This window comes from Cyprinus carpio, chromosome B18, assembly GCF_018340385.1.
Source record: "Cyprinus carpio isolate SPL01 chromosome B18, ASM1834038v1, whole genome shotgun sequence".
NCBI lineage: Eukaryota > Metazoa > Chordata > Actinopteri > Cypriniformes > Cyprinidae > Cyprinus > Cyprinus carpio.
In genome coordinates this window covers 15,964,656-16,036,744 of record NC_056614.1, presented here as the reverse complement: position 1 = coordinate 16,036,744, position 72,089 = coordinate 15,964,656, and the positions used below count along the sequence as shown (strand labels likewise).

At 38.6% G+C, this 72,089-nt stretch overlaps 4 protein-coding genes and 1 long non-coding RNA gene across 9 annotated transcripts in view; 2 read left to right on the top strand and 3 right to left on the bottom strand.

The window, feature by feature from the left end:
* Positions 1-8,679: 8,679 nt before the first annotated feature.
* Positions 8,680-10,639, bottom strand: LOC122140368 (leukotriene B4 receptor 1-like). Its single transcript, XM_042743684.1, has one exon. It carries the CDS (start codon positions 10,590-10,592, stop codon positions 9,618-9,620), a length of 975 nt encoding a protein of 324 aa, XP_042599618.1. The 5' UTR covers positions 10,593-10,639; the 3' UTR covers positions 8,680-9,617.
* Positions 10,640-26,064: 15,425 nt separating this feature from the next.
* Positions 26,065-29,320, bottom strand: LOC109108840 (cleavage and polyadenylation specificity factor subunit 5). The gene is made up of 7 exons (XM_019121955.2): positions 28,977-29,320; positions 27,669-27,869; positions 27,340-27,403; positions 27,011-27,100; positions 26,775-26,850; positions 26,577-26,691; positions 26,065-26,461 (listed from the first exon to the last, which is right to left on the bottom strand). Exons 1-7 carry the CDS (start codon positions 29,093-29,095, stop codon positions 26,440-26,442), a joined length of 687 nt encoding a protein of 228 aa, XP_018977500.1. The 5' UTR covers positions 29,096-29,320; the 3' UTR covers positions 26,065-26,439.
* Positions 29,321-30,175: 855 nt separating this feature from the next.
* LOC109108839 (heat shock factor protein 1-like) lies at positions 30,176-57,189 on the bottom strand. Its single transcript, XM_042744021.1, has 14 exons — positions 56,699-57,189; positions 42,201-42,483; positions 40,587-40,695; positions 40,365-40,492; positions 40,099-40,223; positions 39,002-39,077; positions 38,802-38,869; positions 38,149-38,248; positions 37,838-37,956; positions 36,558-36,752; positions 36,334-36,442; positions 36,135-36,200; positions 31,900-32,044; positions 30,176-31,791 (listed from the first exon to the last, which is right to left on the bottom strand). Exons 2-13 carry the CDS (start codon positions 42,324-42,326, stop codon positions 31,946-31,948), a joined length of 1,320 nt encoding a protein of 439 aa, XP_042599955.1. The 5' UTR covers positions 42,327-42,483; positions 56,699-57,189; the 3' UTR covers positions 30,176-31,791; positions 31,900-31,945.
* LOC122140428 lies at positions 32,400-36,736 on the top strand. Of its 3 annotated transcripts, none has more exons than XR_006157102.1 (3): positions 32,400-32,663; positions 36,328-36,483; positions 36,601-36,736. It is a non-coding gene; the product is annotated as an uncharacterized LOC122140428 (long non-coding RNA). The 3 variants fall into 3 exon arrangements; XR_006157100.1 differs by lacking the exon at positions 32,400-32,663 and adding an exon at positions 35,274-35,590; XR_006157101.1 differs by lacking the exon at positions 32,400-32,663 and adding an exon at positions 35,274-35,590 and having other exon boundaries at positions 36,566-36,694.
* Positions 57,190-61,737: 4,548 nt separating the features above from the next.
* Positions 61,738-72,089, top strand: part of gnao1a (guanine nucleotide binding protein (G protein), alpha activating activity polypeptide O, a) — an 81,331-nt gene continuing 70,979 nt past the window's right edge. The window contains exons 1-2 of one of the 3 annotated variants that reach the window (XM_042744019.1): positions 61,738-62,476; positions 62,615-62,657. In XM_042744019.1, coding sequence (XP_042599953.1) covers positions 62,359-62,476; positions 62,615-62,657 — 161 coding nt within the window. In that variant the 5' untranslated portion in view covers positions 61,738-62,358. The remainder of the gene's footprint in view (positions 62,477-62,614; positions 62,658-72,089) is intronic. The other 2 variants (XM_042744020.1, XM_042744018.1) reach the window with 2 other exon arrangements.

The window sequence follows — 72,089 nt, the reverse complement described above, 5'->3', positions numbered from 1 at the left end:
AATGAGTATTTTCCACATTTTTAAACATTAAACATTTTTAACATTTTAATCACTTTGTTTATAACTCTTTATGTATGTACAGTCAGACCAAACGATGTTCACAGTTAACAAAGGCCGAGTGTGTGTGTGTGTGTGTGTGTGTGTGTGTACAGTTATGGGAAACATGTTAGGCAGTAAAAGATCAGAATCATCAGAACACTTGCGCAAGGCTGCTCACAGCGCTTGGAATAGGCCTGCATGTTGCACTAGAACTGTTAGGCGGAACCGGACCAGCGAGCAATTTCTACGTACCGGTTCCGCATAACAGTTCTAGTGCGACATGCAGGCCTATTCCAAGCGCTGTGAGCAGCCTTGCGCAAGTGTTCTGATGATTCTGTGTTTCCCGTAAAGGATGTCACACTCCACAGACTCGCTGCATCATGTCTTTTACTGCCTAACATGTTTCCCATAACTGTACACACACACACACACACTCGGCCTTTGTTTACTGTGAACATCGTTTGGTTTCTGTCGGTTCTCTGTGTTGACCTGAAAAGATGCTGCTGCAATCTTTACTCTGGCTTTGACATCAGAGTCTCTTTCCCAAGTAGCTGACCTGTCCAAGTTGTTTTGCAAGCTTCCAGTGGACCATGTAAGATCTAAGAATGGTAAAGCAGATCTGTACTCGGCTAAAAGGCCATCAAACCATGTTCGAACTAGTGGTCCTTTATGATTCATTACCTTCTCTGGAGTGTCAGCTATTCCACTGTAAGCTGCAGCTAACTGACAAAACCTTCAGTGTATTCACTTACAGTTTCATAATTCTTCTGTACACAACTAGTGACCTTTGACCAATTCACTTTTGGTCCAACAATGGTTCTTTAACTCTCTCAGAACTCCCTCTCTCGCAATTCATCTTTACTGGCATGCTGTAGTTCAGAAGTAACCGCCAACTCAAAACTGTTGAATTCAGATTCAGTTAGAATTTGTGACATCAGCTGTGTGACTTCTGCTAACGACATGTCATAGAGACGCATTTTGCTGATCAGTGCTCTTCTAAATTCAGTAAAATTTGTGCGTGCAGAGGGTAAGCTCTGGGATAGTCTCTCTTTATCTTTAGGTCCTAGAACTTTGGCAACAATTTGTACTTGGACAACAGAAGAGTTGGCAGGAACACTTTCAGTTCCCTCAATTCTCTGAGATCTTCTCCTAGCTCCACATACCTTCACTGAATTTACAGACACATCAGTTAACTGACTGGTGGCTACATCTGTTTCAAAAAAAAGCTTGAAAGTCAGGATAAATGTTATCAGTCTGACTAACTTCTTCCACATCAGTTTTCGCTACAGCTTTGTTGTGGTTTAATTTCTTAGTCAAAGAGGAAACTCTAGCTTTGAGCTCTTTGTTCTGTTCCTCTAGCTCTGAGTTACGCTGAGAATGTTGCGTAGCTAGTGCTAAACCCAATTCTCTATGGCAGCAGATAATGCCTTTCACATTGTTTTTGCGAATACATGATCCTAGTACCTTTTTACATTCTTCAATTGACCATACTTTTTCTGGATCAATACCAAATTTCTTTACACAATGTACATACTATTACATTGGAACCTAGATTTAACATTTTATAAATTTGTAATCCCACAGTAGCATTTGTAAAACGTTTTTAAAAATGACAATACAGATACAGTAAAAATACTGAACAGTAAGTATCAACATGCTTTTATATTTGTGGTGTTGTGTGTGTGGTATATATAACACAATGTTTGATGTGTTGTTTGCGTGTGTGTTTGAGTGCAGTGAAGTGGTGAGTATGTAATGTGTGGTGTTGTATGCTTTTTTGACTTGCATGTGCAAGTTTTACATGTTCTGTGGCATTAAAAATGCATTACAGTTTGTAACAAACACTAACCCACAATTCATGAAACAATTCACCGTTTTCTCACATCTATAAAACACAACCTCAAAACTACACACCAACTTGTGCAAACTTCAAACTTCCAGGTCAAAATCAAACACATGTTCTCTTTTGTCAAACTCAAACTTTGGCCGCAGATGATACACAACTCATAACTTCAAGGTTTCAAAACAGTGTTACAAAAACCTCCTTTTGGGAAATAGGAATCCTTTTGCTAGTCAATGACTCTTACAGTACACGACATAAATAGAGGGATGCAGATACAGTAAAATACAGCAATAAACTTTAAGAAAAGTTTATTTTCATTACACTAGTGTAAAGCGATCTTACAGTAAATGAAAAGCACTACGTAAAAAGCGCTAGAAGAGAATAGACCAAAGACCAAACAACTGATGGTAAACACACGTTGGGGAATACTCCCTGTTAAATATATTGTTTTAAATAAAGAATATAATATGGTTTTTGAAATATTTAAACAATAGATGATATGGATAGTAAAGATACTTTTGACATAAAATATATAAAATAGAATTACAGCCGTTAGATATACAGGTGGTCATTTTAAACTTTTTTGCTTTTAAATAGAGGTATTTTGGAACAGCTAAACAGAGGCCCTGCAAAATGTCTTTTCTGCTCTGTGTCTGAAAATAGCATAGATATGTGTAAGATTTACGACCATAGCAAAGTCAGATAATTACTATTTCACGGGTAGATTTGGTCCATATGTGAAATCACCATTTGTGTTTACACACACTTTTTTAAATGAAGCATAACATGCCTAATGGCAGTGAAGGGCACAGTTCTCAAATTACATCTCTAGGATGCACGGTTCCACAGAGGGATCTGCCTGAACATTCTTCAATGAGTGAATACAATCAAGGGTCTTTCTCTGAAAATATTTTTCTAAAATATACATTAACTTCATCTAAACTTCACAGTGCTGTGCTGTGACAAACAAACAAGCTCCTCCGCATGCGTTTAAAGCAAAATAAATATTTTTAGTTTTATTTTTAAACATACAGATAGACTTTGGCAACGTTTCATTTTGTGTGTGTGTGTGTGTGTGTGTGTGTGTGTGTGAGAGAGAGAGAGAGAGAGAGAGAGAGAGCCCTTGTTCCTGTAGTCTGGTGTAGTCTGTCTGCATGTGTGTTTGCGTGTCTGTATGGGAGGGAGAGAGAGAGAGAGAGAGAGAGATAGAGAGAGATGGTATTAAAACTTTGAAGATTATGCTACAAAATAAGAACTTTAAAGAATCTAAAGTGTTTAATGCGTAATATTATATCTAATATAATATAATCATATAAATAATAATATAAAAATTATTATGTATTATATAAATTATATATTATATACTATTATATAAAATATAAATATTATATGTAATATAAAATATAATTTTGTTGAAATTTAAGAATCATCGCACATAAGATGTAGTAGGGGGTACTGTTTATTTAAACTCTACATTAATGTTATGCTTTGAAATAATGTACCCCATTTACTTGGATCATGCGGTCTGGAACACCACCCTCCCTGCAAGGGGTCTGTGAAGCACCCCCTCAGTTTCACATACAGGAGAATACCACTACGAGGACCTGTGAGATTTTGTTTATGATTTAACTTTAAAAATTGTATTTTATTTTTTACATTTTATTATTTTATTTTGGGGAGATTTCATTCATGTTTGGACATCTCTTAGCAGTCTAAAAAATGTAAGGGATCATTTTTTTATATTTACCATCAGAAATGTTCATTTTATATAGTATGTTATATATAATCACATTTTATGCATTAAAATAAGATAATTTTTCTTATTTTTTAAAAGAAGAGAATGGTGTGTTTTATAAGTTAGTAGCATGATGTCATATATAATTATTTCCATATTCTTTAACCCCTGGTGTCTGAGTGGGTTTTGGGGGACTGGAGATAAACGTACTAATGGTTAAAGTCTGAATATACTGTTTCTATCTCGAACGGAGCTACAAAAATATGTGAGCACCATGAATGTACATGTCTGTGATTTTGTGAAAGCAGCGTTTATGAGTAGTTTTTGTTTAAAATGTGTTTAAAATGTGTTTTATAAGCTGAATAAACATAAGTAAATGTTGAATACGTGATTAAAAGGTATGATAAATGATTTGCTTTGGTTTAGTAACATGTTTGTTACTACGATGTGTTTTATAAGTTTGATAAACTTAAATGGTAAATACTTGTTTAAAATTTATGTTTTGCTTTAGTAACATGCTGTCATATATAATTTAATATTTTATTTATTTTCATATTTTTTAAAATAGAGATAAGTCTCTTTTTAACTTGATATGTTTATGTATATGTGTGCTTGTTTATATGATTTATCAGAATACAAATTTGTATACTGACATTGATATTACACTGATATAACTGTGCAAATGTGTTTATGATGAAATCTGAGTCGTCATAATTCAGATCGCTTAAAAACAAAATAAAAAAATGTACGCACATACAAAATTTTATTGTGTGGTGGTAGGTGTACAGTAAAAATAAATGATTATACAGCTTTTGAAAAAGATCATTTATACTACATGATCTTCAGAATGTTTACTGTGATGGTAGGTTTAGGCGATGATACTGTATAAAAATCATTAATATAATGTAAATATGAATATAAAAGGTTTTAAATATAATGTAGAAAATGTGTTGCGACATTTTATGTGTATTGAATTGTATTGTGCCTATGGAAAGTCTGCATAAACATGTCAATGAACTGGCCGGATATGTCCTGGTCCCCAGTACCCCATATCGTTTGACCTTTTAAATTATATATTTTTTCCTGATCCTGGTAGAATGTACAACATTTTTATATTTTTAGTGATAATTAAAACTAGTGAGATCGCATAATTTATTTATTTTCATTTAAAAGAAGAAAATAAGACTGGGGACGATTGAATGTGTACATGTGCGTGTGACACGGTGTGAGAGAGACAGAGAGATCACGAGAGAGGGGTGAAAAGAGACATAAATGCAATAGGATACCCGAGCTCGTGGTCCACAGATGTGTCTATGCCTGTGAGAGGATTTAGTGGAGAGACCATCATTTTAACGAATAACCGGGACAGATTCTGGGAAAATGCCAAATGGTCACGTCGTATGGACAGCTCAGATTTTTTAACACAAAGGTGTAGTGTAAGGAGATGATAACTGACTCGTCCCCAGAATGTCGGTAGCACGTGGGTCTAAGACACACGCGCACGCACACACAGAGACTGAGACAGAGAGCACGAGAGAGGGGGACATGTTTTTAGACGATTCAATTGAAAAATACACATACAACAAAAAGAAAATTTTTATCCGTTTCTTCATTAATAATCTTATCACCTACATTTAATTATTAGGATTTTTATTTAAAACCTTTATTATATAAACGATAAACAAATTAAACAATAAAAAAATTAAAAGTGAGTACACTCGTATTATGATATGAGCTCACATTATCTTTGTTCTTGATTCATTTTTCTCGCACGCTGAGAAACCTCGCCAAGCACAAATTGCTGAGTGACGGGGTGTAAAATCTTTCACCCTAAGTTCACCTGTCGCCGGATGGTCACACAGAGACAACATTTGTCCTCCATAACAGACGACATACCGGAGGTCCGGTGTCTATTTTACAAACAGGTGATCGTAACGCTTGTCATTAGAACAATCCCTAATGACATGATATATTACAAAACAGATGACGGATCACAGCTGCCGATTATTCACAGAAGTTATAAATATTGAGTCATTTCACATTGATGACATATAAACATGATTTATTACAAACAGATGTCATATCACATATCGTAACAACAGCTGCGAACGTTACAAGGTCAAAAGGTCAAGGACGAGTGGGGGAGGGGTCAAGGTCAAAAGGTCAAAAGGTCAAGGTCATGTGGGGGAGGGGCGGTGTCAAAAGGTCAAAGCCATAAATCAAAAAGTGATGTTTGGTGTATTATAATAACTACTGGTCATCCAGTGTGGTATCATTACAGGTTGAAGTCACCCAGTCAAGAATATTTTAAGAGAATGTTGGGAGTATGAATGTAAAGAAGTTGTAATTTTTGGTTGGATTGTTGGGAAGGAAGCACAGAGAATGGGTCTAGATGAGATTATTATTGCACCATCAGTGGCGACTCCGGCGATACTTCCCTGGTTGTTTCCAATGCCATTTGTAAGAGTCATAATGAGCGTCTCCAGGCCTCCTTTTAGATGCCTGCTTAAAAACTCAAACCACTTGCATTGCCACGCCCTCTACTGCTAGCCACCACCCCAGCTACATTCGGTACCATATTATTTGAATGTACTGTAATATTCAGTGGTTTGTAGGACAAATATGTTTATAGTTTACTGCACTTTGTTAATCGTACTTGTTTAACTACAGCAGCTGTCTGGCACATTTGCAGTAAAATAGTTTGCTTCCACATTGAATAATAAGGTGGATAAAGTATTAAAGGGGTCATATGACACTGCTAAAAAGAACATTATTATGTGTATTTGGTGTAATGCAATCTGTTTATGCGGTTAAACGTTAAAAAAACACTTTATTTTCCATTTAATATACATTATTGTTTCTCCTTTATGCCCCTCCTTTCTGAAACGCGTCGATTTTTACAAAGCTCATCGTTCTGAAAAAGTGAGGTATGTGATGATTGGCCAGCTATCCAGTGCGTTGTGCTTGGCCGAATGCCTCAAGCGTGTGACGGAAATGTCACACCCCTTAACAATGATGCTGTCTCCCAGCAGGACGAGATTCAGTCCAGCTGCTCTGCTGGACTGAATCGCGTTGTGTAAACATAAAACCATGTCTGCATTTGTGATCGGAGAAACAACAAGCCTACTCTACACTGCTCAAAACACGCGTTTGAATCATCATTGGCAAATTATTTAAATATAAAAAATGTAATGTTACTTACAGGCTATGAGTCAGAAGGCCAGACTGTCCTTGCAAAGTTGGAACTGCCCTACTTTATAGAAACAGGCTGTGTGCCACAGATGCATTGTAAGCTACTGGTTCAGGAAATCTTCCCACATCGTGACGTACAGTCTCGATATCTCTGTAGATATCTCTTTGGATTTGAGATAGGGGTGTCGCGATATACTATTGCGATATATTATTGGCGATAACTGTGATATTCAAATCATGAAATATTGACATATTATTATATGAAATATTAACATATTGTTAATTTAGGGTGTGATGATATACCTGTATTGGCAGTAACCACAATATTTAAAATGAATCGGACACTTATGATAACACGACACGCAAATAGCTTACTCCAGCACCAGTACCTGGTTGACCTCCCAGGTGGCAGTATTGTGCATTAACGCTGACACCTGTCAATCAAGAAGAAGACGCAGTGCGTGGCTGATATACTCAGAGAAGAACCATGTTCAAACAGTAAGTTGCCATTATTTTACTAGTAATGTAATGGGAAACGAATATGTGTTCACATATTTAGGTGAAAGTCATGGTTTAATGGTTAGAGAGTCGGACCCTTAAGCAAGGCATCATACTGGCAGGGATTGTAGGTGGTGGGGAGTGAATGTTCAGCGCTGTCTCCCACTTTCAATACCACAACCTCAATAAAATCACTGAGGTGCCTTTGAGCAAGGCACCGAACCCCCAAATGCTCCCCTGGTGCCGCAGCAAAAAAATGGCTGCCCACTGCTCCGTGTGTGTGTTCACGGTGGGTGTGTGTGTGTGTATGTTCACTGCTGTGTGTGTTCACTTTGGATGGGATAAATGCAGAGCACTAATTCTGAGTATGGGTCACCATACTTGGCCACATGTCATGTCACTTTCACTTTAAATAAAGGAGTGATTCTTTTAAGAAGTACCGCATTTTCATTACTTGTCTAATTTTTGTATTTGTATTAGCAATCAAGTCATGGCCAATACATGTGCGTAGCACTTGATTTCTTTGTTCAAATCTATTACACGGTTAAAACAAATCTAGAAAACTGCATTGCTACATTAAACTCTGTAAAATGTTAAGTTGGTCGCAGTGCCATGCACTTAATGCCTCATCTTCAGCCATTCTAGACGCACACATTAAAACTGAATAATAACAACGCCAAAACTATAACTTAAATAGCCCAAAATAAACAATAATTAAAATAAACCAGAATATGTGTACACAAGTTAACAGGTTAAAGTTTCAGTTTTAATGTTAATATTTATTCATAATATACTGTTGAACTTGACAGTATTTCGTCTCTTGTTATTTCAGAGGGGGCCTCAAAGAAGACAGAGAAAGCCAGAGTCTCAGGTCAGCTGTGACCTGAAGAAGAATTGAAAATGCATGTGCCCTGTGTTTATCAGTATCCTTATGTATCCTTACGGTCCAATGGCATCAGTTGTGTTGATCCTGCCTCCTTGCAGTCTTCTTTTTGATGCTCTTTTTTTTGTTTTTTTGTGGTTTTCACACGTTTTTTTCTTTTTTGTTATTTTGTTGATTCCGGATGTAGCCCCTCTTTCCAACTTCAGACTATTACCACATGCTTTTTTTCTCACATCCTTTGTACAGCCATCTCATACCTCTACTTATACATGTTCTTAGTTCTTACTTTTAATATGGAATTTCTGGTCAGCATTTTTGCAACATAAACCAGATTATTTATGAAAACATTAACATATTTGACCTAACATTAGTATTTACTTACACTCACACACACACACACACACACACACACACACACACACACACACACACACACACACACACACACACACACGCACGCACGCACGTGCACACACACACACACACACACACACACACACACACACACACCTTTTTTCAAATGTCTATATATTTTAACTTTCAAATTATAATTGGTTTCCTACCAATCATATCATTGTCTTATTTTATTGTTTATAAAACATGTAACTATGACCAGCTTTGTTCAGTCAAGGATACTTCTGTCCTTTTCTTCATTAAGTAATTAACAGATATTGAATTTATAATCCATATTGTTAGATTTTTTTTTTATTACTTGAGTTTATGCATAAACATACCCAGTCACAACAAAAACAATACAACTATCCCATGAATTTTCTCACTTTTTTGTGAAGGGCTCACATACAGTCCATTTTTTACTTGTAGCCTTCATAAACATAATTGCTTTTATATAAATGGAAGGAACACACTGTTGCTCTAAATTCAAACAGATGCTTACATCCTACAACTTCATCTGCATAGAGAAACTGCCAAATAATCACACCTATATATATAGTGTGTGTGTGTGTGTGTGTGTGTGTGTGTGTGTGTGTATACACACACACATAAAATAATTGACTAAAAGGCATCAAAGAGAATTGTGAAGATATTTCAGTGGAACTTGGTCTTCATTACTATTTCCTGCTTCTATGTTGTGTTTTACTTCTTGAAGTATTTATTCATGATCAATGTCATTTGCCATTTATGAATTAGAGCACTGTCATTTTCACATCAATAAAAATAAAAGTACCTACAAGATGTAAGACTAATAAAAGTTATATTAATAAAAATAAACATCATTAAAAAGTTATATAACACTATGAATGTCCTGCAGTATACAGTATAGCACTTTCAAAGCATGGTTCTTTATGGAACATTATAAAAAGGGTTCTATTGTTACAAACCAAAGAACTCTAATTTGGTACTGTTTAGAACCATTTTTCTTAAGTTTTCAAAGCATAACTGACTGCAAATAATTTAGAATTTTTGAATTATCTCATTCTGAAACATTTCATAAGATTCTGTGAAGAGATGGCATAGAGAAAAGGATTCAGACAACAGTTCAGCAAAGCCAGAGTCTTACTTGCATCACCATATACTTGGCGGAAGGTCTTCAGTTGGGAATGAACATCTGGATGAGATGTTTTAGTCAGAGTAGTGACTATATCAATCACATTGATAATGTGCACAGGAGTCCAAAACAGAAAGAAAGCCACAACGATGCTGATCACAAGCCTCTTCTTGTAAGTCCGAACATTTGTCCCCTGGTTTCTGGGTTCCTGGTCCTGTGGAGCTCTAATTAGACTGGAGCTCTTGGCTTTTTGTCTCAACCCTTTGTCCAACCATAGGTAACATGTCAACATTATACAAAATGGAATGATAAACCCCAACAGGATCTCAAAAAGCAAAACAGTCACTACAGACTGTGATTTCATTGTCCTCTGACATCTTAACAATCCATTCTTGTCTTTGAGTCCTTGAGTAAAAATGACTGGTAGGGCAAAGACAAAAGCTAGAATCCAGATGCCAGTCAGCTGAAGGCACCTGTGCCGTCTTTCCAGTCTCTGAAGTATCATCCTGTTAGTGACTCTCGACTTGATGACATTGTGATAGCGGTGCACGCTCATGGATGTAATAGTCAAAACTGCAACATACAGACTCGAGTTACCCCAAAAAAACAGGCACTTACAAGACCAAAGGCCGAATTTCCATCCAAACAGTATTCCATACAGCACAAAAGGAGCCAAGCAAAGGGTCAAAGCATCAGAGACCGCAAGGTTTAGCATTAGTTTTAAGGTGAAGCTCAAATTTTTGTTCCACTCACGAGCAATGCTGATGATTACCACAATGTTGCTTGGCAAACCAACTAAACAGCACAAACCCAGAACTACAGCAGGAGCGATCTTCTCTGAACCCACAGCAGTGCTGTTAGATGTTAAATTGAAGCCTGCATTGCTCTCCATCATGATCAAAAATATTTTGAATCTTTAATACTAGAAACAAAATATGTGAGTTCCTGGATATAACCCCTCCCACAAAACAACATTTGCCAAATGGCATGCTTAGCAGGAAACACAAAACAAAAACCACATTTCATTACCACAAGCACAAGTTTTAGTAGCATTTTCAATTAACATGACACAGTATTTCATTATATGATAAAAGATCAGTAGTTAGTTGTTGTGGCAATTTTCTATTTTAATAAAGACATGAAACAAAATCTTTTTAAGATTTATTTTCTTGCAAGAAAATGGTCAACATTCATACAGAGTGTGACCAACAAAAATACGTTGACTCAGCATTTATACCCTAATCAAATCCAGATGCTTCTCTTAAATCCAATCATAACACGTTCAACATATGTGTCCATTTGTATCTAACTATGTATCTACCTATGTTCCCTGGATGCATTTTTAAGTATTTAATGCAAATCATTTCATCATTAGAAGCGAGCATGTAGGAGCTCCAAAATAACACTTCTCACCTCAGCTAAACTTACACACATACATTTCCTGTGGGTCTTTTAGCTCCTCACAGTACCTCAATCACACTGTTGAAGTATTTACACAATTTAAAGAAAACTCTTTAGAAGAGTAAAGCAAATAATATCATAATAAAATTTCCCTCACATTAGCGTACAAACAAATATGAAAATGTAATGAAAATAAATTTAAATGTACATTCAGGAATGATCTGTTTAGGATTATAATTTAAAATAAGGTTTTAAATTCAAGTGTGACAAGTGTTTTTATAACACACCTGCAAATACTAAAAAAAAAATTTTTTAAAAGAAAACATATAGTAATTTAGCAGGTTAAAAAGACCTATAGAAAACACACACACACACACAAATAAATGAATAAATAAATAAAGACCAAACAAATAACGAAAAAGGAATTGTTCACCCAAAAATGAAAAATTGACAGGCCATCCAAAATGTTAATGAGTTTGTTTCTTCATCTGAACAGATTTGGAGGAATTTAGCATTGTATCACTTGCTCAGCAATGCATCCTCTGCAGTGAATGGGTGCCGTCAGAATGAGAGTCTAAACAACATAAAAACGTCACAATAATCCACACAACTCTAGTCTATCAGTTAACATCTTGTGAAGAGAAAAGCTGTGTGTTTGCAAGAAAGTATTTAACTCTTAAATTGCTGCTTTTGGCCAAGATATTGTGATGTTTTTATCAACTGTTTAAACTTGTCACTCTGACGGCACCCATTCACTGCAGAAGATCTATTGGTGAACAAGTGATGCAATGCTGAATTTCTCCAAATTTGTTCTGATGAAGAAACAAACTCATCAACACTTTGGATAACCTGGGGGCAGTGGTGTAAAGTTACAAAGTAATAATACTTTGTTACAGTACTTCAGTATTTTTTGGGAGTATCTGTATTTTACTTGAGTTTTTATATTTCAGACAACCTCCACTTTTACTCCACTACATTTGCTAATTTAAATGTATACTTTTACCCTGATACATTTCTCTGAAGAATAATTATTACTTAATACAAAATAAAGTTGGAAGAAGAACACAGACTGCACACAAAGGGATACTCCACCCAAAAATGAAAATTTTGTCATTAATCACTTACCCCCATGTCGTTCCAAACCCGTAATAGCTTCATTCGTCTTGGATGAAAACCAGGAGGCTTGTGACTGCCAAGTAAATTACCCTGCATGTCAAGGTTCAGAAAAGTATGAAAGACATAATCAGAATAGTCCATCTGCCATCAGTGGTTCAATCTGATTTTTATGAAGCAATGAGAATGCTTTTTGTATTGTGGCGAGGTGAGGAACGACACGACAACCGATAGACAGAGAAAATCCCCGAAGGGTGGATTTATTCACAACTTGGTGCTCTGAGTGAAGACAGTGCTCTCCGTAGTGCTCCAACTCCCTGGTGCCCTCTGTGTCTTGAGTGGTGGATCCCGTGCGGTGCTCTCCTGGTTGGGGCTGACGGTCACACGCTGCTCTCTGTGATAGAGGAGGAAAGAGTTAGGCTCTGTGTCGGGAGACATTGCTCACCATACTGCTTTCCTCCCCGGCTGAAGTAGACGCCTCTTCATGAGCTGCAGGTGCGGCCGCTCAGCCCGTGACGAGCTAGTGCCGGTGATTCCGCTGTGTTGCCAGGGCGACGCTGACGAGCGCTCGGGACACACGTCACACTCCCCCCCCCTAAGCGTCGACCTGCGCCTGCGGAACAATGGGGAGATATGGGGAGGGTGGGGAGTGGAGCCTGACAGACCTGCGAAAGCTGCCCCTATCCTGGAGAGGCCGTCCGCGTTGGCGTTGGCTGTCCCCGCCAGTGTGTTGTACGGTGAAGTGGAAGTCCTGGAGCGCAAGGAACCACCGGGTCACCCTGGGATTGGTGTCCTTTGCGCGGGGCCATCCACTGCAGTGGCGCATGATCGGTCAACAGGGTGAACCGGCGGCCGAGGAGATAATAACGAAGCTCCAGGACTGCCCACTTGACAGCCAACGCTTCCTTCTCCACGGCGGCATACCGTTGTTCGGTCGGGGTCAGCTTCCGGCTAATATAGATCACCGGGTGTTCCTCGCCGTCCTGGACCTGGGAGAGAACGGCTCCTAACCCGGTGTCTGAGGCGTCGGTTTGCACCAGGAAGGGGCAGGTGAAATCGGGGGCTCGCAGGACTGGCTCCGTGGTGAGGGCTGATTTCACCTGCTGGAAGGCCTCTTCAGCTTCCGGACTCCAGGCTACCTTCTCGGGTTGCCCCTTCCTGGTCAGATCTGTCAGGGAAGAGGCTAAAGGAGGAGAAGTTAGGGATAAAACACCGGTAGTATCCCGCCAACCCCAAAAAGGCTCGCACCTGGGTCTTGGTAGTGGGCCGCGGGTGCCGAGAGGATAGCTGTCACCTTCTTTTCCTGGGGCCGGATAAGGCCGCGACCCCACGCAGAAGCCCAGGTACTTGGCTTCGGAGAGAGCCAGGTGACATTTCCGGGGGTTGGCGGTGAGCCCCGCCCGGCGGAGTTCCAGCAGCACCCTCCGGAGCCGCTCTAAATGCTCCCCCCAGGTCTCGGAATGGATGACCACGTCGTCGATGTAGGCCACGGCGTAGGCCATATGGGGCCTCAGCAGGACATCCATGAGCCTCTGGAAGGTGGCGGGTGCCCCGTGCAGGCCGAAGGGAAAGGACCCGGTATTGCCAGTGGCCACTGGGGGTTGAGAAGGCCGTCTTGGGCTTGGCATCCTTAGACAGAGGGACTTGCCAATAACCTTTGGTGAGGTCGAGAGTCGATATGAACCGGGCCCTTCCCAGTCTATCCAGGAGCTCATCTACTCGGGGCATGGGGTAGCCATCAAATTCCGAGACCTCATTTAGGCGGCGGAAGTCGTTGCAGAACCGGAGGGTGCCGTCGGGCTTCGGGACCATTACGATGGGGCTGGACCAGGGACTCCGCGAGGGCTCAATTACCCCCCAACTTCAACATCTCCTGTACCTCTGTCTCGATGGCGTGTCTCCGAGCCTCCGGGACACGATAGGGTCGCTGCCGGACGATAACTCCTGGTGGTGTTCGGACTTCGTGCTGGATGACGGTCGTCCACCCTGGCAGGGGGGAGAACACATCCGAGAAACTGACCGACCAGGTGCTGCAGTTCCGTCTTCTGGGCCGCGGAGAGATTGGGATCCATGCCTACAACCACGGGAGAGGTGGTGGCGAGGGCCGAGAGCTGGGGTCCGGTCCCCACCCAGCGCTTCAACAGATTTATATGATCCTCTTTTCGGCGACCTGGTTGGCGCACTTTATAGGTGACGGGTCCTACCCGTTCGGTGACCGTGTATGGGCCCTGCCAGCGTGCCAGGAATTTACAGGCGGATGTGGGGACCAGAACCATGACGTAGTCTCCCGGCTGGAACTCCCGTGGTTGGGCGGCCCGATTGAAGAGGCGCTGCTGGTCTTGCTGGGCCTTGGACATGTGCTCCCGGACCAATGGCATGACCCTGTCGATCCGCTCGCTCATGGCCTTGATGTGCTCGAGGGTGGTCCGACCTACCGCCGGCTGTTGCTCCCAAGCTTCCCGGGCGACATCTAGAAGCCCTCGGGGTTGGCGGCCGAAGAGGAGCTCGAAGGGCGTGAAGCCGGTGGAAGCCTGGGGCACCTCCCGGATCCCGAACAGCACATACGGGATCATTTGGTCCCAGTCGCGTTGGTCCTCGGCCACGACTCGTCGCAGCATTTGTTTCATGGTCTTGTTAAACCGTTCCACGAGTACATCCGTTTGTGGATGGTATACGCTGGTCCGGATCTGCCGGACTTTGAGGAGCTTGCAGAGGTCAGCCATGATCCGGGACATGAAAGGAGTGCCCTGGTCGGTCAAGATCTCCGCTGGTAGGCCAACCCGACTACTCAGTAGGAAGAGCTCCTGTGCGATGTTCTTTGCGGAGGCTTTGCGGAGGGGAATGGCCTCTGGGTAGCGGGTGGCATAATCCACGATAACAAGGATGTGTTCATGCCCCCGGGCGGACTTCGGCAGCGGCCCTACCAGGTCCATCCCGATGCGCTCGAAGGGCACCTCGATGATAGGCAGCGGGATCAGCGGGCTGGGGGGAGGAGTATGGGGCGATGTCCGTTGGCACGTCGGGCAAGCTTGGCAGTACCGCTTGACATCCCCCTCCAGTCCTGGCCAGTGGAAGCGATCCCGGATCCGTTGCGCGGTGTTTTGAGCGCGCGAGGTGGCCAGCCATCGGGTGGGCATGGGCGAGTTCCAACACCGTTTGGACTTTGCTTCGCGGTACCACCAGCAACGTCTTTTCCTCCCCCCTTCGCTGCGCGACACAGTAAAGCAGGCCGTTTTGGACAACGAAATGGGGAGTGGGGTGGGGGAGCCGGTTGTAAATCCTCTCCTTCCGCCACCCGCACTTGAGACCAGCAATGCTTGAGGCGTTTCGTCCCCGCGCTGCTCATTGGCGAGGGTTCCCCCTCCCGCTATCTGCTGGAAGACATCAAAGAACAGGTTAGAGTTTTGGGAGGGGGACTCACCTCCTCGCGGGCTGTCCGATGTCAGCAGCGCGGGGCGTCGTCGAGGGCGCCTTGCTGATCTCCGGCGTCGGCGGTCCCCGGCCCGGCTAGCAGGCTGTGTGCTGGAGGTGAGGAGCTGATCAAACCCCGGCCAATCCCGGCCGAGGAGAACGGGTACCGGTAGGTCTTTTAAGATTCCCACTTCGACGGGCCAGGAACCAGGTGTGTACGCGGTGATGGTCACTCGCCGGGCCGGTACCTGCCTGGTATCCCCGTGCACGCACGTTATCGCCAGCCGGGCTCTGGACCCGGTTCTGGGCGGAAGTACCGTGGGTTGTATCAGGCTTACCCCCCGCTGCCCGAGTCGAGGAGGGCGATGAACGGCCGGCCATTGATATGCACCTCGGCTCGTGGTGCCTCCGGCGGCGGGTCGTGCACTGAACAGCCTGCTAGCCATATCCGTCCTGGGGAGCGCGGCGGCTCGGTGGGCATCGGTTCGTCCTGGGGGCCGGGAACCGCAGGCCTGCTCACGGGTCGCTGGGTGCCCTCCGGCGAGCGTCGCTCCTGGACCACCCTTCGGGGAAAAGGCGGCGCTCGCTCCCCTACCTCCCGGTGTTGGGCGGCCTCCGCCAGCTCAATGGCCTCCACGAGCTCGTCGAGATCGGTGGGATTCCTCATGCCAGCCGCCTGCCTCAACGCGCGGGGGAGGGCGCGGAGGAGTCGGTCGGTCTCGATCACCACACGCTCAGCTACCTTGTGTGCGGAGGGACCCCACTGTCAACAGCCAATGGTGGGCCAACCGGGTTAGTTCTGCCGCTTGGGCGCGAGCGGGCTGTCGAGCTCGATATGCCCAGTCATGGAACTGCTGCGCCGCACAGATTGGGGAGAGGCCTACTCGGCCCAGGATTTCCTTTTTCACCTCTTCATAGTTCCGGCTTCTCTCCGCCGTCATGGTGAAAATACGCCCGCTGCGCTTCCCCGGTCAGCAGCGGCGCGAGAAGTCTGGCCCACTCGTCCTCTGGCCATGCCTCCCGGATCGCGGTGGCCTCAAACATTTGCATATACATCTCCACATCGTCGTGCGCTGTCATTCGCGGCATCAGCTGTACGGCTTGGACACGGGGGTCAGGCAGCGGCGTGCGGTGGGTGGCGGGGGCGGAGGGCGGCGAGCTCACGTTCGGCGTCTCCTTGACGTGAGGCCATGTGCTCCATTATTTGCTGCTGGGCGGATGCTCACCTCGGAGAGGTGTTTAAGCAGCTCTTCCATGCCGAGGGGAGGAGCGGCCGCCTGTGGAACCAGAGCAGAGGGAACAAAAAACCAATGTCAACAAACAAAAAAAAAAGAAAACAAAATGGGTGACGGTGACTTCCTCAGGGGTCGGTTGTCGGTGTTCACCTCACACTTGCCCGCATTCTCCACCAGTGTGGCGAGGTGAGGAACGACACGACAACCGATAGACAGAGAAAATCCCCGAAGGGTGGATTTATTCACAACTTGGTGCTCTGAGTGAAGACAGTGCTCTCCGTAGTGCTCCAACTCCCTGGTGCCCTCTGTGTCTTGAGTGGTGGATCCCGTGCGGTGCTCTCCTGGTTGGGGCTGACGGTCACACGCTGCTCTCTGTGATAGAGGAGGAAAGAGTTAGGCTCTGTGTCGGGAGACATTGCTCACCATACTGCTTTCCTCCCCGGCTGAAGTAGACGCCTCTTCATGAGCTGCAGGTGCGGCCGCTCAGCCCGTGACGAGCTAGTGCCGGTGATTCCGCTGTGTTGCCAGGGCGACGCTGACGAGCGCTCGGGACACACGTCACAGTATGCAAAGAAAACAAAAATAACGACTTTATTCAACAATTTGTCCCCTCTGTGTCTCTCTGCATCACCTTAGGCGGAAGATGCAAGACGTATGCGTCTCGCAAGTCTCTGGGAAATGTAGGAGCAAAGAAAACAAAGTGTCCTTACTTTAGCAAAGGAAAACCAGTCTCCCCTTGGCTTATACTGAAATCCTCCAACGTTTTTCTTTAAAAATCCTCGTTTTGTGATTCTAATTCGTGACTTGTGCTCTCTTTATGCTTGTCACTAACCACGCAGTGCTAACTTACTATTTCATCCGCCTGCACGTCTCCCGTGTCCCACAGTCAGCAGAAGTAAGAAAGCTGTGTGAGGGACGTTTTATTACAGATGCGCGCACTTTATTTCACGTCTTCTGAACTGTTGACAACAAACACCCGCTTACCCCCACTGAAAGGCTTGGAAGAGCAAAGACAATTTTTAATATAACTTTGATTGGATTATTCTGAAAGAAGAAAGTCACATACACCTAGGATGCACACAACAAAATTAAAACAAAAACAAAATTCAATTATTTGGAAAACTAAAACTTCAAGTACAAACCCGATTCCAAAAAAGTTGGGACACTACAAATTGTGAATAAAAACAGAATGCAATGATGTGGAAGTTTCAAATTTCAATATTTTATTCAGAATACAACATAGATGACATATCAAATGTTTAAACTGAGAAAATGTATAATTTTAAGGGAAAAATAAGTTGATTTTAAATTTCAAGGCATCAACACATCTCAAAAAAGTTGGGACAAGGCCATGTTTACCACTGTGTGGCATCCCCTCTTCTTTTTATAACAGTCTGCAAACATATGGGGACTGAGGAGACAAGTTGCTCAAGTTTAGGAATAGTAATGTTGTCACATTCTTGTCTAATACAGGCTTCTAGTTGCTCAACTGTCTTAGGTCTTTTTTGTCACATCTTCCTCTTTATGATGTGCCAAATTTTTTCTATGGGTGAAAGATCTGGACTGCAGGCTGGCCATTTCAGTACCGAGATCCTTCTTCTATGCAGCCATGATGTTGTAATTGATGCAGTATGTGGTCTGGCATTGTCATGTTGGAAAATGCAAAGTCTTCCCTGAAAGAGACGACGTCTGGATGGAAGCATATGTTGTTCTAGAACTTGGATATACCTTTCAGCATTGATGGTGCCTTTCCGGATGTGTAAGCTGCCCATGCCACACGCACTCATGCAACCCCATACCATCAGAGGTATCTGAACTGAGATAACTGGTATCAGCAGGCATCTGAACTGAGCGCTGATAACAACTTGGGTTGTCCTTGTCCTCTTTAGTCTGGATGACATGGTGTCCCAGTTTTCCAAAAAGAACTTCAAATTTTGATTCGTCTGACCGTGACAGTTTTCCACTTTGCCAAAGTCTATTTTAAATGAGCCTTGGCCCAAAGAAAATGCCTGCGCTTCTGGATCATGTCTAGATATGGATTCTTTTTTGACCTATAGAGTTTTAGCCAGCAACAACGAATGACACGGTGGATTGTGTTCACCGACAATGTTTTCTGGAAGTATTCCTGAGCCCATGTTGTGATTTCCATTACAGTAGCATTCCTGTATGTAATGCAGTGCCGTCTAAGGGACCGAAGATCACGGGCATCCAGTACGGTTTTCCGGCCTTGACCCTTACGCACAGAGATTGTTCAAGAATCTTTGGATGATATTATGCACTGTAGATGATGATAACTTCAAACTCTTTGTAATTTTTCTCTGAGAAACTCCTTTCTGATATCGCCGCAGCATCGGGGGAACTGGTGATCCTCTGCCCATCTTGACTTCTGAGAGACACTGCCACTCTGAGAAGCTCTTTTTATACCAAATCATGTTGCCAATTGACCTAATAAGTTGCAAATTGGTCCTTCAGCTGTTCCTCCCTCCGGCCTCTTATTGTTACCTGTCTCAACTTTTTTGGAATGTGTAGCTCTCATGAAATCCAAAATGAGCCAATATTTGGCATGACATTTCAAAATGTCTCACTTTCAACATTTGATATGTTATCTATATTCTATTGTGAATAAAATATAAGTTTATGAGATTTGTAAATTATTCCATTCCTTTTTTTACTCACAATTTGTAAAGTGTCCCAACTTTATTGTTATCGGATTTGTACATTACTGTATGCATTAAAACAAATACCTGCAGTGGGCACCAACTGCCTGGTGAAGTTTCCCTTTACAGCGTGATTAAACGATGTTTAAATCCATTAAATTTTAATATTTGGTCACATGCAGACACTTTTATTTTGAATTCGCGATGTACAATACATGGCATATTTAGACATAGGTTGATGTATTCTCCCGTGTTGGCGAAGGTTTGTAAATGAGTTACGTTACAAATCTAGTGAGATAATGCACACTGTTTTCCCAGATGAACGTTAATTCAAATTCACAGCATATACAGAGGAAGAGTTTAGCCCCTTTCACACATACAGACTTTAATACATAAAGTACATAAAGCTGTTACAACATTTTTAAGAAATATATGATATTTTGTTATAATGAATGCTGTCTATTAGTTCTTGTGTCATTTAAGACCTTAATGGATCTGAATCAAATCCAGTTCTTTCAGAATTAATTCATTTAACTGTTATGTATCATTTAGCAGGAACTCCACAGATTTTTGCCAGATATTTTATATAAAAAATTTTTATTTCATTCATGTACCATGTTTATATTATTCTCCATTTTTATTCTTTTCATGACACATACAAATGATGTAAAATGCATGTACAATAATCAGCAAAAACACACAAAGCAAAGTCTCAAGGATCATTATTTAAGATTAATTCATTTTTGATGTTTGTGAATGGGTTATAGGCTTCCCTCATTTAGGTGTTGCCACTGAATAAATAGAGTGAGTTTAATTTTGGGGGGGTGGGAGGCTGTTGTTAAAAATGTCTTGCCTATTCTGTGCTTTCTGTGTCCTCACCTGTTCTGATCTCTGCAACACTCGGGGGGAAAAAAGAAAATTGGTACCTAATTATAATGGCATCAGCTTGACATGGAAATTCCCTGTCATGACAGGAAGAACATATTTAGTGATGTTATACAAAGAGTATGATGACCCACAATGAAAAAAATATCCTCTACCTTTTCTTTCCTTTGAAAGATGTGCACTTCAGAAATGTACAGTATTCATTTTAATGTGACAAACTGACAACTTTAACCACATTTAAGGTTTCAGTTTAATCTTATTTAAAAACATGTGCAAATAGACCGCGGCTTCACGGATGATTTCATTTTCCTCTCAAGTCGAAACTGGGCTGTAATGTATGATATGTTACAGTATGTCTTCTGCGATGCAAGTGTTGTTGTAATGATGTGCAATCTGACATTATCGAGTATATCATGAAATCACACACAGAGGGTGCACGCACGTGATTTATTAGTCTATTAAAACTCAAAATCAAAGGCATTCTAAATTGTAGATGGCAAAAATGCTTCTGTATTCTGTATGAATGTATAATTTAATATTGTTTACTTAATCTGTATCACACAAAAGTGTTGTTTTTTCTCCAGATATCAGCATGATAGCAAATCATTTTATACATTTAATGAAGTTAGCATTAAGTGACTTACATTTTATGTATTGCCTGTTTTTGCTCAATTTTATGAAAATATTTCCAAACAAAGATCACAGCACTGTTTTGCGTCTCTGAGCATAGACGGTGTTTACTTATTGAATGAATCAGCTTTTTGAACGAATTTGCTGAATAAATGATTCAGTGATCCACTCATTAACACAGTCAAATGCTTTGTTCCAGAATAAATCAGCCGTTTGAATGAATCAGTTGAATCTCAATGAACTCATTCATTAAAAGTCACTTGCTGTCACCTACTGGCAGTTTTAATTTCACACTTCGACTATTTTTAAATCATTTCAAACATCAGTATTCAACGTTTTATGTTTAAAAAACAAAGCATTATTTATGCAACTGTAACTGTGTTGTGATATGTAATACGTGTGTACGTAATACGCAGTATACGTGTGCCGGAAGTATATGTTATATTAAACATGTGAATCCCTAGTAAAGATGTTCTGATCCATCTCTGATTCTGTCGAGTAATACTTCATGATGGCAGTGGTAAAACAACTGTAGTATCATCCGCGTGAGCGTTCCTGACCAGAAAGCGAGGAAATTATGCGGCGAGCCCAATCTGTTTAACGTTATATGGCTGTGTGGAATGCCACTCTCTTGTACACGTGTGGGATCGTAAAGGAGCATTGTCTGCTTAAATGTGCAAAAAATGGCGGCACATCTACCAATGACGAACTGGTCTGACCCCGATCTGAGTGAAGCAATGTCTTTATTTAAACAAAAAAATGAATCTGTACCTGGAAGATGAAGAAATAACGGATGCGGAAAAACAAGCTAGAAAAATATGTAGAGGAATTGGAGATGAAGGATTAAAACGACTAAATGCAAGTGGGCTTAGTGATGCAAATAAGAAAGAGCCTGACACCTTGTGGAATTTCTTTGAAGGACAACTAAATTTAAAAATCCACGACATACAAAAAATGCAAATGCCACAAAACAAAGATGACCTTCATCGATTCATGTGCATGCTAAACTACCTGTCACCCTACAAACCAAAGTTTGCTGATAAATCTGAGAGGATTGCTGAAAAGTGACTCACCGTGGTGTGGGACACTGATTATCAGAAATGCTTCGATGACTTAAATGCTTGCTTAAAATACTACAATCCAGCATCCACCCTAACACTGGAGGTAGATGCGTCACAAAAAGGCATTGGTGTAGCACTGGTGCAAGGCAACAGGCCCATTGCTTTCGGTTCGAAGACACTAACTGAATGTCAATCAAGATACAGCAACATTGAAAGAGAAATGCTTGCTATTGTGTATGTTATGCAGCGATATCACACATACTTGTATGGCAAATCATTCGTCATAGTAACGGACCACAAACCTCTCGTCACCATATGCACAAAGCCTCTGCATGCTGCTCCTCCCAGGCAACAACGCATGCTGATCAAAACACAGGGATACAACTACAGCATCGTGTATCATCCTGGATGCCAAATGATTTTAGCTGACACTCTCAGCCGCCTGCCAAACCCCGAAAACAATGAAGACATTGAACTCGATGAACGCATTGATGGGCTGGATACCGAATTTGAAGACCCTGAGCATCACACTGTTGCAATTGTAAACTTCTCACCAAACAAACAGGAGAGTCTCAAAACTGAGACTGCAAAAGACCCCAAGCTCAGTGTGCTAAAAGAAATCATCCATCAGGGATGGCCAGACAGAATTCAAGACTTGCCAAAAGACCTACGCAGCTATTGGCCTTTCCGAGGTGAACTCGCCATAGAAGCTGGAGTTGTATTTAAGGGCAGACAAGTGCTTATTCCAGAATCCATGACCAGCGACATTCTGACTCAACTCCATGCAGCCCACCAAGGTATCGAAAAAACATGCAGGTTGGCTAGAGAAAGTGTATATTGGACAAAGATAAACAGATCTTGCAGTACCTGTAAAGTACACCAAGATGCACAACCAAAAGAACCTCTCATTCCACACAAAACACCCACAAAGCCATGGCAATACCTGGCGTCAGATCTATTCGAGATCCATGGCCATCAGTACCTACTTACTGTGGATAGGTATTCCAAGTACCCATTAGTTGATGAAATGCCCATACCAGTAAGTAGCCATGCAGTTGCACAAAAAATGCAATGTTACATGTCTTTATTTGGTCAACCAGATGAAATACTGACAGATAACGGACCGCAGTACGCTGGACAACCTTTCAGGAAATGCATGACTGATTGGGGAATAAAACACATCACAAGTTCACCACACTACCCAAAAAGCAATGGATTTATTGAAAGACATGTGAGACACATCAAATCCATCATCAAAAAAACAATACAACACAAAGGAGATGTACAAGTGGCTCTGATGCAGGTGCGAGCAACACCCATTAATGGTGATTTACCATCCCCTGCAGAATTACTCCTTGTAGGCAGACCAATCGCCACACTCCTACCAAGTCTTGCAGATCCAGGTAAACTGGAACACAGACAGCACCTGGAAAAAAGGATTACAAGGATGAAAAAACACCATGACCAATGAAGCAGTCGAGACTTACCACCATTGTTTCGTGGACAGAGTGTTAGAGTGCTGGACAAGGAGAGGTAAACATGGCACCCAGGGACTGTTGTGGAAAGATGCAAGGAGCCGAGAAGTTACCTGATCCAAACACCTATTGGAAACACAGTCAGACGTACAAGGAGCCAACTCCGTGAAATGTATGCACCACACACACAGAAAATCCAGAAAAAGGTACAATTCGCTGAAACACCCCAAAAAGATGAGGTTGAACAAAGCCATAAGTATCCAGTTGAGAACAAAATCACACAACCTCTTGATACAAAAACAGACAATTCAGGTATTAAGACAACAAGACCAACATGCACAAGGTCTGGACGGGTCATTATCAAGCCAGGCCAATACAAGGACTTTGTGTAAAGCTGAAGTAATAGTCAAGCAGTAAAAGGAATACCAAATATGGACTAAATGTGTATTTTGCACGCGTATTCATCAAAAAGGTTGTTATTGTTCATTATAGTTATAAAGTGCACCCTATTGAAAAAAGAAAAAAATAGCAATCTTGTTGTTGTATTGGTTATCTGAAGTGTTTACACACTTATGTTAAACAGGGGGGATGTTGTGATACATAATACGTGTGTACGTAATACGCGGTATGCGTGTGCCGGAAATGTATGTTATATTGAACATGTGAATCCCTAGTAAAGATGTTCTGATCCATCTCTGATTCTGTCGAGTAATACTTCAAACTGCAGGTTAAATGCATCCATATCCCATCTGAGCTACATTGAACTGTGTAAATATCACACACTTTTACTCAAGTAATATTCTAAACGGTAACTTCAACTTCTACCAAATTCATTTTCTGGTAAGATATCTGTATTTTTACTTGAGTATGGCTTTCAGGTACCTTATCCACCACTGCCCGAGGGCGAGTAGATTCTGTATTTTTGAGAAAAAAAGAAATGTCAAAACATTGTGCCATAAGGCTGATTTATACTTTATACTTATATATATATATTTATACTGCGTCTGACATACGCCATAGACTTTACGCTGTAGGCTATACGTCAGTTTTCATTTATACTTTTGCATCATTTCCCGCGTCGACGTGCAGTACACATGGAAACTGCTAATCTGCAGTGTCCACGGGCATATTGTTGATTGATCACTCTGTACATCATATAACAAAATAAATTTAAAATTAAAAAATTAAAAACACTTAAGAAAAAATAAATAAATATAAAGTAGGGGAGTAAGAGGTTTTCACATTATGAAACCAAAGTCCTCTATGAAGTATACAAAAATCTTGCTTTAGGACTTTTCATTCCTCTTAACGTCTCCAAATACAGTACAAATTCCTCTTTAAACACCGCTAATATTGGGGGAGTTTTGAAAAATTTACATTTATGAATGTAAAATTTAAGCAAAAGTAACAAATCCTTTATTACATAGGCTATCTTTTTATCCTTAAATGACAAACCAAACTTATCAATTTCCCATAAGAGGATCAGTCTTACAGGTAATCTTTGGTGTATCCAGCAGAATGCATCATTCCAGAATGTTTGTACCAAATTACTCTGAAAAAACAGGTTTTCAACTGTTTCTGTCTCCAAATTGCATAATTGGCGTATATTAGAGTCCCCAACATTAAATCTTACTCTTAAAGATTCTTTTGCAGGATTAATGTGATTCATAATTTTAAACCCTCTTTAGATTCAGGGTTGACAGGAAATGTAAGAAAATTAGAATAGCTAATTTCAGATACTCTTTTCCTATCATAATGACAAAATATAGAAGATCTCTTAACTGGTCCTGGAAAACCACGTTATAATAGACAATTCCTCAAAAATCTGTTAGAACATTTTCTATCATAAGATTAGATATTTTGGGAATTATGGTTGAATATTTGACTTGTTCCTTAACTAATTTAATCATCTGCAATGGTATATTCTTAATTATTTTATCATACATTTTAGAGGAGCTTCTTATATTGTATTTGGCACAAATATCATAACTTAATATATTCCCTGTGTTGTCCATAACATGTTTAAGTAGCTCATCGGAGAAGCATTATAGCTGTGACGGCGGCAAATAAATATCAAATATTAAATCATTATTTAAAACTACAAAGAGGAGACAACAACGGAACAGGAGAAGATGGCATTCTTTCAATCTCCACAAGAACCACGGCATATCAACATTGTTTGTTGCGGACAACTATTGATGTATAATGCTATGTAGTATAATAAATGATAAGCTACGGCGTAGTTTCAACGCAGAAGTATAAATCAGACTTTATCCTGGCTGTGGTGCAGCAAAAGTGGCTCTTCTTAACTTAAGTAAAGAGTGGCTTAATTTTATTTTTATTTTTTCACAAGTTATGAATTATGGCAGTCCACCCGTTTAAACAGATTTTAGCGCAAAACAGTCTGTGGACAAAGAAACCTTGACTGACAAAAATGCAAATCCTTCTTTTATATACAGCAACAATAAATTACACAAAAGGAAACTTGTGAAATCTCTATGTGATTGTGAACAATTTATTATAAAAAGCACTGACAAATAAACAAGGTTTTTTTTTTTTTTTTTTTTTTAAGTCACTGAAACATTTTTTTCTAAAGACATTGTGTTCACCACTTAGTCAAACATAAAAACGTAGTTACTTGATGACAAAGGTCAACAATAAAGACTTGCAATGTACATATAAATGAAAAAAGAAAAAAAAAATGCACACATTTCTATACAATCCAAATCAATGTAATGCAGACAGGCCAGAAAATGAGAGGTTTTGTAAACCTCAATGGACCTAGCCGACACCTAAACACCACATCTTCATCCGTTACCCCATCAGACTGCACTCACAGAGATAGTCCACGGTCATGACAAATCCTGATGCTTCTCAATTGTAGATGAAGTTAAACCTGGTCAGGATAATGAACATTTGCAATCGTTAATTTAATTAGACAGCATTTATCAATACTAAATTACGTGAAGCCCATTTACTACAAGCTACAAGATTCAAAAGTAATATCTCACCTGCTCAGTAGCTGTGGTAGACTGGATATTATTGGGCCATAGCCAGGAGCATTATCATAAAGCTCAAACAAGGGGGCAGCCACCAGCTTGTAGTTCTTAGGCACAGCAAACAATGCTAAAAACACACAGCAGACAAGTTGAGCTGTATAATTGCTTTTTACTCAGGGTACATTGAGTACAGAATGCATTTTGTCCTACCTTTCTCTTGCAGCTGTACTAGAAAAAGCTTCTTATGTTCTTTAGGCTTAGTGATGTGTGCTGGAATATAAGGGTACTGTGGAAGGAAAAGAGATGTTCAATTTAACATTGAATCAAATTAAAATAACTAGATATTTAATTGTGTTTAGTTAATGCGCTTGAAAGTGAGCAAAACTATATGTTCTGTTAGTGATCCAGTGCATATCTGTCTGAAGGAAAGGGAACAGAGTAGTTACCTGAGGTGGTTCAAAGTTAGGTCTCCACCAGTTCCCAATACAGTCATCAATGACCCAGTCCTGTTTCACTCCATCCTGACGCCCCAAAATCTTGACAACAAATTTAGGAATTATTCTTAGTGTATATCAAATCGTTCTTTGCTAGTTGTTACATAATATGACATTTTATATGTTAACAATATGGCACAATACTCTGATTATAAGTGATTTGGCTGATTGGCATTTACACACTTTCAGATTCACTCTTTATGAACAGATTGTAGTTTAAAAAAATATGCATATTCCACCAATTATTACTTTAAATAGTCAAAAAACGAAAGCAATAATACCTCAGTCATTAGTCGCTTCAGCCCCTCCACTTCATCCTCTCCAGGGTTCAACTCACCCCCGGGACTGGAAAAAACAATGTAGAAACTGTCAGCCACTGACAAACGTTTTAGTAGACACTTATTGGATAAATGCATAATGAACAAACAAAACACCACAAAGAAAAGAAGACAAGTCATAGCAAAATAATGAACAAAAATGTATAAAGAATCATATATATGTGATGATAGGTTACTTTTACCAATAGAGTACAGTGTAACCACTGAAAAGCACCCATTTGAAACAATCACATCCATAACACACAAACTCCAGTGAATCACTGGCTGCTTACAGCTTGAAGAAGGTGGTTCCCAGCTGCAGCAGCAGCACGTGAGGGAGTCTGTGCTCGTGAACGATCAGAACCCCTTCCACTGTCCGCCGCATCCCAATTTTCTCAAATTCTTCCCGCATTCGCTGAAAGCGTGCGGCTACCGAGCTGTCCTTCTCATAGAGTGGCTCTTTGGTGCCGAATGTGTAATTTGTTAAAGGGTATCTGCAAAAAACAAACATCATGATGTTCAGAAGTGATTTAAATAAAGATATGATAGATCTTTACTGATCCACTGGGGGATCAGCACACAGGAAAATATGCAAAAAATGCACTTCAAGTACATGGATGATGCACTTAACTAAAAAAAAGAAAAAAAAAAGTGGAATGTTGGACACTTCATGCAGCGACTGTAGCTGCTTAAAATAATCATATAAAGTCAGAGTACATAGTACAAGTGCATAATGAGTGTACAGTGCATAATTTGGGATAAAATTGATGTATCCGGCTATGTGTATATGGATAAAACAAAAGTAAGCCTTGTAAAGTAAATCTCGAGCTTAAAGGGTTACTCCATCCCAAAATGAAAATTTTGTCATAATCACTTAGAAGGCCAGAGTACATGTTGTCCCAGAGTACATGAGTCCATGTTGGAACGACATGGGGGTAAGTGAATAATGACAACATTTTCATTTTGGGATGGAGTATCCCTTTAACTATCTCTGATTGGCTGGAAGTCTCATTTTATCTAGTGTGAGTTAAAGCAATTTTTTTGAGGAACATTTTGTCAAGTGTTCATTTAAATTCAAAGATGCTGTGTACATCTATCATAATCTTATATTCTAACCCTGTCTAAGGCAGAGAATACACATTTTAACGCATCTGGTTCCCAATTAAAATTCTTCGCTGGTTAGCTAGTTACACTGGAAAAATATGTAAACAGAAACATTTGGCGCTACTGTAACTGTAAATGTTGTGTTTGTAATCGAAACTTTTCACGTTTAGGTAATTGCACCAAACGACTAACGTTACTGGTATTTTCGTGCAATAAAACAACAAGAAAACAATACCATCTGGCTGCTACCGATTAAATATAACAAAAACGATGTTTTGAATGACATATTCCCTTTATTTTAACTAACGTTACATATACATGTACAAGTTAACGTTAATATAAACGTTTACACGCAAACAGCAGACAGTAACCAGGAAGGAGCTTCGATTGTTGATGCTGCTTCAGCAGAAGCTATTGTACATCAATGGCATCGCTGTGCATTGTTTATTAAATAAATGCAGTTGCACACGCAGTTTGCAGCGGTGAATGTTACTCACAGATTGATTGTTCTCTCCAGGGTGAGCGGTTTAGCCGGCTGGCTAATGTATTTATTGCCGAACTGATTTACTCCACGAGGCCAACCGGTAGATGATCGATTAGGAGGTACAACTGACATCGTATGACAGATACTATAGTGGCCTCTTAATCTTTGCACTAATCACGTTTTTTGTTTGTTTGTTTACTTATTATTACAATATTACTGGGCTTGAATCGCAAGCCTTGGCGCTCGATGAAAACGGGAATACGGCACTCAGCTGTGAAAGCACATCCGGGACATCCGGCTACGTCTTGTGTTACGACCGTGCGATTCGCTTTACGGCTCATCTGCTTCCTGTCATACGTCAGCACTGAGGTTTTTTTGAACACTTTTATGACCCTGTACCACAAAACAAGTCGCTGGGGTATATTTTTAGCTATAGTTAAAAAAAGCATTGTATGGGTCAAAATAATCGATTTGTCTTTTATGCCAAAAATCATTAGGATATTAAGTAAAGACCATGTTCCATGAAGATATTTTGTACATTTCCTACCATAAATATATCAAAACTTAATTTATGATTAGTAATATGCATTGCTAAGAACTCATCTGGACAACTTTAAAGGCGATTTTCTCAGTATTGTGATTTTTTTTGCACCCTCAGATTCCAGATTTTAAAATAGGATAGTTGTATCTCGGCCAAATATTGTCAAATTCTAATAAACCATACATCAGTTATGGAAAGCTTATTTATTCAGCTTTCAGATGTATAAATCTCAATTTCGAAAAATTTACTTTTAACACTGGTTTTGTGGTCCAGTGTCACATGTAATATTAATAAACATTACAGCCTATTGATGGATAAGTAAAATGTGTTTATTATACTCATAAACATGTTATTATTTTATTAAGCCATCTTTCTTTCTTGCTCCTATAATCTATATTCATTACCACTGCAAGTAATCACGACGGGAAGAAAAGAAACAGGCCTATATTAATTTTTTCTCATAATAAGTCATTTAGTTAAACCATTTATCTGTGGTAGGGAATAGTAAAACCAACTGAATAAAATATCTTTCTAATATATTTATCACCGTTTTATAAAATGCTACAGGCCTATTCCACAATATGACAGAGATTTTTCAGTTTACATATGAAACTGTTTGATGTAATCTCCTCATTCATTTATTTTAAGAAGTGAAATGAGATTTGCTGCATGCTTTTAAAATAGGTTTATTGTTTTACTTTTTTGTATGTGTACATGGGCCTATTTTAACATGCTGGTGGGAGTCAGGAACAGACTACATCCAGAAATAATATGAAACATTGGTTTCCATTGGTGTCTTTTTTTTTTTTTTTTTTTTTTTTTTTTTGCAGTGCAATTAATTACATTATGAAATAAAAATAAGTATACAATGAAAGACTTGCAAGCTATGTGAAAAAGCACTCTTCTCAAAATAAACCATTTAATTATTGCTCTTTGGTAGAGAATAGTGGAAAAATAAAAGTATAAACTAACACTTTTTCTAATACAGTTATCACCCTTAGTGCAATTAATTTTATTCCATCATAGTTCCCATCTAAATCATCACAGATGTTGCATCCTTGAGAAATCATACAAATCAATGTAGCAGTATTGCACTTAAAATTCAACACATTTGTAAGAGATCTAGGGTTTTCTGCATTGCTACACGGCTGCCCTAATAACAAAGTGCATTATGGCCTCATGTTGTGTGTTCATTTGCCCTCATATCATATATATGAGGTTTGGCAGGAAAAATAAACACATTCTTACCTAAAGCCTAAGGCACTGCCATTGTTAGATAGTCTCTAATTTTGCTTTTGGGCTGAAATAGTCAGCTGAAAACATCAAATTAGAATGCATTGTATAAATAATTAAAATATAGATGTTACATTTTATATAAGTATAGTGCTAATTTAAAAAGGCATTAAGAATCGTTGATTCTGTCTTTTGCATCTAACCACTGTGGTCAATACATTTGTATCAAATGAGGGCAAATATCACACAATGTATCATAATCGTATCAAAGACAGATGTAAATTCTGAAAGGCTAGTTGATCAACTAAAGGATAAATTGAAACAAAGATACTTGATGTCTTAAAAATATATTTCAGATACTAAAATATGATTGCAAAAAAGACACTAAATTGTGCAAAAAGCAGTGCATCGTTTTCAGTTTTCTTTCTGCGAGGTCTGATTTTTAACCCCTAGACCTCTCACATTAATACATACATAATATGATTAAACCAGTACTTTTATATGTCTTTAAATATATATTGAAATACAAGTGTGTGCTTCATTATGATATCAATTTGAACTAAATATATTCATTTTTTTTACAGTTACATTTTAGGAAAAATGAAATCACAGCTCCACAAAGCATGCAGACTAAAGTGCATTCAAACTCAGGCCACAGTGATTTACGTCATATTGCATACATTTCACCTGCATTGTAGTCATTAGGGAGGGAAATGCTTAATATTGCCTTTTCCTTGGTAATAGAAGTTTCCTTAGGATGCATTATATCATGATAAAAATATCTTCAGAATGACCTTGATGTAGCCTGAACTCCTTATAGGCTTTGAGAAAGATTACTGTAAATATTCCATCTCCAAAGAGTTGAATTGCTCCCAGTGTTTTTGTAAAAATGCACCTTCCACCAATGTCCAATTAAATGAATCTTCACAAAGGGCTGGTCAGCATGTTTACTTGATACTGTTTATAACCTCCTCATCTGCTAGTCAGATAAAGTTGAGCCTTCTCTTCTGATGTTGGAATAATGTACAATCCAAGTGGCATCAAATGGATCACTCTGAGAGGAACAATGAAGCAAGACAACCATAAATGTGAGGTAGATTTTAATAGTATACAACTATTTAGACAAAAGTTTTGGACATCAAGTTAGTGACTTGATCAGTACCTGCTCGCTCTCAGGAGGGATCTGTGCTGGCTGTCATATCAGGGCCTCACTGCTCCTCATAGCCAGTGGCGGTGAACGCCTCCCCTTCCTGACCCTGAAACATGTACTGGGACACAGCAGCAGGGATGAGGGCATTAGCCAGCTCCTGCACTGTTAGATTATATTATGCTCTCTGCCAGATGTTTTTGTGCCTCTCTGCAATCCCTCCTCCCTTCTTACTCCTTTTCTTCTGTCTTGCTCCCTCCTCCCTTCTGTGTTCTCTTTCTATACCTCAATGTATGCACACACATGCATATTTCCTCATGAGTTCAGATGTTCAGACCAGGACGGGGGCTATAGGCCCGAAGGTTATTGAGTTTGGTCTGTCCTTCTGCTCAGAGTTGAAGTATCCTTTGCCAAGAGTATGCCTAATATGTCCAGAACTTCCTGACCATACTTCCATTCTATATAACATACAGATGTACGGGCTCTAGAGGCAAGCAGGAGGGAAAACCCCCCCTTGTTTTCTAGACATTCCTATATGGTGTAGTGTACAATGCTTATTGGATAAACCACTACACCACCCTTTGCAATGCAACTATATAATGTGTGAATGTAATAATAAACGGTGAAGAAGTTTGTGAGCAGACTAAAAGGCTTCATGTTCATTTACTTCTTTCCATGAGCTCATGCAAGGACTGAGAATGGTCGGACGGCATTGAAAAGATAAAGACAGAATTACGTGTTATTTAACAGTGGGGGCTCGTCGGGATTTCTGCAGACAGGTGAGGAATAATCTTTAATTATTCTTACTGTCTGTTAAGAAATTGAACATATTTTTCGTGCCGTGAATTTGGACTCTGTCATATTTGGCAGAGTGGGTTATCCTCGTACTGTGTAAGACATACGGGAAGAACAGTATCGGGTCGCGACCGACTGTTATTAGAATAGAAGTTTCGCAATAGATAACTTTTTTTTCATTACTCATTCTTAAAAAGCGAATGGACGCTTCGTGAAAAGGCTATCTTTGTTACCTATTCTCACATTGACATTCTCAGTCCTTCCTAGATTTAGGATTTTAAATGATTTGAGAGTTTTGTGAAGTCCTTGCAAGGCACTAAAAACAAATAAATTGATAAATCGCAATTCTTTTAATTGTCTATGTATGTCCCTTGATCTATACAGGATGGGTGAAACAGCAGAGTAGTGTTCCATCAAATTGTTTAGTGCACATTCATCTAATGGCTATTTGCCATTCTAAGTTCACTTGGATTTAGTGAAGTTTTGAAACGAATCTACTCTTGCTTTGTTCTCTCTCAGCTGTGTTTGATCAGTGAGTTGCTATTTTGAGGAGGCACTAGGTGGGTTTCCATTACAGATTTGCGCAAAAACTTTGTTGATATTTTATAAATGTCGATAAAAAAAAAATAAAAAAAAAATTAAATTTAATTTAAAAAAAGCATTGTGAAATGACAGTGTTTCCATTAACCAAGGTTATGCTTCTAAAAACGTAATATTTTTTGCCACTCGCGATAAGTCATGGCAACTGATTTTGGCTATATTTATTCAAAGGAGGCGTATGCATGTATCTTTACAGCTGAGAGCTGCTTCAGAGCCTCCGTGTCGCGGCTTGAGCAAACACAAGCATTGACTAGAGTGGCTGCGATCAGCTTCAGTGGCTGTATCAGAGCCAAATTGCATCGCAGATGTGTTGCAGTGTAAATTGTCTAAGCATTAATGGTAGGGGAAAACCCTTATACCGGACGTATGAAATGTTTTTTGGAGGTTATAGTACATTGAAAAAATTATCATATGACTTTTTTCGACATAAGGCATGTGACATGTAAATGCGAAAACCCTGTTTCCACAGCAGGTTGCGAATTATTAATTTTTTAATAATAAAATATAAAATATGAATAAAAACAGCAAGTTTTTTTTAAATTGGTGTTTCCATTAGGCGTATTTCAATTCGCAATGTCATTTTGCGCAATATGAAGGGAAATGGAAGCACGCCTATATGTCAGTAACCAACAAAGCCAAAATTAGGACAGGATTGTTGATCAGAGGGATGGCAATGTGTAGAGGAGAAATGAAAACTATATTTAGATGATTTGGCAGAATTTTTTTAGGATATTTGAGTAAGTATTGGCTCTGAAAAAGTTAAAGGCTAGTTTTATGAAAAGTGGGAGCCACAAGGGAATTATATTGATGAATAAACAAGTAATATAATGATAAATAGATGTTTTCAAAGAGATAGCTTGCATTACATTTTATCTTTACAAGAGTGAAGTTTGTGTGTCCGTTATCTCTGGGGGACAGCCTGAAAATGTGATACATTGTGGAGATTGAGACTATAGTTTTTTGTGTTAACAAAAATAACTTGTGCATTGTGATCAATGGGAACAAGATTGAGTGACTATTTTAAACGGCCGTATTAAGCTAATAATTTAGATTAAGAAAAAAGATTTCAGTCTGAAGTTATAATACAATGCATCATGCTGATGTATTCATAAGAATTATAGAAGTATAATGCTCATAAATGCTCATATCAGATAGAATAGGTTACTGCTCTTTTCTGCATTCTGCAAAGAAGGAATTGCTTGCACTTTTCCAGCAAAGAAGAACTTGCTTATTAAAATAAACCAAAGAACTGCTATATATATATATATTGTTAACTGGATGAGATTCCTTAAATTTTTGACAGTTGCCCAAGATTACTGACCATACCAGAGATTGCTTATATGCAATTGTGGTCAAAGTTTATAATGCGGTTCTCTTGAGTGTTCATTTTATAGAAGCAACAAGACGACATCTTGGGCAGCTGCCAAAGGGCGATACAACATGAAGAAAAGAGACATTATGGCTGTGAAGAACAGGAAAAAGCTGAGGAGCGATCGGCTACACCCCTGTAAGAGGAATCTGACACTTCTGGGAGGGGCTGGAATGGAGAAAGACTGAAAACATTGCAGACATCTGCCATGAGAGGCAGAGCGGAAGATAACTGCATCCCGAGTCAAAACTCCGATGCCCCATCATATCCTCATCACCAAGTGACAGACTGGAAGCCACTGCAGAAGGAAAAAGACACTAAAACAGCCAAGACATGTTCAAATGACTTTCAGAGACTTTCATCTTTTCCCTCGTGGACAGGTATTGCATATACAGTGACCACTACAGAGACCGCCTCAGATTTTCATTTGTCATATTAATTTGCAACTTGATAATTCAATGGTCTAATAGCAGTTCTTCCTTTGTAAGCTGTTTAAGCTTTCTTTTAATAGGCACCAATAAAACCCAACAAAACAACCCAACTAAATAAGTTAACTGTTTGCTTGATTTCTCAATCAGCTAAAACTTGGACTGGATTTAGCATAGAGAGCATAATATAATCTAACATGCACATACACATAATAGTTTAGAAAATAGTTCATACAATCATGCAAGCATTAATTTGAAAATGCTCTCGTGTTGTTTTTTGTTTTAATTTTTTTTTGAGCCATCATGCATTTAAGCAACGCTTTGTAACTTTATGGCCCTCTAGCGGTTGAAGTATTAAACTACAAGTCACATGCGGAGGAATATTGTTTTGATAATTACGTGAGTTGTGCTTCGGCTCTGCTACTTTTGTGGTTTTCATTCCTGTAAAAAATTAAACGTCGCTACCCTAAAGTCTCTAACAAAAGACGGATATATAAAAATATGTTTTGAGCAGGTAAGCTTACATGGTGTTGTTGTTTTCACTTGTTGAAATCAACTGTTTTAAAATAACATTACAAAAAATGTAGCAATGCTGACACTAGATACAACGACTGCAACTTGGCAAGGCAATTTAGGCAAATAGACCAAAATAATAACTGGTAGACATTCTTCCAACAGTAGTTTACAAAACTAATCAGTTCACAACAAATGTATTTCTATGCAAGCTATGTTGATTCTAGTTTTATTAAGAGCACTTTTGCTTTCCCTTCTTGCTTGCAAACACTTTTAGACTTGAACCTGGCCTTCTTTCCATTATTTACGAATATGATGTTAGCACACACGGACGAGCATGAAAATATGCAGTTTCCCAGGAAATCCATACTGACAACTCTGAAATATAAATAATTACTAAAGACTTGACTTACCATAGTGATTTAGGGTCAGGCAAAACATATGGTTTGGAAGATGGTTTTACGATTACAATTTGTTCATTTTATTTGTTGAAAAATAAATTACATTAAATGTCTCTGATTATTTACAAATGACAGTAAACTCACTGATTTCAGGGTTGGGTCCATTTCTGTGAAGTTCCACTCGTTCAAAGATAGACTAAATGTGAAGGGCTAAGAGAAAGAGGAGAGATCTGTTAATCCATTATGTATTTTAAGGTCATTAATAGGATAAGGCTATCCTCCCATTCAGTTGTACGTGTGTAAACATTGGATTCGCTCTCTCCCTGTATCGATTCAGACTTACATCCATTGCTGCGGCACTGGTTTCCATGCTCTGCTGGTGACTCCTCAGAAGCAGCTGTAAATCCTCCAGGCTCATGTCAACATTCTCCACACCATCAGGAATCTCTGATCTTACATATAAATTAAAATAGATTTTTCAGTGAAGTAAAATGTAAGTGTTGCTTACGATAGCCTTAACTAAGTTGTAGATATTTGTGATATGATATATTATATGATATATTATACCTCTCCAGCATGGGTCTTTTGGCCCTTCTCTCTCCCATATTAGATCCTCGGCCCTCTAGGACGGACTGTACCATGGCAACAGGGAGGACGGGGGGTTCAGTGCACACCTCACAGGAGCCAAGTGGTACACCCTCTCCTCGTCCCTGCACCCCAGGACTCACTGGCTCTTCCTTAATCAGCATTAGACACTTTTCTCTAAACAAATAGACCATGTAGTAAATAAATTCCATTGTATTTTTTCTCAAATTTAGTTTTCTGTCAACATTTTTCAAATGGTGGAAATTTTAGGGCCCTATAAACATAGTGATATTAAAGGGATACTCCATCCCAAAATGAAAATTTAGTCATTAAACACTTACCCCCCACGTTGTTCCAAACCCATAAAAGCTTCTTTCGTCTTCGGAACACAATTTAAGATATTTTGGATGAAAACTGGGAAGCCTGTGACTGTCCCATAGACTGCCAAGTAAATAACAGTGTCAAGGTCCATAAAAGGTATGAAAGTCTTCGTCAGAATACTTCATCTGCCATCAAACGTGCAATCTTGGTTATATGAAGCGATGGGAACACTTTTTGTAAGCGAACAAAACAAAAATAATGACTTTATTCAACAATTCCTTTGTCAACAATCTCCTCTGTGTCTCTCATTATCACTGTATGCTGCGTATGCTGTTTTGTATCATCCACGCCACAAGGATGCGCTGTTTCTATGTGTATTTAGTTTTGATTTGAAAGAAAACAGTGCATCCTTGTGGTGCGAATGATACACTGTATACGGTGATATGGAGAGACTCAGAGGGGACCGTTGACAGAATTATTTTTGTTTTCTTCGCTTACAAAAAGTGTTCCTGTCGCTTCATATAACCCAGATTGCACGTCTGATGGCAGATGATGTATTCTGACGACGACTTTCATACCTTTTATGGATCTTGACACTGTTATTTATTCGCCAGTCTAAGGGACAGTCACAGGCTTTCCGGTTTACATCCAAAATATCTTAAATTGTGTTCTGAAGATGATCAAAGCTTTTACGGGTTTGGAACGACATGGGGGTAAGTGATTAATGACAAAATTTTCATTTTGGGGTGGAGTATCCTTTTAAAGGGATAGTTCACCACAAAATGAAAATTCTGTCATTGTTTTCTCTCCCTATTTAGAAGAACATTTGTGTCAATACATTGAAACTTAATGGGGTCCAAAAAAACATGATCATAATAATGTATTAGTGTTTTGGGGTGAACTACCCCTTTAACTCTGGAGCTCAGTCTGAGTACACTCACCTAGATTCCTCTGCCTGTAAAGCCATTGTGCTGGACTGTGAGATTTCAGTGACATCAGAGATTATTGGCCCTCCTGTCATCACATTGCTAGTGGAGCAGGATGCACTTTCTGTGGATGGCTGGTTGAACATGAAAGAGAGTCTGTGTTTGTCATATTTTATTGATTGAGAAAACCATCAAAACACCAGTTGTAAGAGGCATGATAAACACTGAGTAAAATCTTCTGTCAGATCTTCAATCTTTAATATGAAAGCGAGTGAGTAAAATCTTCTATGTCAGATCTTCAATCTTTAATATAAAAGCTTTCTCACCGACTGGATATAGAAAGATTCTTGCAAGGACTCCGCAGAGTGGCTATGGTTGAATTTTGAGGCAGGAGGGGTGGAGCAGCCATCATCCAGCATGAGAGGACTGGGGAGAAGGAAGAATGCAACATATAATTAATAAAAGCCACATCAATAAGTGTTGACTGTTGAAGTGTTACAATCCTGTTGCCCTCTAGTGGTAAAACTGTGAAAGAACACTGGAGAAATGTTGTTATTTGTAAGTCAGACAGTTAAAAGTTACAGTGGAATACCAAGCACTGGCTCTTGCGGTCCCTCTTACCTAGTTTGTTCTCATGCATTACACTAGCTGATGCAGCACCTTTGTAATAGAGGGTAGAGGGTCATGTGCTACAGTTCAGGTGTGTGCGTGTTTGTGGTTGTGTGTGTGAGGGCAAGAGCTCAGGAGGTCTGACTCAGCATTTAGGTCCATTCATCACAGCAAGGGCAGTGAATTGTATCAGCTGACTGTTTCCAGCTGAGTTGGCCGTTCCCTCTACTGTGTTTGTGTTGGAGCATCAGGCTGTTGATTGCTATTTTCTGTTTGTGCTTTTTTTGTGTGTGTGTGTGTGTGTGTGTTTCGATAAAAAACCAAGTGCTTCAGATTATTTGGCGTGTTACAGATGAATAGGTACACTCACAGTTTTCTCTTCATTCCCACAGTGCTGGGAGTGTTGGACTGCATCTGGCTAAACAGGAACTGAATCAGCTATTAATAGAACAGAGAAACAGAGCGTGATTCAGCGTTACTCAGTCACAAAATCTGCACGACAGCATCTTCCCAAATAATGGCCAAATAAACCCACTGTCTCTCACTGTGGTTATGAGCTGTATTTCTTACCTTGTTCATGACTTTCTGCTGCTGTGTGTGATTCTGCCTCAGAGACACCACCTCCCTCCACAGAACGTCATTTTGCCTACAAGATAGATAGATAGATAGACAGATAGATAGATAGATATCTGGTTGGTTGGTTGGATGAATGGACATACAGATGGATAAATGGGTGGACAGACAGATGGATAGATGGATGAATGAGTGAATGGAAAAATACTGTAGATAGATGGATGAAAGGATGGACATACCAAAGGACAGACAGATAGATAGCTAGATAGATAGATAGATAGATAGATAGACAGATAGATAGATAGATAGATAGATAGACAGATAGATAGATAGATGGTTGGATGGACAAACAGATGGATAAATGGATGGATGGGTGGATGATGAAAGGATGGACATACAGATGGGTAGATGGATGAGTGAGTGGATATAAAAATAGAAATACAGATATATAGATAGATAGATAGATAGATAGATAGATAGAAAAAAAAAAAAAAAAAATAGATAGATAGATAGATAGATAGATAGATAGAAAGATAGATAGACATGGTTGGATGGACATACAAATGGATAAATGGGTGGACAGACAGATGGATAAATGGATGAATGAGTGGATGGAAAAATACTGTAGATAGATGGATGAAAGGATGGACATACCAAAGGATGGATAGATAGATAGATAGATAGATAGATAGATAGATAGATAGATAGATAGATAGATAGATAGATAGATAGATAGATAGATAGATAGATAGATAGATAGATAGATGGTTGGATGGATGGACATACAAATGGATAAATGGATGGAAAGATGGATGGATGGATGATGAAAGGATGGACATTCAGATGGGTAGATGGATGAGTGAGTGGATGGAAAAATAGAAATACAGAAATACAAACACCAAACCACTGAGATTCACAATGCAGAGAAGCCAATGAATAAGAAGTAGGTGAAAAGTTAGAGGGATAACAGAGATGAAAGGGCAAGTTGGGGTTCAGTTTTTTTGTTACTAAAGGCAAGGATAGGCAGTAAATGATGCCATTGGATTAATTGGGTATGTGTGCATGTATGTATAGATGAGTAATAAACATCTTACTGTTTCATATCCTGCATCTGCATCTCCATGTTCTCTTGTTGGCCCCGAAGCACCTGCACCTCATACAGCAACTTACTCAAGTCCTCCTGCCTCACTTTGGTGTCCTCGCTCTTCACTATTGACACCTGAAAACACAAACAAACACATAAACAGTCATCAGTAATGTGAGATCATAAACCTCCAGCACTGTGTGTGTGTGTGTGTGTCATGGCCTCTGACTGAGAATTTACCAAAAGTGAGAATCACTTAAAGATGAGACGTCTCACCTTGCGCTTAATGTGTTCAAGCAGATGCTCGTGACCCTGGAGGAAATAGAGGTGCTGGAACTCGGTGTCATCTCGCTCGGGCTTCACCAGCCCACTCTGCTCAATATTCACCACCTTCCTGAAGCCGTCTGAGAGAGAAGTGAGAGGTTAACGCAAACACTATTTCAGTCTGAAGAGTCTGTGATAGCTTTGGGATGTTTGTCAGCACAGAATGATACTTACACATGTTGAGCTGGCGTACAAAGCTTGCCATGTTATTGTGTTTGAAGTATTTGGGCAGAACATCTTTGGCAAACCTGCCCTGGTCAAAAACATGGAAGCTGGTGCCCGTCTAGAATTAGAGAAAACAAGCCAAAAAGGTAAATATGTCTTTGCTTTGATTATAATTTGTTTTTGTGAAAGGGAGTTTTTTAATGTTCTTGCTTGAGTTATTCCTGAAGGACATTGTTAAATGCAAAACTGAGACACATGATTGCAATCAGAGAGAAGCATCTGCTAAGCACGGCCTGCCTGTTTTTCAACCTCATTGAGTTTTCACTGTCTTCCTGCTGTTATTTATTTTGCTTTTTTGCACACAAAGCAGAATGATAAATGAAAACAACTCTAGTGTAAATGATTTTTGATACATAGGATTTTTAACAAATGAATTCATATGCCCAGTGTTGGTGATGCATTGCCAAATATATGTTAAGCTAATGGTAGAGATGAAAAAAATAAAAATAAAATAAAATCTCACCAGCCGATTATTATCATAAACATTCTCAAGTCTTCACATATTGATTAAAATAATTTATTTTAGAGTTTGTCATTGATTTTTTTTGGTTCCAAGTTCAGGCAATACACTTTTGTCTATTGGCCTTTGATTGCACCTCTCACTGATGTTCATTTCAAATTAATTTTGAACTGGGATATTTTCGTATGGATGCAGTTTGAATAGCTTGTATAAACAGAGTGCTTCTTATTAATAATTCTCAGATAACATAAGCTAGAACATCATTAATAATAATATTCAGAGCCACAGAGACTAAACCAAACAGTTCAAGAGCCATTTTAGAGTTCGTCTTTAGAGTAAAACCACTTTAAATCTACATTTCCATTATGCACAAAGAATAATATGCCAGATTCACACAAGGTGGTAATATAAAGTGATGAAATATACATTGTAAATATATACTTTTTTTCTATGAAAATTTTTGCCAAATGAATTTCCTAAAACAAATGATTAGGTAACAATTTACAGTAAGGCTCAATTAACCGCATTTGCTAACATGAACTGACAATGAAAAATACCTCAAAGCACTTATTAATCTTAATGCTAATTACAGTATTTACTAATTAATTTTTAAAATCAAAAGTAGTTTATATGAATATTATTTAATGGATAATGCTAACATGAAATAACAATCAGTAGATAACAATGAATACTTACATAAGCTAACATTATAATATTGTAACAAATTTATTGCTAATTGTTAGTGTACTAATGGGACCTTATTATAATGTGTTACCATGATTAAAATATTGTAAAATATTTGCTTAGTTAACACTATATCTGTTTTAGAAAAAAAAAATCCTACCTCAAATAACAATATCAAAGAATCATTTTTCTAAATTTCTCTCAGATTTTCTGTGGACCCCCGAGTGTTCTCTTATAGCTCAATTAGGGTTCCCTGAAAATATGAAAAAAAAAAAAAAAAAAAAAAAAAAAATATAAATATATATATATATATATATATATATATATATATATATATATATATATATATATATATATATATATATATATATATATATATATATATATATATATATATATATATATCAGCGTGAACTCACAGTACTCCAGCAAATCAGATGATTGGTCTCTGGGTCCTCCACAAGAGTCCAGAGTTTAGTGAGGAAAGCAGGTACATTGCTGGCGTATCCTCCATCCACACCTATAGATCCTGGGTTCTCCTGCATGACTACACTTGGACTTGAACAGATGAGTCTTTAATCCAGTAGTATTTTAGTCCATTTCCAAATCGATGCTCTCTTGGGCTGTGCGTTGCTGATGCTGTTCCTCTCTCCTTCTCCTCCTCTCTCTGTCTGTGGCCTAGTCATAGGACCATATCGCTCCCTGCCATTCCCACAGGTCAGAGTCAGCATAAAGCAATGGCCCGCAGCATCACCACTATACCCTCTCACTCAACAAAGCAGCCCACAGGAGAACAATACAGACCCACACAAAGCCTAGAATAATGGCATACTGTCACGGCAAGCAGCACAATGGCCAAACACAACCTGCACAGGAGAGTGTGCTGGGCAGATGTGTGGGGTTTTGTGTGGATTCTGAATGATCATTTATGATGTTAAGGTTGTTCTTTAGAAAAAAAAAAAACTGCTTGTCTTCAAGAGGTGGAATATTCTATCTATCTATCTATCTATCTATCTATCGATCTATCTATCTATCTATCTATCTATCTATCTATCTATCTATCTATCTATCTATCTATCTATCTATCTATCTATCTATCTATCTATCTATTTATCTATCAGTTGTGCTGCTTAATATTTTTTTGTAAACCACAAGACATTTTTACCCATGAACAATTTTTTTTCAGGATTCTTTGATGAATATAAAGTTCACAGGAATAACATTTATTTGAAATAGAAAACATCTATTTGATTCAAGTAACTTTATTGGAAGTGGCATACACTTTTACGCATTAAAAATAAAATAATAAAACTATATTATTAAATATAAATAATTTATTTAGTATAAAATGAAATATAAAAAATAAAACAAAATAACATAAAAAGCTCTACCCTTATGTAACCAGCAGGGGGACCCACAATCCAGATCTGAAGTATTTTTTTTAGCCTTCTACCTCTTGTTAGTCATGCAAACCAGTGATCACTTGAACAGATAGCTATTTTTTTTTCCATAAAAAACGTATGTACCAGTACACGTGATATAGAATATTTTTCTGTAGTTATGAACACTGTAAAATTCAGCATCTAGCAAAACAGTGAATGAATAAAAGATACTGAATGCTTGACATTCAGGCATTTAATCAACAATATCATAAGATTTCTGTATGTTGACAATCTTGAAATTCGTTCAGTATGTCAAACTGAACATTTCTGTAAGACAAAGTGCAAAGCACAAAATGTCATTATGAAGCAACCACATATACATGCAGGGGATATTAAATAGATTGCTAAGTATGTATGCAACCCACAAGGTAACAAGGTTACTGAAGAGAGGGGGTGCAAAACATGTTAGCAATAATATCAAAAATGAATATAGATGCCTGTAAATGTAAACATAAATATCTCTTTGTTAAAAACAGCGGTTCTGAGCTAAAGTATAGAATCCATGGTCACAAAGACATTATAAATGCTTCTGTAGTCATTCAGGTCAAAGCCTGAACGAATTAAACGTGATTAGTAGCTGACGCATGCAAAATTCAAATCACCGGTCAGCATCTGTATATGCTAAACAGGTTATAGGCCATTATGACAACTGACTTTCTAACTGTCAGACTATAGAATTACGTCAATGCAAGTCACTCAATTTTGAGAAATCCCATGTATGTACATCCAGTAGTTAATGAATAAAGATTCAGCATTAACTTCAGCAGTCAACATAAGTAAATTGTTCCCATTTATCTTGTTCCAGCAGGCACATTTTAATTAGTGTTGCAGGAAGAAGGAAGTGTTTTATTTGCATGAGGATGCACAGATCTGTCAGGTTTGTTGTCATGTGGGAGGTCGGTCTGTGTTTATGTGTGTACCCACGAGTGGGTAGTAACTAGGTAAGAGACTGTTTGCTAGCTGCTGAAGATGAGTAAGAAATTTCTGTTGCCAGGCACTTACAAATTAATATTTTCTGAGTAGATTAATGAGACTCAATTATGGATCAGGCTGTATGTTGTTTTTCAGCAATTTACCTCTAATTATAATTTGTTTCCATCTCCTAAAGTAATCCTGCAGTTTCATGAGAGCATTTATTGTACTCCCATCTTCTACTTCTGAGATAAATCACAGTCAAGTTATTGATGAGTTACACTCCTCGCCATAAAAGCAATGTTTGCAGTATGACGTTAGCACTGTACTTGAATTGTTTGCAAGACAATACCGACCTGCATGGACAAGCTGCACCAAAAATGACATCCTCATATCTGTAATTATATCTATACTTATTTTCAAACGTGTCGCTTGAATTTTCTTTTATAAAACATGCCAAATAGTCAAAAAAGGTTACCCAACAGTCTATAAAATAATGTTAAAAAGTTTGACTTTATATTGTTTTGCACAACATTTTAATTTGTCAGATGCCTAAAAAGCCTTTCATCATTCATCATTCACAATTATTTATTTAAATTATTTTTTTCAGGGTTAAGCCAACAAGTCCAACAAAAAGCTAAGCTGTGCAAAAATCTAATTAAAAATGAGTAATTAATAATACAAATAATGAATAAATCCCTTGATTTATTTTGTTATTGGTATTATCATCATAAAAAATAAAATACAACTAAATTAAATTAAAATAATAACATTAAAATAAATTTAAAAAGTGGAAAAGTACTTCCCAGGTCAAAGTTCAGAGTAGAAATTAACTTCAAATGTACAAATAATCCCCCCCCCCCCCCCCCCAAATGGTTCATTTTAACATCGTTGCTGACATGACCAATTACTGAAATTAATTATTATAAAATAAAGAACAAAGGTAAAGTTGTCTTTTATAACTAATAATGTCTAAAATTAATAAAGACCATCAGATTTGTAATGCTTTTAACATTTTGTAAGTCTGAAAAGTCAGAGTCCAGTCATAATTTATAAATCACATAATGAAATGTTGACAAATATTGTCAGTTTGGACTCAAATCCCTAATCTATCTGCCATAGTGTGTCATATAAACATTGCAGGTCCAAGAAATCACTGGCCTGAGGGTCAAAGAGCACATGATGCACAATTTAAAATAGTCATCAGTGCCTGCAGCTGCGAGGTCAGTCATGATCTTGTTATTAATAAATTTGAGATCCAGGATTAAACTAATGAACTTGGTGGCCTCGGTCTGAACAGCCAAGACGGCAGCACAGCTGCATTTATGCAGCATTATGCTAATGCTAATCTGGCCAAACACATAATCCATTAGTGATTAAACACTATGAGGAATTTGTGCCATGGACACATGTCCATTCATCCTTTCAGAATCTACTTGGACACAGAAATCAGAGAGAAATGAATGGTTAATGATCAAACTTAAATAATTAATGAAATACTTGTGAGATGCAGTGGTGACCCCGAGGGTTTGTCAAAACAGGTTATAGAAGACAGCGATGAGAATGTGTGTGTGTGTGAGAGAGAGAGAGAGGGAGAGAGGAAGTATCCAGTCACACACACGTCAGCTTGAGTGGTGTGTTAGAACTGTGACGTTTAACTTCAGGTGGAACTAAGGCCATAAGTGCGATCAAAGCCACATGCTCTGAAAAAAGAGAAACCAATTATTCATATCCTAGTCTAAAACTAGTCTGCAATTCAGTTTGTGTGGGATGAAAGGAGAAATACAGTATGATGTTGATTATTTTAGCATCATCTTGACGATTCCTTTAGCTGTATATACATTACCTTTCAAAAGTTTTCTTCAAGGTTTAATACCAAGGTTTAATATGAGCAAAATTATTATTAGTTAGTATTTAAAATAATAAAACAACTTTTTTATGAGGACAAAGCTGAATTTTCAGCAACCATTACTCCAGTCTTTAGTGTCACATGATCCTTCAGAAATCATTTTAATATGCCGATTGGCTGTTCAAGAAACATTTCATATTTTCATCAGTTGTGCTGCTTAATATTTTTGTGTAAAGCATGATACATTTTTTTTCCAGGATTCTTTGATGAATAGAAAGTTCACAGGAACAGCATTTATTTGAAACATAAAACTTTGTAAATGTCTTCACTGTCACTTTTGATCAATTTAATACGCTCTTGCTAAATAATACAGTTAATTTCTTACGAAAACAAACTGAATGGAATAATTATCATAGAATATACATACACTATACAGCTTGATTTTCACCTGGCTGATGTGAAAATATTCAAAATAGCATAGCAGTGCATTAAGAAAAAGGTGGGAATATCAAGAAACCTGAGGGCTGTTTTGCCCAAAGCCAGCAGGCAAGCACATAGCAACCAATATGAACACCGTAGCAACCACTTAGAAATTCCTCAGCAACCACCCAGAAAACCGTAGCTTAAATCACTTATTTTCAAATGCATTGTATGCACCCCTCACAGTTTCCTCATTTATTTGTCATAGCTTTATATTAGAAAATATTTAACAAAAATTAATATAACCTAAAAATGCAAACAATATAATCTAAAAATCAAACAAACAATATAATCTATACAAAATCAAACAAACAGTATAATCTATACAAAATCAAACAAACAGTATAATCTAAAAATAAAAATAATCTTAAGAAAGAAGAAAGAGAGAGAAAACAAAGTATTGCCTGGTTTAGCAGATGGTGAAAACGGTTTGTTGCCCTCAAACAAACCAACAGATCGAGCGACTAGATGGTGTGTGAAGGTCATATTTTCAAGTGTTCAAAGCCACTTCACATTCTCTGCACTCGCAGACTCAGAGCGCATGCGACCAGCTGTCACTTGATACTACCATGTGTGTTCAGAGCAGAAGTGTGCAGAAACATCTTCGTGATTGTTGGCTTGACTTTCCACATGATTTCAGACACTTCCCTTGCCCTCACTTAGCCTGTTGCAAACAAAAACAATGCAGCCACTTTAGGTCAAAAGGACACTTACAGTTTTGTAAGGTCAATAGTTCTTCAGTGTTTTCAACAAACCTACTGACTCTGACTTTTACATGACTTCTCAATAACAAATGAAATTCCAATAGTTGAACACAGTAGATGGAATCATGATTAATGTATAAAGATATAACTAAATCTGAACTTTGATTCTACGTAGTACATACTGTACAATACAATAAAATAATTTAAACCTCTTCTTTTTGAATTACCTCATGGAGTGCCATGCACGGTGTCAATAGAATTCCATCTGAAATGTCAATGCATGAAATTAGATCCATTTACTGTAATAGGAATCCATAATGTGCATTTATCAAGTCTGCTCTGTTTCATTAACCAGGGTAATGCAGGTTATTGTGCATTGTGATTATTGATTAATCTGGCTGATGCTAAGGCTGAAGCGTGACATTTCATGTGTGCACCACTAGCTTCAAAAAATTAAATTGCAAAAATAATTATGGTTTTCAAACAGGTTACCCAAACACTCCCCCATTTGCCTTAGTGAACACAAAATGTATGTTAATTTCAAAGGTCAACTTTTCACTCAAGTTGTTGGTTTATATATACTGTATCTATATCAATAGTGATCTATCTATCTATCTATCTATCTATCTATCTATCTATCTATCTATCTATCTATCTATCTATCTATCTATCTATCTATCCATCTATCTATCTATCTATCTATCTAAAAACAAAAACAATTCTCACTAGTGGTCTGAAACTTTTGGACCCCCATTATGTCTTGTTGTCTGTGTATTTTTGTTCTGTTAGCTTTGTCCATTTTGTCGTTCTCCCTTTCTTTATTTCCCTGTTAGCTGCTTCTCACTGAAGTGGTTCTGGCTGTGTTTTATTCAGGAGGAAGCTGTATGTCAGAGGCACTTTTGTGGCCTAAGCCTCCCGTCTGCTCTATCTCCCCTCCTCTCTGGGCCTGTGCATTATTCAGAGACAGTGCTGTTAAGAGCCAAGTCCCCAAAGTAACATTCCTTCTGCTCCACAGAGCTGCTCCTGAACCTCAGCCGCCTCTCAGACACCCGAAAGCACAGTGGCTGAAACAACTAATCTCTTTTTTATTCATGGCGATGTAAAAGTTGGAGCAACACATAATATCAGCACCGGACTGCTGAACACAAAAGTTTTGGACATGTTTTGAATGTGATTTTAACACAGACGTTTTCCTTCTCTGGTGTAAACAAAAAAACAAATAAACAAACAAACAAACAAAAAAAAAACAGTACTTTTGCTTAAAGTAAATGTTCAGCTTAAAGTTTTAAAATTTAGTCTCAGATATCTTGACTGGTCAGTAGCCTTTCCCAGTCAGTGTATTTAAAGAAATAGTTTAGCAAAAACTTAAAATTTGCTAAAAACTTACCCTCAGGCCATTCGAAATGTAGATATACATTTGTTTCTTCATCGAAACAGATTTAGAGAAATTTAGCATTATATCACTTGCCTACCAGTGCCTCTGTAGTGAATGGGTGCTGTCAAAGTGGAAGTCCAAACAGCTGATAAAAACATCACAATTATCCACCATGAGAAATTCACATGATTCCAGTCTATCAGTAAATGCCTTGTGAAGTAAAAAGCCATGTGTTTGTAAGAAACAAACCCATCCTTTTAAACCCATCATTTAAACTATCGCTTCTAGGTCAAAATTACTCAATAATAAGGCTCTCTCCTGTGAAAAAATTCATCCCCTGCCTGTTGTCCTTTCATATCAAAATCCACTGACATATTTATATGTGCTTTTGTAAACAGTGCTTGATCTTGCAGATTTCTCCCCTTATTCAGATGAGACAACTGTTTCGACTGGAGAAAGCAAAAATATATATATAGGAATCGCATTTTAGCCGGAAGCAATCGGTCTGAAGTTAAAAAAACATATTAATGATGGATTTATTTCTTACAGTCATGCAGCCTTTCACATCACAAGGTGTTATTTGATAGACTGAAGTCGTGTTGATTACATGGATTATTGTGATGTTTTTATCAGATGTTTGGATTCTCATTCTGACAGCACCCATTTACTGCAAAGGATGCATTGGTGAGCAAGTGATGTAATGCTACATTTCTCCAAATCTGTTTTGATGACGAAACAAACTTGTCTACATCTTTGAATGCCTGAGGGTGAATAAAAAACTATTTCTTCAATATATAAAGACATTGATGATTAATACAAAACACATCGTCAAACAACAGACACATACTAAGAATTATGGACAAGTAAACAGCAAGCAAATACAAGCAAGGAAAATACATATTTTAACAAACTGCACAAAACATACTTTTTTTGGAATGGATATCAACATCAGTGAAAGAAAAGTGTTACTTTAAATCTACCCCTAAATCCAAACTTTAATATTAAATGCACGCAGGATCATTTTTCATGTGCCAATTTAGGCAAAACATGCATACAACCCATTTTTCTGTTGGCCTAGAGGAAGTGGTAAAATAAAATACATAAAATACAAAAGAAAAAAAACAAATTACATAATTTAATATGAAAAATAAAAATCTAAAACATAACATTCAGTGCCATAATTTTCTAAAAAAGTAGAGTGATGAATTGTGTGTGAACAGACCTGAAGTTGCAAAAGTTTTTCAGCAGCTTATTCTTTCAAAGGAACATAATCAGTTCAATAGAAGCTGACCAAATTTGTGGCATAATGTTGATTACCATAAACATTTCCCTTATCCCTCCTGTTTCCGAAACTATACTGTACATACATGATTTTTACTACACTCTCAAAAAAAGACGGTCATTTTGGTAGTAGGTTAAACTAAAAGATACATATTAGTATTTTTAAAGTATGTACAGTATTAGTACCTAAATTGTACATTTTAGTAGGCCTACCTTTTAAAATGGCACCACCCCAGTGACAATTTTTTTTTCTGTGAGTATATAAAACTGCATTAATTGATTTTAAATTCATTACAAAGTGTATAAATCTCATGACCTTTATGTATCTAAATTAATTTGTGCTCTCTTTGTTCCTCTCTTCATGTGGAGTTTCTCAGCAAGGACTCAATGGTGACAACATGTTCCTGGAAGCACAGAGGATTGAGATAAGCTATTCCATGTAAGCCAGATCACTAAAGCAACCAGAGCCCATGACAACACTTGTTTCAACACTGACCTGTCCAGATCAAAGCTCTTTGGTGCGCCTTCTCTAAAGAGAAATGCAGTTCACTGTCAGTTTTGTCCATAAAGCTTCCTTGAATTTCAAAACCCCGGAGAAGACATTGCGTTCATTCCGAAAACACTTGTTCCCTGAATACTCTGGCATCTTTCTATTACTGTGGCATCTTCATGTTGGTGGTTTTGAACATGTAGAATCAGCTAAAATTAAAAAGTGTGTTTTTGATCAAAATAAACAAATGGGTTTAAAGGGAAATGCAGTACTTTGTATAGAACCATGTCTTGGAAGTGTGTAAGTGGCAGGGACACATGTGCTATCATGTGTTCATGCTAAATGTCCCATCATATACTGCCAGTGTTCATGGGATTAGAGTGGATTTATTGTAAATGCCTGTAATTTCTAAAAGGCTTGAGAGATTATAAAAGAAAGAAGACAGAAAGGAGCTAATTTTTTATCACCACTTTAACAGAAAACAAGCATGATGTATGTAAAATGCATGTATGTCATCGTGATATATGCTCATATACTATCAGACTTATACTATTCATTCTGTAAAATATATAAATACAAATTGTAAATTGTTTTCAGTTATAGATCGCTGCGATTCATCTTATAAGATAACTTTGTGAATTCATAGCTCCAAACTTACATAACATTATTCATGAGAGTTGTCATTTTGTCTGAATAATTAAATGGAAACCTCCAGATTTTACAGGCTTAAGAGCCACATAATAACTGCTGGAAGCACTTTTTTTTAGTTCTCTTGAAATATTGAAGAGCTTTGATAAAGGCTCCGATATAAAATAAGCAATTAAGTGTGCAATATATGATGCACACTTACAGTGCAGCGGTTTAACTTGATTTTTAGCAGTATGCTTTTTAGGACATTTGTTGATCGATACACTTAAATCTAATTTTATTCCAGAGCTGTATATAACAAAACTGTGAGTGAAAGGAACATAAAGGGATAGTTCACCCCAAAATTAAAACACTTTGTCATTTACTCAAGGTTCTGTCATGCCAAACCTGCATGCTGCTATAGTTTTTTGTCTGTAGATAACAAAAGGAAAATTTTTAAAGTAACAGCTTTGTATTAAAGGAATAGTTCGCCCCAAATGAAAAACCTTAGGCAAACATGTACATTAGTTTGTTTCTTCATAAGAACAGATTTGGAGAAATTTAGCATTACATCACTTGCTCACCAATGGATTCTTTGCAGTGAATGGGTGCCGTCATAATGAGAGTCCAAACGGCTGATAAAATCATCACAATAGTCCGCACGACTCCAGAATATAGCCTAAGTTAACAACTTGTAGAATGAAGAGCTGCATGTTTGTAATAAACAATTGTCTTTAAACCTTTAAACCGTTGATGCGCTATCCATAATATTGCTTTCTCCAGTGCTGACGGCACCAATTCACTGTAAAGGATCCATTGATGAGCAAGTGATGTAATAGTAAATTTACATCGTGTTCCAGTGAGGAAACAAAATCATCCACATCTTGCTGAGGTTATATTCTCAGCAAATTGTCATTTTAGGGTGAACTATTCCTGTTTTTTAATAGTTTTTTAAAGTATGTATTTCTGAACTACTTTCATTTCATGCATGGAAATGGAAGATAGAAAATGCTTTATTTATGAATAATTGCTTGCCAAACAGTGTACTGACCTTGACACAACAGTTCAGTTCTAAACACATCAAAAAAGACATTTCTTATATAATAAGCTATTCTTTCAGATATAAGCAATGACTGAACAGCTAATTGGTTGATTTGTGTGTGTGATCCCAAGTTTCCTTGCCTGTGCCTCTCTATATATTTCATAAAAGGACAAACACTGCAATGGTGCTCTGGGGGTTTTCATAAAAACCATGTTATTCAATATGTCTTGCTTTTTCTTAGCGTCTTCCTTCATGATGAAATGAAATAATGTGTAGTGACAAAGTCTCTTAATGTGGCCTGTCAGTCGCTGTGTGTCTGGGGCTGGCTAGTGTGAATTAAATCCTTTCACATCTTTCGATGTGTTGCTGTTCACCTTTTTTGGTCTCTCTCCCTATTTCATGTGCTCTCTTTGTGCCATAAGCTTCTTTTCCACCCCCACACTTGTAAGTGTCCAACTACATTTTAGAGCTACTGTACATTCACAAGTGATCTGTAAGATAACACACTGTATCCAAAAGAAAAAAGCACACATTTGCATAGAAAAAGGAAACTGAACAGTAAGTTGTCTTGGTTCAGCCTTACCAAACTAATGATGAGCTGATGCTTTGAAGTGTAGAGATAATTTTGTGGAACTCCAAAGCCTTCATTCCTGTCAGTCGCTGTGTCCAAAATCAACTCCTTCAAGGTGCTGCAAACCATAATCTTACAGGGCCTTAAATGGAAGGCAAACCCTGACTGTTGTTGAAAAGTCTCAACAGAGGATTTACTTTGGGCTACAACTGAGAAAATTCAATTTGACACAGGATTTGATGGTCCAGTTCTAGAAGGCAATCATCAAGTTCATCACCTTCTGATAGGGGTCAGCCAGTGCAAGGGAGACATACCACTTCAACACATTATTTGCTCAGCAGAAAGAGTTTTTGAGCACTACTCTGAAGAAAAAATAAACCTGTTTCTCCCTTCACGTTTAGTCTAAATGTTCATTTGTTGCACTTTGGTCACTAAAACACTTCTGCTGACCTCTAGTCCTTTTTTCACCTACCCCTAGACGATTTACTTCTAAATTCTAAATTACTAAATTCTCGAGACAGTATATAGTCAAAAACAGCAACACATTTAGCTGTTGAGTTTACATGCAATTCATACAAAACAATGCATGAAAAACATTTTGTCTTAATAAGTCACTGCACTTTCTTCTCTCTCTGTCGCTTCACTGCACTGCACAACCGTTATTCTCGGAAGCAACGACCAAGTAAACTGCCTAATAAATGCAAACTTCATAAACTCAGTTCTGACTTTCATACCAGTGAGAATCTTGTTAGTTTGTAGCCTGAGAGCTTCTGCTCTTCTCTCATATAGGCCACATCCTGACAATCATTATGGCAAAAAAAAAAAAAAACACTCAAGCAAACCCCATTACAGCTAATTGCATGCATCACAACTGAGAAGACAGAGACAGACATAAAGATACATATAAAATAGAATGAGAGCCTTTTTTTTTTTTTTTTTTTACTTTGAAGGCATTTCAATCCCAATTCTGTTTTACACTGTGGAATTTCTATTGCTTATGCTCTTTCCATTTTCACAGTTTATTCTTTCTTTGCTAGATGTTATCTATTTGCATGAAAAAAAATGTATTAGTTTATTAGTGCCACTCATTACATTTTTTCCCAACAAGAAAGAACACTAACAACAACAATAAGAAAAAGAGGTTCTGTTCATAACATAATCATCTTCGGACTGTCATAACTGCTGCACTCTTCCCTATTCATGCATGATGATGCTTGCATGACTCCCTGATATTCTTGCATCAGATACATTGATTGTGTAAGGTTCACTGTGCTTCCTGTGATATTCACTCTTTCCCTCAGTGTTTCTGAAGGTGGATTTGAACTCAGTGACACTGATATCCATGTTATTTGAGAACTGTATTACATATTAATCTAAAACAGAACACTTATTATGATCCTTGTCATCATATTGGAATGAATGGTAATGAAATAGTGGGACTGAATGCCTATACATCTGCCCTTCATAAACAGCTGATTGCATTACCCTTGACCCTTTGTTTTGATCACACCACCTTCTCTTTTGGGCGACACTAATTATACTTCTGTGATGTCATTGATATAACAACCCAAAATACAGGGGTTATTTTGTGGTTGATCTCCATTGTAAGATAATTCAAATGCAGACAGGAAAAGAATGACAATATAGTGAACACGTTTGCTTTAAATAGCTACACAAAAATATTGTATATTGTATTCATCATATGTTAATGTAAAAAAAGTAATTGGCTGTTATACAACAAAATCTATGTAACTTGTTTTCTCGGGGTAATAGAGTGATTCATGAAGTTTTCAAAAGCACCTGAAGAGGCTTTTTATTTAAAAGTAGAGGTTCCGCAAATTATGGCCTTAAAAAGGTCTTAAATAAGACCAGAAAGCCTTAAATTTATAAAGTCATGACATTACAAGTCAGTTTGTGCTCAAATCAAGAACTGTCAACGGGATAAAGCAAATATGTTCCCTTTAAAATTACGTTGATTTTTCCAAGCCCATTAGCAGATATTTATTCTTGTTTTAATCACAAATTCACTTAATTTTGATCAGTTTATCAGAAAACAAGACTTTTTATCTAATGCCATTTTGTTTCTTAAGTAAATGTTTCTTGATTTAAGAATTTTTGCACTGGCAAATAAGGAACTTTTTCCATATTTAAAAATTAAAAAACGCAAAGAAGAAAAAAAACAAACATTTACGTTAAAAAACATTTACATTAATAAAACCTACCTGTGCTAGTATACTGTAGCCCTGCGTTCAGTGCAACTGTACTTTCAGGCTATGTACAGATTTCACTTTCAGTAATGGATTATAGGAAATAAGAAGAAGTCTCGCTTCTGTCTCTGTATATTTTATCATGACTCCAGTGCACTAAAAAAGCTTTGTTATGATTAGACGAAACAAAACGTTATCATTATAACAGATCAGTGTCTGGCACATAGATCCATCACAGTCTAAAAATCATTGTAAACAACCATTAACATTATCACCCCTTCTGGATCTCTATTTTAAACAGATATGCAAAGGAAAAGCTTCATGATTCACATGACATGCATGTGTAGTGAAACGGAGCATGTCAGTGGTAATAATATGCATTCTTGTGAACGCTGCAAACAAGCCTGGGCGAACTGCTTTGTAATGGTGCGTGGGTGGATATCCACTGCCAGATTCAGATTCAATCACTCCTACCAGTGTCTCTCTCTCACCTCTTCTCTGTCTCATTCTCTAGGTCTCTCTCTCCTTCCCCCCTTTCTTTCTCAAATCAAGTCAAATCAAATCAAATCAACAAAGCTTCACTGGCCTAATTATCAACAATAGGATATTACTGCAAAACATTCAAATGGTTGTCATTAGTGATAGTAGCAAAGAAATCTGATTTATTTTTATTTTAAAGTTCATATTCATAACAGGGGCCTGGGGAGTGTTGACAGAGGCAGTTAAATATAAATATTCAGGCAATAAAATTGGACCAAGACTTCCATACTCAATTCCATCTTCATAAGATTATATGGAGCATTTCTATACCATATGTGTTTATGTGATGTCAGTTTAAGCGTAGGCTAGTACTTTTGGAACAGGAGAAAACTGAGCCACTTGAATTTGTATCAGATCTTTCAAATCTAATCAATTTCAGTGAATTCATTGGCATATTTGTATAAACTGCATTCTTTGCTACTAAAGCAGTGACATGAACGAAAACCAAAACAGAGCAAAACAATATTTGGACCATTGGGAAAATTAAAGTACATAATGAAGTGAACTGAAATATAGGCATAATGTACTAGAGAGAGAGAGAGAGAGAGAGAGAGAGACCAAATGCAGGCTCAGTGATCACAGTCTAGCAAAAAAAAAAAGGCAGACAAAGACAAAAATGGCTTCTTAAAGAACAAAGAGTATGTGCTCACTTACTCCTTTATTGCTATGAATTTCAGAATGCAAGAGAGAAGTATACTGAGAGTCTTTCAAACCTTATTTCACATTTTCTAAAACTGTCAGAAAAAGATCAAATGCAGGAGTTCCAGTCATGCATCAGCATTTTTGTGCCTGCCGCCCTCAGTAACCAGCCACTGTTTCACCATAGCCAAGAGTTCATGTGTAAATATTCATTAATGCTTTTTTGTATTCCACCTAGTAAATGAACGTTGAACCTGTGAAACCAATGTGAACTCATACATTTCAACTCCATCCAAATGTGGTGGAAAAAGTGGACGATCATAAAACATTTTTAGAATCAGTTGACACCTGTTTTAGTGTTCTCCACTTGGGATCTGATGCCTCAAAATGTTTCTTTATATTAGGTTTAAACAGAGCTCTAAGCTATATAAGTTAATAGGTACATGTATATAGGTTTCAACATGGTTTTTAAATGTTTAAATGTTAGATTAACCAACAAAAGGCTAAAAAAAACAACATAGGTTCATTGGAAAAACCATATCTCTACCTACATTTCACGAGTTTGTGTGCCCATATAATCTTATCATAAGTGGTAAACAGATTTGGCTTGCTGTCCGCTATAGAGGGTCTCAAAAAGGATATTCTACTCAAGCTCTGATTGTCCCCCTATAACAGGCAAAACAAATATGATGTTTGCATCACAAAACCAGTTCCATATGTAAAGCTTTTCTGACATAGTAAACTTCTCGGTTGCTCACCTGGTGCAGCCTAGCACAGAGCGCTCGGATACAAGTCCCATGAAACACTAGCCATGATAAAAGAGCTGAAAGACTTGTAGAAACAATCTTAAAATAACATGGTTGCATCAGCAAACTATGTTATATACTATCGGATGGGCTATTCAATTAGCGGCTCAGGGGCCTAACCCGGCCCCCCAGTCATCTTCATCCGGCCTGCGGGGGAAGAGTCGCACACACGCCTCGAATTGTTTTTGCTCTAATTAGTTAGTCCACAAGGTGGCAACACTGGCCCGGGCCGTTGTTTCACAGCCGAAAAAGAAAAGAAAGATTATGAGATATCTGCAACTCTAGTTTAAACGAGTATAATGACCATGCTATCGGTCATATCTTCTAGCGAGAAATAGCTCAGAGACTGGACAAAGTTGATTGTCAAATGGAGTTTGAAAGGCTGCGCGTTCGACTTTCCACATACTCTGCTGAGCTGCTTCAGCAGACAAAAACACACATAATTATGTTAAAATGTCCGTTTATGGTCTTAAATGAGTCCTAAATGACTGTAAAAAGCGAACGTGTGTGTGTCAGATCCGCATCATGTGCATCAGGTTTTAAAGAGATAGCGCTGCTTTTAAAGTGAAACCTGATGAAGTCTATCATTGATTTAAATTAAAGAACAAAAGAAAAAGGAGAAATCATTCCACTGCTCTAGTCGCTGATTCACTTTTGCAGTTTGAATAAAGATTAATTTATATTCATTTTATAGTTTATACATGTGCAATTTATAGTTTATGTGAAGACTTTTAAGTTCACTTAAATTAGTTATTTTTTAGAGCCAATGGCTTTCAATTATACTGTAATGTTGAAAGTCTATAATTATTGGCTAAAATTGAGGGAAAATGAATTTAATAGAAGTATCAGTAACATTATTGGTATTAATGATACTGGCCTTCATTAACAGTAGGCTACTTAGTAAAAAGATGCCATTAACTGTATTTAAGATATACCATGTTTATGTTGTTTCTTCATTAATTTGGAGGTTCAATGTGAAATTATGATAACATAAATATATTAATATGCAATTAATCACAATTAATTGATTAGTTATTTTAAATCAATTGATAGCCCTAATGTTAACCTTTCAAATATGTTATTGTTGGTATAATATTTGTTTATTTTACAGCTGAATATGCTTTTCACTTTCATTTCTTATTTTATAGGCCTCCCCAAAAAAGACATTGGGATGACCGCCCCACCCGGCCCCGTTGTAATTTTCAATTCAATAATCTGGCCCTCAAATGAAACAAATTGAATAGCCCTGGATAGGGTTTAGTGAGGACATTCCAAATTGCCACTATATGTAACAACCAATGATTAGCGCTACTCACTGGACATTTCAATTTGAAAGTATTGCAAAATGTTTAAGAAACAGAGTGATATTGGTTTTTTTGTTTGTTTTTAATGATGGTTGTAAGAAAATAAAGTTAGGCTAGCTGGAACATAATTAAAATCAGCAATTGTGATCGTCTTTATGATGCATATATCTGAGAAAATGGCTTCTTAATTGAGAAAATAAATGTAGGGTGGGACCTGATTTTGTCCATCGGGAATTGATTAGATCATTGTTATATGCTAATTACTGCAATCTCACATGAGTGACAGGTTGTTGGAGGGTGGGAATTATTGTCCCACCCTCACACCAGTGCACACCTCATCAGAGAAGACATTTTGTTTTGAGGGGGAAGATAAGTTAATGTTTTTGCCTAGAGATTGTGTTGGGCACAATAATTAATATAATAATAATAATAATAATAATAATAATAATAATACATATATTATAAAAAAAATTTTGATTTCATGGTGAATTTGAAGTATGATAAGAATGTCATGCACAGTGTCAGAGTGAACGATGGAGACGTAGATTAGAATAAACAGTCTTTGATGAATCCACACAAGGGGCAATCCAAACCAGGAATGGAAGAAGACGCATGTACATCACAATGTAGACCCGACAAAGACAGAATGCACATACTGGGACTTAAATATATGCGGTAATGAGGAAAATTAACAGGACACACCTGAATCCCATGAAGACAATCAAACAAGGGAGAAACTCGGTTACGGAGCACATGGGGAGGGAAAATACAACAAAACAGGTCCATAATCCTGACATATCGCCCCCTCCTGGAAGGCACGTACTTGCGCTGTAGATACAACAGAGGGAGGGATGGGTGGGAACTGGGGAGGAGGCTCGGGAGGTGGACAGGCAACAGGAGGGGCCCGGCAGACAGAGTTCAAGGTGGGAACGATGGAGGGAGGAGACAGGAGGAGCCAAGCAGGACCCAGGCCACAGCCATAACGGTGACCCATGGTGGAGGTGACGGAGGGAGAAGCCATGAAGGAGGAAGGGCTGACGACTCCGAGTGGCCGACCAGCGGTGGCAGGGCAGGTGGTGGAGGAGCCTGAGATGGAGAGCCCATGAGCCAGGGCGACGGGGTGGATCCGAAAGGCCGCGGTGGAGCCGTTGTGACAAAGGACTGAGGAGGAGCCGAAGGGAAGGAGGAGCCTGGCAGAGCCGGAGGGACGGAGGGATAAGGTGCAGCGGGACGAATAGAGTCCCGAGGCGATGGATGGATGACGACAGACTAAGGCGCAGCTCAAGGGACGATGGGCCACGGTGGAGAGGAGGGCGCTAGGAGACATGGTAGAGCCGCTGGGTCGATGGGCCGAGGCGGAGTCTGGGACTCAGAGGCTGGAGGCAGAGGCCAGGGATTCTCCAGCCACGCTGAAGGTGGAGACTAGCAGACCCGCAGTGCTTGCACCAAACAGATGGTTGGCTAAGGGTGAGCAGAGGGGCTGCCAAACGACAGTGGTGAAGGAGGCAGGAGAGGGAGGGTGGGTGGACTTTTCTGAGCCTCCGGGCTCTCAGGGCTGTAAACAGGAGCAGAAGCCGGCCCTGGGCCGAATTTGGGAACAGAAGCCCTCTCTGTGTTGGACTCAGGGACACGAGCCCTCTCTAGGCTGGACGTGGAAACAAGAGCTCTCCCTGGGCTGGACATGGAAACAGGAGCCCTCCTTGGGCTAGACTCAGGATATGTGGCCCTCCTTGGGCCATATGTGGGAACCACAGCCCTCTTTGGGCTGGACGTGAAAACAGGAGCCCTCTCTGGAATAGACTCGGGATCTGACACCCTCTCTGGGCCGGATGCGGGAACCGCAGCCCTCTCTGGGCTGAATGTGGGGACATGAGCCCTCTCTGGGCTGAATGTGGGGACATGAGCCCTCTCTGGGCTGGACTTGGGAATAAAAGCCCTCACTGGGCCGAACTCAGGAACAGAAGCCCTCTCTCGACTCTGGTCAGGGCCTAGAGCCATCTATTGATTTTGGTCAGGGGCTAGAGCCAACAGACTTTTCCTCATTCTCCTCTTTTGGGCTGAAGTGAAGGAGATAGCTGCTGTCATCATAGTGCTTGGGAGTGAATTGGCCTGCGGGCCAGACATGGGAATAACAGCCCTCTCTGGGCTAGACATGGGGGCAGGACTGACAAAGGGGAGAGGGGTCATCTGGGTAGCTGGTAAGCGAAGCAATGACTAGGAACAATCTGGTATGGCCCTCGAGCGATCTTTCCCCCTTCTCCAGCAGGAGGAGGTGGTATTCAGGACGGAATAAGGGGTCGAATGGATCCATGGGGAAAACGGGGAGAAAAAAACACTGTACAAAACACGGAAAACAAATGGAGGGGAACACGCAATTAAACTTCTTTTCAGGTCGGGTCTTCTGTCACACACTGTGTTGGAGTGAACGACGGAGACGTAGATTAGAATAAACAATCTTTAATGAATCCACACAAGAGGCAATCAAAACCAGGAACAGGAGAAGACACGCGTACATCACAATATAGACCTGACAAAGACAGAACCCACAGACCGGGACTTAAATATATGCTGTAAGGAGGACAATTAACACGACACACCTGAATCCCATGAATGCAATCAAACAAGGGAGAAACTGTGTCACGAAGCACACAGGGATGGAAAACACAACAAAACAGGTCCATAATCCTGAAAAGAACTACTATTAACTATTTAAATCAGGGGTGTCAAACTCAATTCCTGGAGGGCCGGAGCTGAGTTTAGCTCCAACCCTAATTAAACACACCTGATCCAGCTAATCAAGTAGTTTTGAAAACTACATGGTATGTGTGTTGGAGCAGGGTTGGAACAAAAGTCTCCAGGGCTCCGACCCTCCAGGAATTGAGTTTGACACCCCCAATTTAAATGCATGGTGGCTGAGAGTGCTCAGTGTGCTGCAACTTAAAACACATGAAAATAGAAAAACACCATCAAATTAAGAAAACATCTTCATTAGTTTAACAACACATGCTGCAAATACTCACAACACTACCAAATACAGAAATGTGCAGCAAACACTCAAAACGCAACCAAAAGAAAAAAGCACTGCAAGTCGCACAAACCACAAGGGAAATTTTTCAAGGGGGACCAAACACGTTGTGAAAGTATGTTAGCTAGCTTTGAAAGTGGTGCTAAATTACAATATACATTGGACAAGGTGAACCTTGACAGATTCTATGCCTAAAATTACCTTTAGATTTACCATTTAATTCTTTAGTATATTCAACACCATGTCCACACTTGCTTTGGCAATATTGTTTGTTAAACAACCTTGGCAATACTTTGAAGTAGGCCTTAACTCTTTTTAAATGTTAAAATCTGAAATATATTTCTACATTTAACTCACTGAACAGACTGAAAATGACTAAAAAATGAATAATGATTTTGTCTAAATAAATACTAAGTCAAATAGGCTAATTATATTCGACTCCCATGAAAGGCATTATGCACAATGCTTTGTTAAACCTTATTCTTTAAAATATTTTAAGATCCATTTGAAATTTTAAATAAAAAAAATTTGTCTATAATTTAGTGTCAATATAAATAGTTAGAATTCCCTCGTCAGATTTCTAGTCATTTGGCGTTGCTGTTACAGGTTGTCAACACTAGGCTAATGGCCACACCTTTCTGTGATTCCTCCTGTGGCCAGGGCCCGCTCCTCGGCTTTAAATCATCCGCCTTACACACACACACACAACACACACAGACGGTACTGATCCCATACATCCCCGCTCACACACACATCGTTTAACAGCGTTTTTGCTGCGCGAAATACCGAGAGAAGTGCATTTATTCCGCCCGCAGATAACGGCATAAATCTAGCTATAGTTAACGGTGCGCGATTCGAAAGCTCGCTGGTGCGCGCGCTCTCTCTCCAGCTCCGCTCCTGACGTCAGCAAGATTGTCTCTGAGAGCGACGAGCCCAGTAGCGCTCTCTCTCCACACCGACCCTCCATTGTGCGCACGCTAACGATGCCAGCGCTCGCAGCCGCCGCCGCCGCCCAGTAGAGACCTCCCAGCCCGAGGACCGAGCACCACGACCCCGCTACACCGTCCGAGAGCGCGCGCCAGAGACTTATGTTCCAGCCCAACGTTGTCTTTTGCGGGATTTAATGCTCTAGCTAGTCGCCGACAGGGAGAGAGAGAGAGAGAGAGAGTGTGTGTGAGAGAGAGGGATAGGGACAGCCTTAAAGAGGGATAAGGAAGAAACACCGAGGATATTTCTAACCCGGACCGTTTTGGAGATAAAAAAGAGCCAAGGTTCATCTAGCCATGGGATGTACACTGAGCGCAGAGGAAAGAGCGGCTCTGGACAGGAGCAAAGCCATCGAGAAAAACCTTAAAGAAGACGGAATCACTGCTGCTAAAGATGTGAAATTGCTCCTGCTAGGTAATGCGGAGTGGAGCCCGTCAAATCTAACGTTAGCTGTATCCTACACGTCTCAGCCGATGAATGTAGGCTACATATTAGGGATCACTTCATTTTGACAGGCGATCTTACTCCCTTGTGTCTGTCTCTTCTCCACAGGGGCTGGGGAATCTGGGAAAAGTACCATCGTGAAACAGATGAAGTAAGTGGCATGTTTTAAATGACATCCATCAGTCAGGCAGGCAGTCAGTCAGTCAGTCAGTCAGTGTGCGCTGTGTGAGACACACACGAACCCACCCACACACACACCCTCGATTGCTTGATGGCGAATTCTTAGGTCCGCCATATTTTCAAGGAGTTCTCTCTCCACTAGGGTGTTACATACATTGTAGCTGTCCGTGGCGTGATGATACGGTGTGGCAGATCCGCAGTATGTGTATTGTGGGTTCGGGAAGACGAGGCGCCGTCGATGTGCTGTTCACGAAAATCGTGCTGAAAGTCAACTGGGGGACCGTGTTTCTTTTAAGTCTATTGCTCCATTGGCGTCCACTGACAGTGTAGCCTACTTAACACTCGGCTGAGTAACATTACCACACTCCACCCCGATTTCACTTCATCCTGTCGGCATTTACGGATGTCTCTGATGTCTTCCTGTGCGTTTGCATCTATGACAAACGTCAGAAATCAATCAGATATATATACGCTTAAAGATATATATCTGTTGGCTACTGTGCCCTTCTGACAGAGAACTAAATGACTGTTCCTTAGATTTTAGCATCCTTTTAGAGATTAATATGTAATTCCACCTGAATTATATGCAATTATAGACCCAGAACTGGCTTGACCCATATGTATTATTATTTTTTACCGTTATCCACACTTTTCTACTCGACTGGTTATCGGTTAAGTATTGGGTCCATTGATAAATGGCGTCCCCTTAATGATACTCATTTTTTCAACAATAAATTTTCATACCATACATTTTTTCAACCATTAATTTTCAACGGGAAAAATGTGTTTTAAACATACTAGCGCCAAAATAAAAGGTCTCCCATTTAGATTCACATAAATATAGTTACATGATTAATAATAATTTAATCTAAACAGAATGCACGTTGTTCTATTTTTGTTGCACCAAAAATCTGAAATAAATCCATTAAAATGATTCTGCATATTTTATTTTTCACTTGTAAAAGTCATCTGATTAGTCAAAAACCCACTATCACTCGCTCCCTACTATATGCAGTTAATACGGGTTTAAGAGCCTTCTGTTGACTGAGAATGGTGAAGGCAGAGCTTATATGGCAAATGGTGCCTGTAGATAATGCTGTCGGCTGTGTGTGCATGGCGTTGGTGCAACATGAACAGGCCTTCATGCGTTTGCAGTCTGTGTTGGGTTGATGCTTGAAGGAATAAGGTTTGACATCCAATCAGCTCAACTTCCTCACGACCATTTTTATGCACTGACGTTCTCTTTACGCCTCACTGAAAACGATCTGTTCATCTACCTTGCGGTTTGGATGTCATATTCTTAGTTGATTGTCTAATAAATGCAGCGCCTCCGGTTATTTCCTTCATTGACTCGCTTTGAAATAAAGTATTTTATATGGTCACCATCTCTGAACATGGTGTGTGTTATACAATACGTATAGGCTAATTATGTATATGATTATTGATAATAGGCGTTAGAATGTAAGTGAGATTTGTATATGTCGAGCTGTATCAAGCGCAGGTTATTGCTTAATGCAAAGCATTCGATGAAGAGAAACGCCTCCATTCTCAAGTGTGTGCACAAGCTGCCTTTGTCGAATCGAAATCCGTAGCCCTCAAAAAATGTAATTTTTTCTGATCTGGCTATGTTATTATATTACGGTGCATTTGTAATGCGATCCTAAGCCATTATAATGGAAATATGCATGTAATTAGCACTGATATATTTTAAAATAGTGCATTGGAGGATTTCAGGCGGTTTCAGTGGTGGACAGCGCCCAGCAGAGTCTTTTTCTGTGATCGGGTTTCTTCGGCCATTGTCGGTTTCCTCCGTCGTTAAGAGTGTTGAACCTGCGGCAAGAGGGAAAACAGGGAATGGATTTGTTCGTTGTTTGTGCTACCCAGACGTGCTCAGAGAGAGGTGCGGTCTATTTTATTTTCCCAAACACCTACGTACGTTGATTCTTTTGTATTACATTTGTGTATGAATGTTTTATGTCCTAAATACAATGCTTAGCTTGAGACAATAGCCAAATTTGCAAATTCAGCTGATTAGCAGAACCAGAAATTAATCAAGGTAATCAAGATATTTAAAATGTGTGAACAGAAAATGTACCTATTCCTCATATTTAACATTTTATATTTCAGTATTCTGTAGCATAGTGTTTATGTTGTGATATCTTGGACATAGGCCTACATGTAGGCTAATTTAAATTAAATGTGTACCAGGTAACATTGACATCCTCATTGATAATTTCAGCAATTAATAGCTTAAATCTGACTGTTTATTTTCTGATTATTAAACATAAAGTGAGGAAATCGACTTAAGGGTGTAGATTGCCTCTAAATATAACAAGTTAATAATTTCTGGCAATGCTTACAGAATAAGTTCAGGTTGAGGATAAGGAGAAACCAAAATTAGCCTATATCATTTTTTTTTTTCAGTTTCAGATTGCTTGGTCAGCTCAAAGTAATGGCAGTATTCACCACTGCTTTTAAGCCATTGTAGCTAATGCCTCAGGCATATTTCTAAGTCATCCAAAGAGTGATGACTCTTTTCTCTCTAAGGATTCATTGTTGCTCTGATGTGCTTAATTGGGTAATAAGAGTGTCTCATGATGGAGCTGGTTAAACTGTTTGGGTCCTGAAGGAGTGGAATATGTAGCTCTGGAGTTCTTACTAATACGCCTTGAGTGAGTTGCCTTTTCAGGACTTTTGTTGACCTTAACTAGACCGTTAAATGTTCCACCACCATCACTTACTTAAAATGCTTTTTAGGATATTGCAGCTACAGTATAATGTTTTGCATTTAATGTAGATGTAATGCATACAGTAAAAAGGAGTCTTAAAATCTGTTTGTCTTCCAGCTTCCCCAGAAGAAAGCATTTGATATAAGCATATAAGCCTTGTCATGACTTTCTCCATGAAATGTTATGCATATATGTGATAATGGCAGCGCTATGATGAATCTAGATCTGTGGTTTTAGCCAGACCTTTTTGATATATAGTGACAATGACATAACAAAACACCAACATTCATATCGCAACAAGCTAATCGGACACTGTGTGTAAGATGGTTTCAAGCCTTTAGTTAAACAGTATTCTGTATTGCATGGCTTGAAAAGGGCGGATGAAACAAGGAGGTGTGCACTTAACATGTCAGAGTAAACCAGGGAACTGGGTGATGTGTGAAAGATGGTGAGAGAGAGAGAGGGCGAGAGAGGGCGCAGTGTGAGGAGAGGGAGATGTTGGTAAACCCTGTGATTATGGTGTAGTTCTCTAGGCAGGCAACAGTGCTTCCATCTGCTTCATTAGTTCAGTGTGAGAGGGGAGTGTTTAAGTGTACACAGGCTGCTCTCAATAGATGATCACATCACACATACACGGCTCTCTCTCTTTCTCTCTGTTCCTGCGCTCATCATCCTGGCACCTAGTCCTATGGGAATGAAATATAAGCGTTTGAAGGTGTATTTTGTGGGTTGGGGGGAGAGAGAGAGAGAGAGAGAGAAAAATGTATGGTGATGAGAACCCTTTCATAGACCCTGGAGACAGAGCCATGTGTGTCATCATCCTGCATGTCACTTCCTCACCCACGCGTGTCATGCATGGATGATCAAAAGCAGCCTTCAGAAAACAGAAAAAATGTATACGAAAAGTTATAAGGCATGATTTGCGCACTGAACAACCTTTACATGCCGATTGTGGTATATTAAAACCATATGTCATCAGGTCATGGATCCGATTCATGTTTAGAAGGCTGTTAAACATGTTTAGAGTAGTTGATCATTAATGCAAATATTTTGTGCAATACTATTTAAAAGTTGGGGCCAGAAAATTTTATTTACTAATACTTTTTTTAAGCTACGACATTAAATTGATCAAAATGGACTGTAAAGACATTTACAGTGTTACAAATAAATTCTTTTACAAATCAATGCTGCTCTTTTGAATTTTCTATTTTTAATTTTCTAGTCCAAGAATCCTGAGGAAAATGAAACACGATTTCCACCAAAATATTTAGCAGCACAACGGTTTTGAACATTGAAAATAAGAAATGTTTCTTGAGCACCAGCATATGACACAATAATAATAATATAAATCAGATATATTATAAAAATAATATAAATCAGCAACTTTTAAAACTACATTTCATGACACAATAACAGTAATATTTAGAAAATTATTAAACTGGGGTTGAAATACAATGCTGCGTGAAGTCAACCAATCAGCAATGACACCCAAGTCCCACCCCCGAAAAGACCTTTGTAAAAGTACTACCTCACAAGCAGGGACTTTCTGAGGGGCAATTTTTTCAAACTTTATTTAGATCCTGGTTTCTGCAGTGGAAACGCAAAATATTTAGAATCAAAACAATAAATAACACTTAAAAAAAGAAATAAATCATCAGAACCAAATCAGCAAATCAGAATGATTTTTGAAGGATCATGTGACACTGAAAAATTTAGCAGCCATTAAAATAATATAAAATATATGAAAATATAAAACGTATATTCGTATATTCTGTTGTATAGTAGCCTAAATTTATATTTGCTGTATTTTTATCAAATAAATGCTGCCATGGGGAGCATGAGATTTCAAAAAACTGACCTAAAAGTTAGTGTACAGTAAAATGTTATGGCAAAATAATTTTTTATTAAGTGAATTTGGAGCATGTTTGCATTCACAAATCATGTATTAAAGGAACTGTGCTGATCTCGCGGACATCAGACATCAAAGTTAATTTTAAGTGAAAATTCAAGCCAAAATATTTGTAAACCACTCTGAAACTAATCAAGAATTGCCCATAGCCTGACAGAAACTGTAAGCAATGTAGACTGAATCTAAAAATGAAGATATGAAGAAATCTCAATAACAAAGTCAAAGTGAGTAATGCTGGACTTCTCAAAAAAGTAAGAAAAAATTGCTGATGATGTGCAGAATATTATGAGTCACATAAAGTAAACACTGACTAGATTACTTTTCTTCTGTAGTAACAATGAGTTGTGAAAGCCCTAATTTAGACTGTTTTCCCATCTAATCAACTCGGTTCTGTTGTCTAATCTATGAACTGTAATCCAAGGCCACTCGTCATATTATCCTTTAAAAGCAGACTTCTGCTGCTGGATAGACTGGATAGGATTAAAAATGTTTATTTTTTCTAAAGTGATCTCTGCAGTATGCAATATGCTGGGCTGTCCTGTAGCTGGCTAATTGAAGGGTTGAAGCAGAGGACCCAGCTGTTCACTTACACTCCATCTGTACGGCCATGAAGCTAAACTCTGGCCATGTACTCGAGTAGCAGAGCATGAAACATTATGTCTCTAGTGTCTAGAGGACGTTATGTGTTGAGTGATTGGCATCTGATGAAGATTTAGATGAAGAATACTGTACTAATACTGCAATAATAGTGACACAGTGTAGATGAGAGTGTTTCACTTCTCCTGGAAGTGGGAATTAAGCTCTACAGCAGTCTAAATTTCGATTGCGACACTCTGGAGTTGAGTATTTATAAATCATAAGACTTTTGCTCCTGTTGTATGTGTGTGTACATTTTATACATACACTCTTAAAGGGGTCATATGATGCAATTTCAGATTTTCCTTTCTCTTTGGAGTGTCTCAATACCAAGTACGCAAATGTTGGACTTACATCCTCGGTAGTTCGGACTTCACAAGTTCGATTCGGGAGTGTGAACTCCTGTGGACAGGACGAAGCAAGTCCGGTAATTCTGCCAACAGCAGCGTACTTGATAACATCAGTCAGCTCGCCTTGGCTACTGCAATTTTCCTCTTTACAATAAGACGAAATATGATATTAAACACCACTGCCTCTTTTTATTTTCATTTAAACATTTATAGCAGCAGAAATGTAGTTCAGGGAACATACCTACATTACATTAAAACAGTATTGCCTCTTTTTCATTTTAACATAATAATAGATTAATAGAATGGAGACCAAAGATTACCTGTTAGATTTACCCCAAACTAATTATATCTTATGTTTAACCACTACAGAGACATCAGAGCCAGCAGCAAATGTCAGAAGGACAAGCCAAGTTGAGGCTGCTCTCGTCTGGAAACATGAGCTCTGAGCGCCCGCTGATCGCGTGGAGCTCACGTCACCATAATCGTTTTCTATTATTTTCAAATAGGCGCTATCTTTATAAATAAATCGCAGATTTAAGTTTTAAACAACTACTTTCTTGCCTGAAATACTTTTAAAACTACATTTCATGACACAATAACAGTAATATTTTGAAAATTATTAAACTGGGGTTGAAATACAATGCTGCGTGAAGTCAACCAATCAGCAATTTTCAGCACCCAAGTCCCACCCCCGAAAGTTCCCCCAGACCTTTGTAAAAGTACTACCTCACAAGCAGGGACTTTCTGAGGGGCAAATTTTTACCCGGAACTTTATTTAGATCCTGGTTTCTGCAGTGGAAACGCACAGAGAGAGGCCTAAAGTCCCTAGTTCCTGGGGAAAGTTTCTGTGGTGGAAACGGGGCTTCAGTTAGCATTTTAAGAGGAGTAGGTGTATTCTCTGACCCCACTGGGTTTAACTTAGACCTTTACTGAACCCTGCATGTTTTCAGATTTTTTTGTTCAAAGCTTCATAGCAGATGTAAGTTGAAGATGATTGTTTGGGTGGGGGGTAAAGCCTATTTTAATGCAAACAAAGGAAATTAGCATTGACACAAAGCCCCCTTGCTTTGACTGCAGTGCTGCTAGCTCTGTTATTGGCAAATGCAGTAGTGTGCAGTATGTAGATTGCAAGGTCATTTACACTACAGCTTAACGTCTGATTTTTCACTTGGAAATCTTCCTATAGAAAAATTATATATTTGAATGTACCAAGCATTGCAAGTGCAGTGTGTTTGGGTGGGGCTGTGACTACACACACTTGCAAACTATAATATGTGTGTATTTGGGGAAGCTCTGAGTCACTATAGAAAGGGAAAGGGAAGGAACTCTGATGAAACACACAGGCTTGTGAAATGAACTGTAAAAATGATAGCTTTCCACGTCCATTTTTGCTTCTCTCTGTCAGTGATCTTCTGACTGTCTGTCTGGGTCTCTGTCCCTCTGTAATAGAGGGGGTTTCATGTGTCTAGCTGATGTGATTGGAGTTGACTGAGCACAGGGAGAACAAACGGTTCTCATGTGTTGATTTCCCAGAGCTCTGGCTGTAATAATCCCCTCTGGCTCGGCCCACAGACACTGTGTGACTTTCAGCAAGACACACCTCAATTCTTTTGAGGTGGTTTGCTTTCCACATGGCCCTCTAAGATAATTATTCAATGTGTGTGTATTTGTTTCTATACCTGTGCCATGGCAGCATGTATTTTGCATCTGATTTGTGAACGCTACTGGTTATGCAAAGCCATCAAGCCCACTAATTCAGACAGTTAAACATGCAATATTCAGATCATATATACCATGCCATGGTTTCTATTGTAAAAAAACAACTGACCTTTATTTATCAGTGTCAGGTTTGGAAATATATATCAGAATCTAAAAAGTAGAGGGGGTTTGAACAAAAATGCCCCCCAAAAGAAAAAAGAAGAATGGTCAAAAAATGACCCTGCACAATTAAGCTAGATCTATTATTGCTGTCATAATTAAAGTTAAATGTGAAATTAATGAAGAGTTTCCATTGCATTGCAGTACATTTACTGTAGATTTGCTCACATTGCATCAGATTTCTTTTTACGGCCGATTTGCAGCAATGAACATTATAACCAATCAAAGAAGTTTCTGTTGAGCTTATGAATGCGGTGTTCCAAAATAAAAGTTTTTATTTACATAATATATGTGTGTGTACTGTGTATATTTATTATGTACACACACATACAGTATATATTTTGAAAATATTTACATGTATTTAAATGTGTATATTTAAATAAATATAATTTATATATATATATACAAATAAATCTATTTAATATATAAATAACATATTTTTCTGAAATAATATATATATATACAAATAAATCTATTTAATATATAAATAACATATTTTTCTGAAATATATACATGTTTGTGTGTGTATTTATATATACATAATAAATAAACACAGCACACATACATATATTATGTAAACAAAAACTTTTATTTTGGATGCAATTTATCGCGATTAATTGTTTGACAGCATTAGTGTTCAATCACATTCATCACCACAGAGAACGCCGAAGTTGTTCAGTGCAGTCGCTTACTGACTGTGAATCTTCAATCGCAAATTCTTTCTTCATCATAAACAAGAAGGTGCAGAGATGTAAGAGATTCAGTGTTCTTTGCACACTTTCTTATAATATAATTTATTGCCTGTTTGAATAACCATTTTGTTTTTCATGCTACTGAAATAGCCAGTGAAAAGTTGATTTTCTAATCAGTAAAATGCGATAAAAAACTCATAAAGGATTTTTAGGTTGTTTTGTCTATTAGCAGAATATGACATGCCTTTTGACAAACACCTTCTATTAAATTACATTATTATTATTATTATTATTTTTTTTACAATACTCTCCTCTATTAAGTTTCTTTTTTAGTTATTATTTTTATTTTATTTTTTAATTTTTTTGTAAGTGCATGTACATAAGCAACATTAAACAGTCTGTGTAAATAAATAGGAATGACTGTTTAAAAACTGGTCATTGAAAAACACTGTTTTAACACTATTTTATTCTTTTATGTTTTAATGTAACTACCAATGGATCTTTGACATGAGAATAATGGTGGTGTTTTTGGGAACTAAAATAGCACAATATTTGAAAATAAATCCCCACTCTTTGTTTCGACCTGCCTTAAGGAGTCATATCCTTTATGTGTGTTTATACTTAAGATATTGCACAGAAATTCTGTTCTCATTTATTGTAAATAAAAAAATCAGAGAGAGGAAGTGAGAAAGTGTTTAGCTCAGGCAAAAATCGTCTCTTTCTCTATAATTCCTACTCAGTCACACACCCAAGCAAATCTGTCTTTACAGCAGTGCATTTAACAGTTTGTTGGTTAGAGAGTTGATGCCTTATGAAAATTAAAGGATGAACAGGAGAGTGGGAAACAGTGGGGCCGGAATGTCAAGTGATTCCCTGAACCCCTCAGTGACCCTTGTTCTCCCACTTTTTCTTCATTGCCACCTTCTCCATCTCTTTTGGTCTCTCTGTGGTGGGTCCATATGTTCTTGCGGTGTGGAGAGTTCTGTCTGACCCATGTGCTGGTGATAATAACACAAAAGGCCTTTGTCTTCATGTGGTGTTTGTGTTGGGCCATAAAGCAGGTCCTAGACCAGCCCCTTCAACGCCAACACAAAAGAGCTTTATTGGGGGGGCAGTCAGGGAGGGTGTGCTCATCTGATCTGGTCAGCTGATTTACAGCATGACAGTGCAATGTGAACTCTCCTCATGGTGGAATTATATAATGTGTTT

Excerpts from the sequence above, each read along its gene's own strand:
- LOC109108840 (XM_019121955.2), bottom strand. The coding sequence starts at position 29,095 with ATGTCAGTTGTACCTCCTAATCGATCATCTACCGGTTGGCCTCGTGGA. Across the intron at positions 27,870-28,976 it reads CTGGAGAGAACAATCAATCT|ATACCCTTTAACAAATTACA; the intron begins GTGAGTAACATT and ends TGTTTTTTGCAG. Across the intron at positions 26,692-26,774 it reads AGTACAGCTGCAAGAGAAAG|CATTGTTTGCTGTGCCTAAG; the intron begins GTAGGACAAAAT and ends GTGTGTTTTTAG.
- LOC122140368 (XM_042743684.1), bottom strand. The coding sequence starts at position 10,592 with ATGATGGAGAGCAATGCAGGCTTCAATTTAACATCTAACAGCACTGCT.
- LOC109108839 (XM_042744021.1), bottom strand. The coding sequence starts at position 42,326 with ATGCAGGAGAACCCAGGATCTATAGGTGTGGATGGAGGATACGCCAGC. Across the intron at positions 40,493-40,586 it reads TGTACGCCAGCTCAACATGT|ACGGCTTCAGGAAGGTGGTG; the intron begins GTAAGTATCATT and ends CTTCTCTCTCAG. Across the intron at positions 38,870-39,001 it reads AGCAGAAAGTCATGAACAAG|CTGATTCAGTTCCTGTTTAG; the intron begins GTAAGAAATACA and ends TTCTATTAATAG.